A 72089-nucleotide genomic window follows, 5' to 3' on the forward strand; every position below is an offset into this window, starting at 1 on the left:
CCTCATCATCTCTCTGGCTGTGGGGCTCAGTTAGGGAGCCACCGACATCCAGACCTTGGCCTGAGGGTGGGTGCCCCTCTGGGCTTGGAGAGGCCTGGTTAAGGGCCTTGTCACCTCCCTGGAGGATGGCTCCATGTCTTCCACACTCACCTAGCTCTCTGGTGGTCTGGTCTACCTTCACCCACCCTGGTTAAAAGAAGGTGTGTCAAAGACTGAAGAGCTGGAACACATAGTTACTGGGCAGACAGGTTCTGGAACACATAGTTACTGGGCAGACAGGTTCTGGAACACATAGTTACTGGGCAGACAGGTTCTGGAACACATAGTTACTGGGAAGACCGGTTCTGGAACACATAGTTACTGGGCAGACAGGTTCTGGAACACATAGTTACTGGGCAGACAGGTTCTGGAACACATAGTTACTGGGCAGACCGGTTCTGGAACACATAGTTACTGGGCAGACCGGTTCTGGAACACATAGTTACTGGGCAGACAGGTTCTGGAACACATAGTTACTGGGCAGACAGGTTCTGGAACACATAGTTACTGGGCAGACAGGTTCTGGAACACATAGTTACTGGGCAGACTGGTTCTGGAACACATAGTTACTGGGCAGACAGGTTCTGGAACACATAGTTACTGGGCAGACCGGTTCTGGAACACATAGTCACAGGGCAGACAGGTTCTGGAACACATAGTTACTGGGCAGACAGGTTCTGGAACACATAGTTACTGGGCAGACCGGTTCTGGAACACATAGTCACAGGGCAGACAGGTTCTGGAACACATAGTTACTGGGCAGACAGGTTCTGGAACACATAGTTACTGGGCAGACAGGTTCTGGAACACATAGTTACTGGGCAGACCGGTTCTGGAACACATAGTTACAGGGTAGACAGGTTCTGGATCACATAGTCACAGGGCAGACAGGTTCTGCTACTTCATGTTGAGGATATCCACACCCATAGAAATCCCATGAACACTACAGATAGATCTCAATAATTAGTGGTCCTTGGTAGAGCATGGCACTTGCAATGTCAGGATAGTGGGTTTGATTCCTGGGACCACCCGTACGTGAAATGGGCTGTAAGTTGCTTTGTATTAAAGTGTCTGGTAAATGTCCTGTATTATAATTGAATGATCTTTTTACCTGTTTGTGTCTGCAAGTCATCACCCTACATGTGACCCAGTCATGTTGTATGAGTGCTTCTGTGTTGTTGAAGGAGATGTTTTGCATGTTTTATAATCATGTTGATGTACTGTGCAGTGTATGAATCATTATCTATGACCACGATGATATAATCAACTACTGGCTGTACTACGTACTGTGCATGGCTTCTGTTTTCAGAGAAACCCTGTATTTAAACGAATAATAATACAGAATGTGGAAATTGCCCTAACTGACCCGTAGCACTCCAATACTGTCTGTGAGAATAATCTTAAGCGCTGTGTTCTGTTATTAATAACCCGTTGTTTAGGTGTTTATCTTTAACACATTTTTACTCTTCTCTTCACATGCTGCCTGGTATGTTTGTTTCTCTTTTTAAAATGTGCAGAAGAAAATCATGATCATTATTTGCTGTGTGATTCTGGGAATCGTCATTGCTTCTACTATTGGAGGATACCTAGGAATAGCCTGAGACATACACCAAAGGTCATGTCAGGAGCCAGGCACGCACGCATACACGCACGCACGCACGCACACAGGTCCACAAGTGGGGCCATTTTACCTGAATACAACATCATGTGTTCCTCAGCACGAAGCTCATTGTGATCAATTATACACACACCGTGTACAGGACAAGGATTGTAATTTCCGCATGAGTTCCTTTTTTTTTTTTTGTAAATGTGTGTTTCTGTAAAGTGTTTATCTGAGTGTTGAGTATTGTCAAAGATTTTGAAATGTTTCCAAAATGTATTTTTGAATAGGGATGTAAGAAACTAATGCTATACATACTAACACATTCCAAACTTCCAAATGTTGTGTTGAATCAGTTTTGAAACGCTGAATGTATTGTAACAACCCCACCACGTTGCAGTCTTTTCCTGACACGGTTGTTTTGATAACCAATGAACGGTTATAACCCAGGATCTGACGTCTGCTGAAAAGTCAGGAGTGTTTATTTTTTACTGTAATTCCTTAATCAGATATTACCGTAATCTTGTTGTCAGTAGGGTTTCTTTTTTACTATAATTTCTTCATTAGTTATTACTGTAATCGTGTTGTGTGACACAGACATAGACGCAGAAAGAAAAATATCTCAGCGCTGCAGAGACTCATACAGGACTAGTAAAGGCCCAGTGCACTACTTTTGTCCCCAAAATATTTGTTACAAATTGTTGTATTATAATAATTTGTTGTTGTTATTATTGTGATTTTTCAGGGGGTGCTGCAGAACCCTCAGCATCCCTATTTCCCGCGGCTAGTGACTGACAGTATACTATACATATTACACATTTTATATCATATATAATATAATCATATATAATATTAATATAATATTGTCATATATAATATAATACATCATATTATGTCATATGTAATATGTAATATAATCACAATACATTCATATAATAGTATGTCATATGTCATATAATCTTATAATATAATCATATTTAATATTAATGTAATATTATGTAATATGTAACATTATATTATGTGTGATAATGATGAGGCCAGTAAACTTGGACATTCTGCTCCTCTGGCCTCCATAGACCCTAACTCATAACACTGGCCTCCATAGACCCTAACTCATAACACTGGCCTCCATAGACCCTAACTCATAACACTGGCCTCTATAGACCCTTAACTCATAACACTGGCCTCCATAGACCCTAACTCATAACACTGGCCTCTATAGTCCCTAACTCATAACACTGGCCTCCATAGACCCTAACTCATAACACTGGCCTCTATAGACCCTTAACTCATAACACTGGCCTCTATAGACCCTTAACTCATAACACTGGCCTCCATAGACCCTAACTCATAACACTGGCCTCCATAGACCCTAACTCATAACACTGGCCTCTATAGACCCTTAACTCATAACACTGGCCTCTATAGACCCTTAACTCATAACACTGGCCTCTATAGACCCTAACTCATAACACTGGCCTCCATAGACCATAACTCATAACACTGGTCTCTATAGATTCTAACTCATAACACTGGCCTCTATAGACCCTTAACTCATAACACTGGCCTCTATAGACCCTTAACTCATAACACTAGCATGGTTTATTTCAAGATACGGTGACGTTGTGTTCTGTGGAAAACCAATGAAGAAAACTATATGGATGTAGGTTTGGTTGTTGTTCGTGAGATCGCCCCATGCAGAGCCTGGCAATGAGTCAGTATTATTGCATTTGTTATTTTGCTATGTCACATCCTATTCTGGAAGGTCAAGACCCTCATTTTAACTATCAACATCACAGTATCCCATAATGCCTTACCTACTGTACAATACTGCCTGCTGAATTCCAGTGTTGTGTGTGTGTGAGAGAGAGAGAGAGAGAGAGAGAGAGAGAGAGAGAGAGAGAGAGAGAGCATTTGAATGTCTGAAACCAATGTTTTTTGTGATTTGACTGAGGAATAGCATCTACCACTGCCAATGATTGTAAATATGCTGTTGAGATGGAGTCTAGACGGTTGCTCTCTATTTTGTTCTGCTTCTGTGAACCCCTGATATTTTAGGTTCCTGTTGAACTGCATTTTAGCTTTTAACAAACAAGGCTGGGATTCATTCAAACCCACCATAGCAATGTTTTATGCAATGTCTTTATTTACAGTATTCATCTTGTGTACACACACTTCTAATTCTGAAAAGTGAAAGCATACCTGTGAGGGGGGTCGCCCTGGTAGTAGTTGTAGGTTTTTATACAGTACCCAAGACCAGTCTGTGAGTTTATTTGACCATTTGAAAAAAAGGTTACTGTGTAAATACTGCAATGTGGGTTTGATTGAATTGAGTCCCAAGTATTTTCTCCTACCTTGCTACTCAGTTCTGTTCGGTTGGTCTGTGAGGGAGTTGCTAGCTGAATCTGGTGAATCATGCACAAACAAACCACAACCATGATGCCTACTCAACGTGTTGCCTTTGTGTTGTGATGCTATGTTTTGCTTTTGTTATTAAGTAAAGTTTGTCTGTAAGTTTGATGCCTCTCTTTTTCCTTAGTCTTAGGCCCATTGCACATGCCCACTCACCACCTGTCCACCAGACAGATGTCAGATCAGCATTTTATTGATATTTGATACAGTTGTCAGTGGCCGTAACTAGCAAAGGATCATGGACGATGTAGTCTTTTTCATCCTGCCTGAGAGAGTCAACCGGGAGCCTCCTCGTAGCCTGCCGGCCTGTGATTGGTCTGTGTCAGCAGCATGTTGTCCTGTGTGGCGACAAATGTTGTAGTCAGAATGTATCACTATTTAATTAAATATCTCGATTTGTAGCAAACTAAAATAATTCACTGTGGGGATCGAACATGATCATGATAAACTAATTTTAGAGCCCAAAACGGCCGTCTAAAAATTAATTGTTTGGCCGTTAGCTTGCTACGCATTAGCCGATCAGCAGAGCTCTTGACTTCACGCTCCAGACCGGACACTGGGGGCCTGTACCTAACTAGCTAGCTAAGCATGGATGCCAAAAGACGACGCTAGCTAGACTCGGGAGCTCATGGCCACACAGGCTACAGTAGCCAACTGGTCATGACATGATTACACCATGGGCAACAATGACTCACGACTAGTTCGTTTTCAGACAAATATGTTCAACTCATAGTTATTTTATCCACTGACCACTGCATTTAGGAGGAGGATAGATAAATTACTGAATTGTAGCTAGCTAGCTCACTGGCCAGGCAGTAGCCACTACTAACCAACCAATCAGAGGCTAGTAGTGGCTATTCTTTGTTACATTTGGGTTAACTTCAAAATAACAAGTAGTGGACTTTCATTTTACGCCAAAATGTATTTGGTGATCAAGCTAAAGCTAGGCTTTCCAAGTCGTTTGGCGCTCAGTGTTCATGCCGGCGAGCTAGCTAAACAGATGGCTCTGCAGCGCATCAGTGTGACGTCACGCACCCAAGAAGGCTCAACCAATCACCTGACGGGTTCTTTGTCGTAACTCATGAATATTAATGACTTTGCCTCCGGGTAGTAATAATAATAATAATAATATGCCATTTAGCAGACGCTTTTAATCCAAAGCGATTTACAGTCATGTGTGCATACATTTTTACGTAGGGGTATGCTACGAATGGGTATGCTACGAAAGGAAATTTCACCAACAGTAAGGGGGCCCACTAGAGGCCACACTTCTGTCGCTTATTGGTAGGGCCGGCCCTGATTGTGTCATCTGTACAATACAGTACAATGAGCATAAAGATGTGTGATACAATAAATTATGTATTCCTTGCAAACCAAAATGAGTTGTTAGGAGGTCCATGGAACATCATGAAATGGTCGTCAGGACGTTGTGTCATGGTCCTGTGGAGGTTTTGTCTAGTTCCAGGGACGTCCCCAAGGACATTTAGGACGTTCTCAGGACGTTGTGTCATGGTCCCGTGGAGGTTTTTGTCTAATTCCCGGTTTGTTCTGGGGACATCTCCGAGGACATTTATAGGACGTTCTTAGAACGTTCTGTAATGGTCCCGTGGAGGTTTTTGTCTAGTTCCCGGCTTGTTCCTGGACGTCATTGAGGACCAGGTCAGGATGCTTATCGGACGTTCTCAGTACATTCAGTGTATCAGTCATTAGGACCGCATCTGATGGTCCCAGAGAAGCAATAAATGAAAAAAACGTTATACCTACCTACTTGGGTATGCGCATTTCATTACACATCATCACTCCTAGTTACCGTTGCCGAGCCCATCAAGGCCGTGATTGGTGAACCATTGAGCCATTCACAGCTCTTTGTCTGTTAGCAAGGATTGGGACACCCACACACACAAACAGCGCGTTTAACATACAGTACATATGTACTTTAACATACAGTACTTTTCACAAACAGTACAACGTACCTATTTGACACTCTTTGACATACATGATTACATTGTGCATGTTCATTTATACAGTAGTTATTATTCAACATGTCCTCACCTGGGATTTGAACTCACAACCTCTTAGGGCTCATGGTGTAACCGCGGCAGTCAGTTTTACCGTTACATCCTATACATAATATTCTGAGTGTGAGTAGCAAAGCAAAGGGTCTGGTTTCCAAAAACATATCTATTTTTTAATGACGACCTGTTCTAAACCTCTTCTAGACAAAGGTCCCCCAGAGAACGTTCCGTTGGAACTATCACATAATGTCCTGATTACAGAAAAAAAGTATAATAATATAATAATATAATAATATGCCATTTAGCAGACGCTTACTTACTTACAGTCATGTCTTGGGAAGGTTCTAAAAAAGTATTAAAGGACAATTCCGCCAGTTTATAACCTGTTATTATGCTGTTAGTATATATGCACTACTGTAAGATTTGATACAAATTGTATGTTTTATTGTTTTCAATAATCATACTGCACGATGCCTTGTTTAGAACTATAAGCCAGATATTTCAACCGATGTATAAATGTGAAGCATCCGGTTGGCGTTTCCACTCACTACCAAATATGGTGATGAAAGGAAGCCCAGTGTGCCGGCAGTGGGAGAAGATGGAGCGAGATGGACTTTGGCCAACATTCTGCAAATGTTCTAATCGATGAAACATTTGATCTCCATATCTGTTTCTGTTTTAAAAAACTAGAATCTGTAACAAACAGAGTAAGCTGCGTTTTGTAGACTTGACCCTTTCTAAAAGTTTCAAAACAATTGCGTTGTTTAGAAGGAGTGCAAGGGCAAATTTAGTTATTTCACTCATGCCCGCCTCCTTGCTTGTTCTGCCCACTATGATTAATTTGCTCCCATTTGAAACGACAAGCTCTGGTCTATCTTGGTTTAGTTATACAAATCTTTGCTTCTGTATTGCCCTCATCTACAGCATACTACGATTCCCAGGGTGCATTTTGCCTCCCATGCAATGCTCTGCCTAGTTAGCCTGCAGTTAGCTTAGCTGGCTAACAAGCTCAGCGAAGCTTAGTCTAGATATATTGCTTTGGACACACCTACTCATTCAAGTGTTTTTCTTTATTTTTACTATTTTCTACATTGTAGAAGAATAGTGAAGACATCAAAACTATGAAATAACACATATGGAATCATGTAGTAACCAAAAAAAGTGTTAAACAAATCAAAATATATTTTCTATTTTCTATTTTTCAAAGTAGCCACCCTTTGCCTTGATGACAGCTTTGCACACTCTTGGCATTCTCTCAACCAGCTTCACCAGGAATGCTTTTCCAACAGTCTTGAAGGAGTTCCCACATGCTGAGCACTTGTTGGCTGCTTTTCCTTCACTCTGCGGTCCAACTCATCCCAAACCATCTCAATTGGGTTGAGGTCGGGTGATTGTGGAGGCCAGGTCATCTGATGCAGCACTCCATCACTCTCCTACGTGGTCAAATAGCCTTTACACAGCCTGGAGGTGTGTTGGGTCATTGTCCTGTTGAAAAACAAATGATAGTCCCACTAAGCCCAAACCAGATGTGATGGCGTATCGCTGCAGAATGCTGTGGTAGCCATGCTGGTTAAGTGTGCCTTGAATTCTAAATAAATCACTGACAGTGTCACCAGCAAAGCACCCCCACACCACCTCCTCCATGCTTCACGGTGAGAACCACACATGCAGAGATTCATCCGTTCACCTACTCTGTGTCTCACAAAGACATGGTGGTTGGGTAAATCTCAAATTTGGACTCATCGGACCAAAGGACAGTTTTCCACCGGTCTAATGTCCATTGCTCGTGTTTCTTGGCCCAAGCAAGTCTCTTCTTCTTATTGGTGTCCTTTAGTAGTGGTTTCTTTGCAGCAATTCGACCATGAAGGCCTGATTCACACAGTCTCCTCTGAACAGTTGATGTTGAGATGTGTCTGTTACTTGAACTCTGTGAAGCATTTATTTGGGCTGCAATATATGAGGCTGGTAACTCTAATGAACTTATCCTCTGCAGCAGAGGTAACTCTGGGTCTTCCTTTCCTGTGGCGGTCCTCATGAGAGCTAGTTTCATCATAGCACTTGATCGTTTTTGCGACTGCTCTTGAAGAAAGTTCTTGAAATGTTCTGGATTGACTGACCTTCATGTCCTAAAGTAATGATGGACTGTCATTTCTCTTTGTTTATTTGAGCTGTTCTTGCCATAATATGGACTTGGTCTTTTACCAAATGGGGCTATCTTCTGTATACCACCCCTACCTTGTCACAGCACAACTGATTGGCTCAAACGAAGAAGGAAAGAAGGAAATATATTCTAGTTGTATCTAGTTAGCAGGCTAGCCTGACTGCTACATCTGATACAGTTGAAGTCGGAAGTTTACATACACTTAGGTTGGAGTCATTAAAACTCGTTTTTCAACCACTCCACAAATTTCTTGTTTACAAACTATAGTTTTGGCAAGTCGGTTAGGACATTTACTTTGTGCATGACAAAAGTAATCTTTCCAACAATTGTTTACAGACAGATTATTTCACTTATAATTCACTGTATCACAATTCCAGTGGGTCAGAAGCTTACATACACTAAGTTGACTGTGCCTTTAAACAGCTTGGAAAATTCCATAAAATGATGTCATGGCTTTAGAAGCTTCTGATAGGCTAATTGACATCATTTGAGTCAATTGGAGGTGTACCTGTGGATGTATTTCAAGGCCTACCTCAAACTCAGTGCCTCTTTGCTTGACATCATGGGAAAATCAAAAGAAATCAGCCAAGACCTCAGAAAAAAATGTGTAGACCTCCACAAGTCTGGTACATCCTTGGGAGCAAATTCCAAACGCCTGAAGGTTACACGTTCATCTGTACAAACAATAGTAAGCAAGTATAAACACCATGGGACCACACAGCCGTCATACCGCTCAGGAAGGAGACGCATTCCGTCTCCTAGAGATGAACGTACTTTGATGCGAAAAGTGCAAATCAATCCCAGAACAACAGCAAAGGACCTTGTGAAGATGCTGGAGGAAACAGGTACAAAAGTATCTATAGCCACAGTAAAACGAGTCCTATATTGACATAACCTGAAAGACACAAGGACAAAGATCATACTTTTTGGAGAAATGTCCTCTGGTCTGATGAAACAAAAATAGAACTGTTTGGCCATAATTACCATTGTTATGTTTGGAGGAAAAAGGGGGACGCTTGCAAGCCGAAGAATACATTTACATTTTACATTTTAGTCATTTAGCAGACGCTCTTATCCAGAGCGAACTTACAGCTAGTGAGTGCATACATTTTCATACTTTTTCACACCATCCCAACCGTGAAGCACAGGGGTGGCAGCATCATGCTGTGGGGGTGCTTTGCTGCAGGAGGGACTGGTGCACTTCACAAAATAGATGGCATCATGAGGAAGGAAAATTACGTGGATATATTGAAGGAACATCTCAAGACATCAGTCAGGAAGTTAAAGCTTGGTCGCAAATGGGTCTTCCAAATGGACAATGACCCCAAGCATACTTCCAAAGTTGTGGCAAAATGGCTTAAGGACAACAAAGTCAAGGTATTGGAGTGGCCATCACAAATCCCTGACCTCAATCCTGTAGAAAATGTGTGGGCAGAACTGAAAAAGCGTGTGCGAGCAAGGAGGCCTACAAACCTGACTCAGTTATACCAGCTCTATCAGGAGGAATGGACCAAAATTCACCCAACTTATTGTGGGAAGCTTGTGGAAGGCTACCCAAAATGTTTGACCCAAGTTAAACTATTTAAAGGCAATGCTACCAAATACTAATTGAGTGTATGTAAACTTCTGACCCACTGGGAATGTGATGAAAGAAATAAAAGCTGAAAGAAATCATTCTCTCTACTATTATTCTGACATTTCACATTCTTAAAATAAAGTGGTGATCCTAACTGACCTAAGACATTGAATTTTTACTAGGATTAAATGTCAGGAATTGTGAAAAACTGAGTTTAAATGTATTTGGCTAAGGTGTATGTAAACTTCCGACTTCAACTGTACATACATACATATACATATCCTTAAAAAAAAAAAGATTCCCCTTTATTACTTTCCAACCCCACCACCCCTTCCCTAATTGGAGTAAACTAGTGACCAACAACGCTTAGGCCTCTACTTCCAGCTTATACTTACTATATACATTTTATGGACACAGTCAATTTTACAATAATTATATTTTGTTTGTTTTTCTCCTGAACTTCTTCTACTCTCAACCTCTCCGATCATTTTCATGATGTCCATCCGGTTTGCTTCTATTTCGGCGGTCCCATTCTGTGAGCTCGTGTGGCCTACCACTTCGCAGCTGAGCCGTTGTTGCTCCTAGACGTTTCCACTTCACAATAACAGCACTTACAGCTGACCAGGGCAGCTCTAGCAGGGCAGAAATTTGACGAACTGACTTGTTGGAAAGGTGGCATCCTATGAAGGGGCCACGTTGAAAGTCACTGAGCTCTTCAATACGGGCCATTCTACTGCCAATGTTTGTCAATGGAGATTGCATGGCTACGTGCTCAATTTTATACACCTGTCAGCAATGGGTGGGGCTGAAATAGCCGAATCCACTAATTTGAAGGGTGTCCACATTACTTGTTTTTTGTACTATTTTTATTCACTTAATTACTTTTCTATTGCTGTTCCAGTGTCGACGTGAACCTGCAAGTCAGCATTTCATGGCACTGTTCTCCACCTATATCATAATTTATAAACAGACTAGAACTTGAACTTCTGGGCCATTGTGTACTCTCTTATGACCACATTGGGTCATGAGAAAGGCCAACAGGGTATTGTGGGGAGTTGAAATGAGGCCAACAAAGGTGTCATTTACATTCAATACTTACTCCATGAAACATCATATCAGCCCAAGGGAACCTGTATTTTAAAGAGACACTGACAAAAGAAATAGGCCATTGTCTCTGCGTGACACCCTCAACACATTGTAATCATTTGAATACGCAGAGCAACATCGACCTTGTTTCTGTCCAATCCCAAGAAGGAGCCCTGGCTAAAAGAGCACCTGTATCGGAGCGGGACAGTCAAGATATGAACACAGCAAGGAACGCAAAAATGAAACTTCTCTGCTTTTTCCTTTTGGCCATGATGGTCGCAAAGAATAGTCAACTACAATTAAGTGACTGCGGAACAAACTTAAGACGGCCACAATACACTGACATCTCGGTAACTTGTGGAACCAAATCTATTGGCCTTGCTGTCCTCATCTGCCCTGCCATTTACACTGGCTACAACGAGTCCCTGCTTATCCTCAACCACATCATGAATGGCCCAGCCTGCAAGGGAACCCTGGATGAAAGTGTGACTCCACCTGTCTTGAGGTTTGAATTCCCCCTCAACCCAACCAATTCTTGTGGCAGCCACTTTAGGACAACCAGCGCTGCAGGCACAGGAATATTCTCGGACTTCTCCAACCTCCAAACGGTGAACATCAGCGGTGTGGTCCGATCATATGATCCCACCACAGGGACAGTCACATACAACGCTGTGCTGAAGTATTTCTACTCCTGTGCCTATCCCCTAGAGTACCTGATCAATAACACCCAGATTGATACATCTGCATCCTCCATTGCAGTGAAGGACAACAGTGGTAGTTTCATCAGTACTTTGAGCCTTAATCTTTTCAGTGATGACAACTACAGTTCACCTTTAATCATTCCGAAACAGGGTCTTGAGCTGAGGACCAAAATCTGCGCTCGAGTCCAGGCCACCAACCTGACCTCCCATTACCATGTGCTCCTGGACCAATGCTACGCCTCCATTTCTACACAACCCGACAGTGACAACTCCACTATCTTCAACCTATTTGTCCCTTGCAGCACTGACCCACTGACCGTCATCAAAGAGAACGGAGAGAGTCAACGTGCCTGCTTCTCCTTCCCGGCAATCCGCTTCATGGAGCAGCCGAATGAGATGATGTCCACCTACTTCCTCCACTGCATCACCCGTCTCTGTGAGGAGAGCGCCTGCAGTACTCTCAAACAATGTAACAACAGGAGGAGAAGGAGTGCTGTTCCTCAAACTGTAGACGGAGTGACAGGGTACACAACCATTAGCTCCACTCCTATCACCATCAGAGCAGAAAGTGTTGTGGCAATAAAAGAACAGCAGACCGCCAGCAACAACTCAGACGCTTCTACAGGTCTTGGGGTGGTAGTTGGCTTCCTCTGCATCCTTGTCATTATAATGGCAGCCGTCTTCTACAGGAGACTCAACCATTAAAGGGGGTTGACTGCAAATGGCATTGTCCTTTTAAATACAGGTCAGGTTGGTGGCCTTGACTTGAGTATAGATTGGGTCCTCCGCTCAAGGGCGTATGTGTCCACCTGCTGTTCTCACTATTCTGGTGGAGGACTGATCTCAACTTATCATGCCTTTTTCATATTTGTTTACATTTGGGAATAGCGAAATCTTGTTTTTTTCGAGTTATCTGTCAGCTATAGCAATATGAATTGTGCGTATACTAAATAAAAGAACAATTAATCTTTTAGAACGTTTACGTAAAGAGACTATGACAGGCTTAGCAAGTGCTATGGGCGGTTCACATCCTGTCGGAGTGATCGGAAGAACGACTTCTCTACTTCGGAGGAACTACTTGGAGCGTTCACCTGCTCGGAGCTCAGAAGGAACGCAAGATCCATTCTCACCACTGACAGCCGAAAATCACGGCCATGTTTGTGGTGCGTGAAGTCAGAGTTCGGCATGTGGGACAGATCGGGGTCGATCTGGAGGGGCGTTCACATGCATTTATCCCAGTAGGAAGGTCGTATTTACAAGTTCCCTACATAATGTGAACGCGGCATTAACGCAGCTCTGCCCCAAAGGAAGAATTAATGTGGTTGGTTGACTCAATGGCGAGGGCGGAGCTTACATTTAATTTCAAACATGCTGCGTGCTCTAAAAGGATAATTTGACCAGTCTGCTGTTACAGGGAGTGAGCAATTTTTTGTGATTTATTGCATGATTCTGTTTTTGTAGAAAACTAGCTATATTTATCATTGGAAAGTTGTTTTAATCTAAAAAATGAAGTGAACATTTTTTATATCTTGTTCACTAAACAACCTGATAGAAACCAAGCTGGTGCTGATAAGCTGGCTAGATAACTAATTGTAACTTGGCTCATGTAGCGAGGATCGCTACACTGCCCCCTACAAACGGGAAGGCACGTCCCCGTGCTTCGACTAACCTCAGTGCCCTCACACGTTGGGGCCATATGTTCTGATGGCCTCACAGCCGCCATCCCACTTCTAGCTTAGCAATTCTACACATTTTGCCATGACTTATGAAATGTGAATGATATCTGAGTGAGAGTTACTAGCAATATCAAAGGGGGGGGGGGCCCGGAATTTTGCAACCCTTAATGAAAGATCACGGAATTTTGCAATCCTAGACTGAAAAATTGCTGATGCACAACCAAATTTCGAATTTGCACCTTGTGTATTCTACTATTCTAACTCTCAACAGTAAGTTGAGACCCCGACTGAGTTCCCTCCCCCCAAAAAAATCACAACTATTATGCCTTCGGAAAGTATTCAGACCCCTTGACATTTTCCACATTTTGTTAAGTTACAGCCTTATTCTAAAATGGATAAAATATATATAAACCCTCATCAATCGACACACAATACCTCATAATGACAAAGCGAAAAATAGGTTTTTAGACATTTTTACAAATGTATTAAACATAAAAACAGAAATACCTTATTTACATAAGTATTCAGACCATTTACGATGAGACTCGAAATTGAGCTCAGGTGCATCCTGTTTCCATTGGTCATCCTTGAGATGTTTCTACAACTTGATTGGACTCCACCTGTGGTAAATTCAATTGATTGGACATGATTTGGAAAGGAACACACCTGTCTATATAAGGTCCCACAGTTGACAGTGCATGTCAGAGCAAAAACCAAGCCATGAGGTCGAAGGAATTGTCCGTTGAGCTCCGAGACAGGATTGTATCGGGGCACAGATCTGGGGAAGGGTACCAAAACATTTCTGCAGCATTGAAGGTCCACAAGAACACAGTGGCCTCCATCATTCTTAAATGGAAGAAGTTTGGAACCACCGAGACTCTTCCTAGAGCTGGCCGCCAGGCCAAACTGAGCAATCGGGGGAGAAGGGCCTTGGTCAGGGAGGTAACCAAGAACCAGATGGTCACTCTGGCAGAGGTCCAAAGTTCCTCTGTGGAGATGGGAGAACCTTCCAGAAGGACAACTATCTCTGCAGCACTCCACCAATCAGGCCTTTATGGTAGAGTGGCCAGACGGAAGCCACTCCTCAGTAAAAGGCACATGACAGCCCACTTGGAGTTTGCCAAAAGGCACCTTAAGACTCTCAGACCATGAGAAGCAAGATTCTCTGGTCTGATGAAACCAAGATTGAACTCTTTGGCCTCAATGCCAAGCGTCACGTCTGGAGGAATCCTGGCACCAACCCTACGGTGAAGCATGGTGGTGGCAGCATCATGCTGTGGGGATGTTTTTCAGCAGCAGGGACTGGGAGACTAGTCAAGATCGAGGGAAAGATGAACGGAGCAAAGTACAGAGAGATCCTTGATGAAAACCTGCTCCAGAGCGCTCAGTACCTCAGACTGGGGCGAAGGTTCACCTTCTAACAGGACAACAACCCTAAGCACACAGCCAAGACAACGCAGGAGTGGCTTCGGGACAAGTCTCTGAATGTCCTTGAGTGGCCCAGCCAGAGGCCGGACTTCAACCCGATCGAACATCTCTGGAGAGACCTGAAAATAGCTGTGCAGCGACGCTCCCCATCCAACCTGACCGATCTTGAGAGGATCTACAGAGAAGAATGGGAGAAACTCCCCAAATACAGATGTGCCAAGCTTGTAATGTCATACCCAAGAAGTCTCGAAGCTGTAATCGCTGCCAAAGGTACTTCAATAAAGTATTCAGACCCTTTACTCAGTACATAAGTAAATGTGATATTAAAGTTTTTTTATTTGTAATAAATTGGCAAGAAATTCTAAAAACCTGTTTTTGCTTTGTCATTATGGGGTATTGTGTGTAGATTGATGAGAGAAAAAAAGAATTTAATCAATTTTAGAATAAGGCTGTAACGTAACGAAATGTGGAAAAAGTCAAGGGCGTCTGAATACTTTCCGAAGGCGCTGTATAATGACGAGATGCTCATGTCTCCGACTTACCAATGAGAGTCGTTGTCCCAAAGGCAGGAAGGCAGGCGACAAGCTTAGGTTCAAAATAAGCCCATAAAAATGCAGTGGGGTGTATTAATGGATGCCAAAGGAAGCCAGGCTTACCAATTTGTTTTACTAAAACTAAAACTAAAAAAACAAATTAAATAATTTATCTTTCATCTCTCTGTGTTTCATAATTTTCCTTCGAATTGCAAGAGGCTGAATGTATCTCACCGGAGAAAGCATCAGATCGAGCGAAACAGCGTCCCTCTGTCTCTATGTAGCATTAAATGCAAGGGAAGCCAGTGAGCATTTGACCTCCCTTGATAAAAAAGTATAAAATAATAGCCTATCAGCGTTGATCTAAACTGAGTGAGCTCAACTGTGAATGGTCCTCGTGCACCAAAGAAAAGTGTCAAGGGAAGTCAGTTTGGATTTGGCTTCACACCAATCACAACACATCAAAAGCAAAACGTCATTGACAGAAATTACTTGAATTGTTTGATCTCATTGTGTCATTGTCCTCCAGTGGCTAGCTAGCTAGCTAAAACTGGCCCTTCCCTAAATTTGCCATGGATGGAGATAGGGATTTGGACTTGTGGTTTTACTTAATTCTCCGTACTGGCCAATGATTATAAGGCAATTCTGATCCAACCATAAATTCGTTCATTGTGCCCCTGGCCTGAGAGGATGGAAGTTCAATATGTAGCTAGATGTAGTACGCTAATCTTAACTAGCTGGCTCATCGTTGCCCATGAAAGGAAGCTAGGCTAGCGAGAAAGCATTTTAGCCAGGTAGCCTAGGACAACAAAAACTAAAAGCGTGTACTGTATGACAGAGTCATAAACCGTTTCGTCAACATGAAAGAGAGGAGGATGGCATTGGCGTTTCTCTACATGTAGGGTGAGTCCTGTTTTTTCTACTTGCATGAACGCATACACACACACACATAACTACACACACACACACACAGAGAGAGAGAAATCAGAACCATGGACAGCCACATCATATTTAGCTTAGGTTGATTGGACTAACTTGTTTCTGGTATCTTTAGTTGTCACTGTATTAGACTAAGCATAGGTGATTTGATGATGTTGAAATGTTAAAGTTGAAATGCTGCTGGAATAGTGGAGGCAGCTCCTGTTTTCTTTGCGACTTGCGGGTAACTCTCTGTGGTACTATGGAGGACTAAAAGTGCCACAATTAAATAAATAAATACACCATTAAATAATTACTTAAATGTGTCATTAATTAATTAAAATTAGAATTAAATACATAAATGTGTAATTAAATGTATCATTAATTAATTCAAATACCGATTCATTTTATGTAAAATACATATATAATTATTTCACTATTTACATTTACATTTCATGGTCCTGCGTTGGAGTGATTCATGAATTACTTAAAACTGTCAAACTGACCCATCAAAAGTTGGTAGGCGGAACCTAACGCCTGATTGGTTACCCTCTGCATCAAGCCAAGACAAATCAATTCCGGATAATGGATTGATGCAGAGCTACTGAACACATTCCAATACACTGGGTGGCGCTATTCACCTCTACGTTGGTTTAGTTACACGGTTAAACAGTACTTTCATTGCAACGGCTAAAAATCAAGAAGACTCGGTCCTGCTAGCCCCAATGTTGAGACGCTGTGTGAGGTGCAGGACAAAATGTCTAAAAGTTGCCCGGAGCTGCTGAGAGAAGCAGCGAATTTGATTGAGGAAGCTCTGAGCAGAAGTCCAACGGCTCCCGCGGCACCGGTGACTCCGGCAGCTCAGTCACAGCAGATACCGGCCGCTCAATCACGTACACCTGTCCAAGGTAAGCTAAGTAATTTCATGTTAGCCAGGTGTGCTACTATTTAATGATTCGGGACACACGTGTAGGTTAAATTAGATCGACTCGAACATGTATTTGCATGCGGTATTATGATGCTTCGTGCGTGACACGTTTATTGTTAATGGGGGGGAAGCATAAACCTAGCTAGTTCGCTAATCGGCTAAATGGTGTTAGCTGGCTTGAGCATCCCAAGATAGAAGTAGAGGCTGTTTTAGCTGACTGGTGACCATTGAGCTGTTACGTTTTTCTGTGTTGCAGCGGAGGTAGCAAGGCTCTTTGCGCCATATAACATTGGAGCCAGAAGGAATATGACGAGACGACCAGCACAAGTCCAAGTTAGCCGAAGAAGCTACACACACACTGTCTGTTGTTTGGCTGACCACAATGCGGATAAAACTCCAAGCTTACTGTTTAAAGCTGAACTTCTTACTTCAGGCTTGGAGAGCAAAAAGTAACATTTTCAGGTCAGTGCCAAACTAGGCATTTACCAAAAGTAAACAAAAGTTTGTACTGTCTGTGGCTTGTTGAAATTATTTGCATTTCTTTTTATAGTGACTCAAACTTAATTGGTGTTCATAGTGTCAATAATAGTTATCACAGGCTTATTTGCTTAATTTAAGGTGAGGTGAGTTATGATTTTGTTTTGTTTTTTTCTCCAGGGAATGACCACGATCCCATGGTTATAACAAATAAACTGATGGAAGTGTTTCCGAAGCTCCAACAAGGGGGAGGCTTTGAATTTCTAAAACTTGTAGGATCTACTCGCAGTCGAAATCTTGCGTTGCTTCAGTGTCCCAGCACTGGATACACCCTTGCCTATCTGAAAGATCCATCGACGATGATTGGACAGGCTACAATCTACATACGTCCACTTCAACAGGATCTACCCTTAGATTGTGTACATACATTTACAGAGACTTAGTTTAATACATAATCAAAACAAAGATTACTGGTGACTTTTAATCATTAATTAAAAGCCATTTGTTGTTGTTGTTAGGAGAGCTCACGTCCTGCCTCTGGTCCAGTCATCCCCTGCATCACTTGTCAGAAGGAAGTTCCCTTTTCAGAGATGAAGCTGCACAGATTGAGCTGCAATGGGTATGTACTTCTTAAAGCAATGCAAGGGTAGCATAATTTATTTTCTTTGGGAATATGTCTCTCTTATTGTTGTGCACACAAATAAGCGAGTATGACCATCATTTCAATTGTGTTAACTTCAAGGACACCCATGCAGGAATCAGAAAGAGAACAAGAGGGAGGCCAAAGTGAAGAAAATGATAGTGAGACAGCCCTAGTCAGTGACAGTGTTCCAGTGAGGCCTGAAACATCAGCTGAGAGTGCAGTAGTACCGGCAGTGATTGTCAACGAGGAGTTGGATCGCAAAGAAACAGACAGTGGTTTGTGTCATCACAATAGTGTTGCTATAAGATTGTGTGTAACTGAAAAGTTAATAGAAAGATAACACCTGTAGGATATAATTAGATAAGATAATACAGTTACAGACAATTAATAACATGCAACTGGGTTTTTCTATTTTTCTAATATTTAGTTGTAGTTGTTTAGTAGTGCTGTTTTTATGTCAACTCAGCGTTGTGACAGGTTCTGAAGATGTTGGGTCTCACGTTTTGTCAGTGAAATGAACAGAATTTTCCTCCTGTTCTGTAGAGTGAGAGGATATCTGTATATGCAGGTAACATGCCAACTCACAATATGTCTCTCTGTAATAGATAACTTTATTGTTGTTGTTTGTTTAGAATGGAAGCTTATTAAAGAACCCACTCAAGCTGCCAAAGTTTTCAAAGAGAATCTGCTAAGGGAACATGCAACTGGGAAACCACTTAGAATGAAGATGGATGTAAGGGACTCTGAAGAGGACAGGGAACGGGAGCTTCTCTTATTCTATAAACAGCAGCAAGAATGGGCATGTCCACTTCATTGTACTCTGGTTGGTAAGTAATATAACATTTATAATATAAATACATCAGTACAGTTTATACCACTCAAGTAGCTTATATGTAATTGTTAAATGGGAGAATGGAATGCACAAAATTATATAATTGATAAAAATGTTATATGTATGTATGTGAATATTGTGCACAATATACTCTTGTTATCTGGAATAATCAATATTAAGGATGCTATTCTAGAATTACAGCCAATAGAAGTTTTTCTCCCTTTCTTGTTAAATGTTACCAAATCCAGTTACCTGTATTAGGCCGCCACTTTTTTTCCAGTGTTATTATCAGTATTTTATTTCAGGTGATGTTGCTATCGGAGAGGGAGTGATGCGGTACTTTATGACAACAATCATATCCAAACTCCAGTTTGGATTCAGTCTAGATCTTGGTAAGTATCTTACTAATTTTTTGAAGGTTAATCCATCTATAAATTGCAGAAATGTCTGTCTGTAGCGCATGTCTCTCAGTTAGTCCGATGGATTTCAAACTTGACAGGTGTCTTGCTCTGGTCACGAGTAAGTGCAGTGCCAAGTTTGACGACGTTTGGATAAACGCAAAAGATAGCGTTACATATATAGGTAAAAGAAGCACACATTGGCTTTTGCCGCTCTTGCTGCTTGCCATTCTCACACTGCATGCAACGCTGACTGAGCACCTGTTTGTGTCGTGACTCACTCTACACCGCCTCTCTCTATGCGCGCGCACACACACACGCGTACACGTACGTTCTGGTGGTTGATGAACGCGGATATGTGCTGTTTAGCGGAGGGCCGGTGGGCAATGTTTTGTGTCAGGTAAGTCTGTAGTAGGGTATACAGGGGAATTGAATTTGAAGTGGTTTGGGGTCCTTCTGTAAGTCATTTTGGAGTAGGCTACAATTTGGTTTAAGTGAATTCTACAAGCAGCAATACCACAGGCCAAGTAATCGCCACTAGTATGATGTTATCTATCTATCTATCTATCTATCTATCTATCTATCTATCTATCATACATTTTTATTTAATGTATTTAAGAGGTTAATTGTTGTGACTTTATTCCCTGCTCTCTTGGTACTTTACAGGAGGAATGGGCCAAACACTGCTATTTGAGGGTGAACCTGACCATCTTGTTCCAGCAGCATCAGAGGCACTTATTGAAAGCAACCTCTTCCGGGTTGCAGGAAGGATGTTGGGCCACACCTTTCTGCATGATGGTCCCCATGTCACAGGACTAAGTCCTGCTGTAATTCATGTACTGTTCAATGGGGACCCTGAAATGGCTACCGTTGTTACAGAAGACTGCCCTGATCTGCACATCAGGAGCATCATAGAACTGGTATGTAACCTAAAAGAAACTTTGCCATGTAAAAAATATTGCTTGGGCAGATATAATAACTTGTATGGTCTTAATTCTAGCTTGAACATGAAGATCTTACACCGGAACAGAAGGACACAGTTTCAGATCTTTCCATGTCTTGGGATCTTCCGGCAGTCACCAAAACAAATCGGAGATGGCTACATAACAAACTTCTACTCCATGCAGTGAGTTCCTGCTGGTTAAGTGACAGAATTCATCGCTGTACTTGTTGAAATTATAGAATGTGTTGTGAACCCTGGCTTGTTATGTTAACACGAGAGTTTAAGTACTAGAGTTTTAATGGATTTTTATAAAGCACTTTATTGTGTTTATTAACATTTTTCCTACTGTGCCAACTTTTGTCAAATTTGGGTTAAGGATTTGGGCTGTAATATGGGTCGGTCTGTCTCTTAGGTCGTTGGGAGGACCATGCGCCAAATTAAACAGTTGAGAAAGGGACTGAAAGATGTGATGGTATGGCCCCTGCTGACATCTAGGCCGGATGTTGTACCACTTCTTTTCCCCAAAATGGCTGAAATGCAGTTCACACCCCAGGTAAGTCAGTAATTTAGTTATATTTGTGACTTAACTTGATGAATTTACGTGTATTTTCAATGACTGAGATGGATATTTTTCAATTTTCTAAGATTTTGATCTGCATAGTCCTTCACCAAAATAAGTTCTCCCTTTTTTTAAATTACAATTTTTGTTTTCTTTAAGATGCTCCTAGAAAAAATCACATGGCCAGTTGAGGACAGTGATGATGAAGACTTTGACACCACCTGCCGCATCACTGGCTTTCTAAGGATGTTCATTGAAACAGGTATAAACCTTATTTTCTCTCTTTACAAATGCTTCTATGTCTCATGGATAGATATGATCAATTACAGTTGAACTAAATGTCTTTAATCCATTTTATGACTTTTAGCTTCATCAGGTACCCTGGCCCAGCTGCTGACATTCTGGGTTGGCTGGGAGATGCTTCCTCCTGAACTGAGAGTGGAGATTTCTGGGGGAACCCTTCCTACGTCCTCCACATGCTTTGAAACCCTAAAGCTGCCAGCTCATTTCAAACTCTACATGGACTTTGAGAAAGCACTTGTCGCTGCCATAAAAAGTACTGGATTTGGGCTTGTTTAAGTTTTTTCAGACGTCAATTAGGGCTGGGCAATATTTTAATATTATATCTATCGTGATATAAGACTAGATATCGTCTTAAGGTGCTTTTCCATTACCAGTACCTACTTGACTCGCCTCGCCTCGACTCGCTGTGCGTCCGTTTCCCATTGCAGATTTTAGGACGAGGCGAGTAGGTACCATGTAATGGAAAAGCACCATTAGATTTTGAAGAAGTGTAATATCGTTACATGGTAAGTTTAGTCTTTTCCTGGTTTCAAAGGCTGCATTACAGTAAAGTGATGTCATTTTCTGAACTTACCAGACTGTTCTAGCTGTTCTATTATTTGCCTTTTACCACTTAGTCATTATATCCACAATATGATAGTTATTTATCCGAAATCTAAATGTGGAAGATATTTTGTGAATGCACCAATTGTCAACCTTACAATATCGTTGCAATATCGACATCAAGGTGTTAGGTCAAAAATGTGATATTTGATTTTCTCCATATTGCCCAGCCCTAATGTCAATGCATACACAGTTCAGATGAATTGACACAAGTTCAGTGTCTTTGAAAACATTAACACACTGTGCAGTAGTTGACTTTTTTTTCTTCCATTTACTAAAATCAAACTGTTCTGCACCTTCAGTGCTAACAGTACAGCATTCATGTTAGTCATTCTGTGGACCATAATGAGACAGGAAGCTTCAAAGAAACAGCATTTTTTCCTTTCTTTTAAAAGGAAAGTAAACTTTCAGTTTTTCCTTGCTTGTTCTAACACAACAAATAAAAACATGGGTTGGACATCAGTCTAAGATTCTTGATAACACTTCCACAGTCTCTACATATAGTCTAAGTGCATCAGTAACAGAAACTCCTGGAGCTGGCAAAATTGCAACCTCTTCATCTGAGAGCTCACGGGCCAGCTGAACCTCGGGGACTGACACAGTGCCTCGATGAAGGCAGTGAGGTCCGTTCCAATCGATCCCATATTCTTCAGGAACCTGAATGGATGACAAGCATAATCAGTCTTGTACTTAAAACTAGTTTGACATGTCCTTACACAAGATTGTTATTTTTGGTCACCAAGGCAGTGAGAAATGAAATGTTACTTATTCAGTTTTTTTAAATAATACAGCTTTGCATAGTATGCACTGTAGAAACTACAGCTCACAGGTTGATGTCTTTCCATAAGCGGGCTTCCTTCACCTTTCAAAGGGGCAGAGCTCCAAATTAAAAATACATTTAAATAATGCCCATATTATTATCTACTCACTTGGAACATGCACACCTCTTGCATTCAGGTGACCACGCATTAGCTTGTAGCCGGTGTTTGGATGACTTCTGTGAATTTCACTTACAATACGGTCTAACTCCTCATCATTCACAGCTGAATAGAGATCTGTCTTTCTGTACAAACAAGAAAAACACAACATCAAGTAATGTTACCTTAAACGTCATATTCTTTCCGAGTGTATGAGAGCAGCAATTCATAAACAGAAAACTCATGAATTTAGTGTAAATACCTTAAACTGTATTGTTGCATGCGCCTCCTGATGGTCCTCTTTGACACACCGAACATCGCTGCAAATTTGAACTGCGGGAACTCCACAAAGAAGTTAATGCTCCAGAACTGCACTCGGTATGTCAAACGCCAAACGCCCCGGTCCCTGTGTGTGTTGGGCCTGAAGTGCCCTGGTACCAGAGAAGCGGTGGACAACTTCTTCTAGATTTGCAATCACTCTGTGGTCGATATCTTCGTCGGAAAGTGCGGAAATGACTCCAACAACTTCAATAAGTTCCTCTGCTTTACTAGCTACATGCTCTGGGTCAGCAGGTCCTGCTTCTACATCCTCTGCTAAGTTTAAAATGTCTCTAACCAACTCCCTGGAAAGTTCACGGAGATCCTCCATTGTTTCTATCCAGGTTGGCCTACTCTACTTCAGACCAAAGCAATGGATCAGACTAGATTCGCGTTAGCCCCGCCCACTGACTTTGATGGGTCAGTTTGACAGTTTTAAGTAATTCATGAATCACTGCAATGCAGGATCATGAAATGTAAATGTAAATAGTGAAATAATTATATATGTATTTTACATAAAATGAATCGGTATTTGAATTAATTAATGATACATTTAATTACACATTTATGTATTTAATTCTAATTTTAATTAATTAATGACACATTTAAGTAATTATTTAATGGTGTATTTATTTATTTAATTGTGGCACTTTTAGTCCTCCATATGGTACTAAATCAATAGTTGTTTAGTGGTCCGAAAATGTCGGAAACATGAACTTGCCAGACCATGCTGTAGGTCATGTAACTGTTCGTTACATGCAATATGCTTTGTGGACTTCACTGGACAGATGTTGCTCTCCGGTTTTGTGATGAAACAAAGGTGTGGTTGAATGTATTCTTCCACTGTGTCTTATTGTCATGGCCTTAGTCCTATATATCACGGTGGCAAGGCATATGAACTAACAGATTATAGAGGAAACAACACAATTATCACAACACATAGGTTGAATAGCTTCTTTTTTTTCTTGCTTGGCTTTCCCAGTGATTTTACCTACGCAACGCTACTGTGGAAACGTATTGGGTTTATTTTGGACAGATTTTGGCGAGAGTGAAACCTCTCGCTTCGCCTCTTATTCTCTGACTGGGCTTCCTCTCCTCACCATATGTGGGAGTGGAAATTCCAACCGGATGCTAAAGATATATACATCCGGTGAAACATCTGCCTCTTTGTTCTATAATCTGTGGCACCATCAAATAGACGACGCCTATTTACCAACTGGGCAGAGTTAAACGATCTACACTTGTCATTGGACAAACCTTGCATCTTTGAGTTGGATTGTCATATTGTTTAACCAATCGCCATGGTGTTTGCTGTGGTGGCCCTTCCCCCTCTGATGACGTAGTAATACTGTTATAATTGTTTCAGATAACAGGACGAAAGCTACTGTACTGATAGGTGAGCTGCTACAGTGTTGCTCTATTGGGGTCAACTGAAGTGCAACGTTCGTTCAAAAATATACATAATTTCTCTGCTGACTTACAAGGTAATAAACATGATAACCTGGGTTTGCCATTTAGTTGCCTTCGAATGTGAAACGGTTCTGTAATGCAATGTTTTTTGTTGTTGTTAGCTGTTAGCCAGTTAGCTGACGTTGGCTATTAGCTCAGCCCCTTATTTGAATGGCAAAACTCCAGGATTATACAGTCTCGTAATGCTAGTCGTTGTTTTAGAATCAAGTGCCTATTGCATATCCTGGTCAAGATCCCTACCTACCAATAGTGTGTATTACACCTGCATAGACGTATACTATTGCATTCTTGTTGATTCCTTCTATTAGCCTACTGGCTTTATCGAGTACACTTTGACATTCCTATCCTATAGTTATGCATGGGTAGAAATATGACATATAGTCATCCTTATCTCTGTTTTGATAACACACACACACACACACACGCACACGCTGTACCTCGGTACCACACGACATGTAGCTACAAACCCAATAATACATTCCCTTGGTGTCCCTGTCCTACCTCTCCCTGCCCAGTACGGTAGTAGGTAGCAGTATGTCTCGGGAGCAGCTGGTGGTAGAGAGGGCAAGGAGGGCCTTTCAGACCGGTAAGTCGAAACCCCTGAAGTTCAGAGTTCACCAGCTTAAGAGCCTGCACCGATTCATCACAGAGAGACGCAAGGACATTGCAGACGCTGTCAAGAAGGACCTCAACAAGGTGAGCGTTGTTGAGTTTGCGTCCCAAACGACAATCAATACCCTTTATAGTGCACTACTTTTGACCAGAGGCCATAGGTCCCTGTCAAAAGTAGCGCACTATAAAGGGAATAGGGTGCCATTTGGGACATAAGTTTAATTTACAATTTACGTAAAGGTATCCTTTAAGGGGGTTGTAAAGGGTTTATAAGTCGTTTTTAGAATAAATTAATATGTCGTCTGGAAATCTAATTATAACCCACTTATAACTATGTGTTAGCCTACTGTAGAGCACTCTGTGACAATGTTTTTGTAAAAATGGCTATATATATATATCTATATATATATATATATATATAGCTATATATATATATAGATGGATTCCCCAGAGAGTTCTACAAAGCTTTTTGGCCCCAGCTTAGCCCTATTTTCATGCCAATGCTGGAGGATTTTTGCAAAAACGGAGTTCTCCCAGACTCAATGCACACAGCTCGCATTACAGTGTTGCTCAAAAAAGACAAGGATCCCCTATCCTGCTCCTCCTTCCGGCCCATAAGCTTGTTGGATTTCGACTACAAAATAATCACCAAATTGCTCGCCAAAAGACTAAACACTCTTCTTCCCAAAATAATAAAAGCGGACCAGACGGGATTTATTAGAGACAGATACTCTTCTGATAACATTCGCCGTCTTTTTGATATTATTGATCAAGTAAACGCACAGAAGACCCCTGTCCTGCTGGCTTCACTGGATGCTGAGAAGGCGTTCGACAGGATGGAGTGGAGCTTTCTGTTCTCAGTCTTAGAGAAGTTCAACATGGGCCCAAACTTTATTAAATGGATCAAATCACTATACTCTCATCCAAATGCCATGGTGACTACTAACGGACTGAACTCTGACAGATTCCCTTTGGGACGGGGCACAAGACAAGGGTGCTCGCTGTCCCCCCTGCTCTACTTGTTGGGGGCGGAGCCTCTGGCAGAGTTGATAAGGAGCAATCCAAGTATTATGGGTGTTCCTGCAGGCGGCCTGCAGCACAAGATTTCGCTTTACGCGGATGATGTCTTGCTCTACATATCCAACCCTGAGAAATCCCTTCCTCCCATCTTAGATACAATTGCTCAGTATGGCACGTTTTCAGGTTATAAGATTAATTTTAACAAATCCACTGTCTGCCCTCTCAATATTATACTCACCAGTTCTATGAAGACACTATGCCCATTCCAATGGAAGACACAGGGGTTTCAATACCTTGGGATATTCATAACACCAGATCTGAATAGGCTTTTCAAAGAGAATTATCTTCCACTCCTGGATCAAATCAAGAACAACCTCCAAACCTGGATCTCCCTCCCAATTAGCTTAGTAGGAAGAATTAATGTAATCCGTATGAACATCCTCCCTAGACTGAACTATTTATTTCAGATGCTCCCATGCTATCTCCCAGCTTCCTTTTTCAAAACAATTAACCAAAGCATCACCAAATTTATATGGGGCAATAAAAAACCTAGGATCAAGCTTTCCACTCTATCGAAACCTGAATCTAAGGGTGGTCTTGCCCTTCCCTCCCTTCAATTGTACTACTGGTCTGCCCAAATCCGCAACATGCTAACATGGATCACAAACAGACAAGAGTCAACGTGGAGCCAGATAGAAGCCCAATCTTGTGGTTCATTGCCACTAAGCTCAACTATATTCATTGATAACTTTAGTGAAGTGGGCAACATAGCCAAAACATTTGTGATTTACAGTACCCTACGAGCGTGGAGGGACTGTAAGAAATACTTGGGCATCTCCTCCCAAATATGTTCTCACTCGCCTATAGTAGGCAACCCAGACTTGCCAAAAGCCCTGAGAGATGCCAACTTTAATCTTTGGCATACTCTAGGAATCAGGACCTTTTCAGACCTATTTCATCAGAAGACCACTACACTGAAATCCTTTCAAGAGCTCTGCAATGAATTCAATGTGCCAAGATCCCATTTTTTTAAATATCTACAAATTAGACATGTCATCTCCTCATTTACTTCCAAGAGGAGGTTTAGAACTCAGTTGAATGAAGTTGAAACCCTTCTTGTCACAGCACAATCCATTAAAGGCAAAATATCCTATATCTATAGACTCCTTTCTGAGAAAGGAGGATCCTCCTTTACTCCTTTGAAAATAATATGGGAAAAGGACCTCGGTCTGACTATCAGTGATGAGTTATGGGCGGAGGTTTGCGACAGGGTATACTGCTCCTCTACTAATGTAAAAATGAAAGAATCTAATTACAAATTTTTGTACAAATTTTATTACACTCCCCTGAGACTCCATAAAATGAAAACAGACATTTCTCCTAATTGTAATAGATGTACCTCTGAAAGTGGAACCTATATGCATGTATTTTGGAGCTGCAGAGAGATTGCCAGATTTTGGCAATCTATACATACTGCTGCACAGAAAATACTAGATGTACAGTTTGATATGACCCCGTGTCTCTATCTTCTTAATGCCCAGCAGGACTTTGTTCTTGATCCTGACAGAGAAAATTTGCTCATGACCATTACATACTTTGCTAAGAAATGTATTCTTCTATTGTGGGCCTCTAATACTTCTCCTACATTTAAAATGTGGATTGACCAGATTGTTGACTTTCTCCCCCTTGAAAAGCTCACTTATGACCTCCACAAGAGACAGCCCAAGTTTGATAGACTCTGGTCTCCACTACTCAACTATATTTCAAATTGGACAGAGTGAATGGGGGAATCAGGGAGATGGGCAGATGCGTGTTGTGTAAGGTGCTGTAAAACCTAAAAACTAATTATTGGCTCGTCATCTCAGCTAAGGCTGGAAATAGCTAATAAGAACCTTGATAGTGCTGCTGCAAGTTCTATAATTTAAATTTTGTTATAATTATTATTTGTGTGTGTATGTATGTATGTATGTATGTGTATATATGTATGTATGTATATATATATACATATATAAAACAATTTTTTATTATTATTATTATTATTTTTTTTTTTTTAATTCACATCTGTGAATGTGGAATGTGTTTGGTTGGTTGATTGAAAACTTAATAAAACTTTAAATTTAAAAAAAAAAAAATGGCTATATAAATATGACTGCCTGACTGATTGATGCATTGGTGTGTGTCCTGATCCTGCTGCAGTCTGAACACAGCACAGAGCTATTTGAGACACTGGGTCTGGAAGGGGAGATCAACGTGGCTGTGGAGAGGTTAGCAGACTGGGCTGCCCCTCGGCCTGTGGAGAAGAGCCCCCTCACCATCTTAGACGAGGTAAGACAAGATAAACATCTAGGGGTCCCAAACGGCAGCTTATTCCCTACGTTGTGCACTGCTTGTGACCATAGGACCTTATTGTCTGTTTCCACCTAAATGTATTTGCGTCATTAAATCTCACTACAGGACATAAAATACAACACAGAACATATGAAGGACAGGGGATCATAGATTAAAAACATAGTGTACATCTTGTCACAGGTGTACATCCAGCCGGAGCCCCTGGGAGTGGTCCTCATCATCGGGGCCTGGAACTACCCCTGGGCAGTGACCCTCCAGCCCCTGGTCGGGGCCATCGCCGCTGGTACTGTAGTAGAAAACGCAATGGAGGTGGTTCTGTGTGTAAACAATGCTCGCGTGATGAATAACCTTGCCTGAGACTTGGAGACTTGTGTTAGCTCCCCGAGGTAATGCCTAGGCTTTACCTCAGCAGGCTAACATTGAGCTAACACAGTCTTGAAACGTTGTTATGATTACACATTCACTGTCTAATACTATCTCTCTTCTGCCTCCCTCCATCCCTCCATCCCTCTATCCATCCCTCCCATCTCTCCATCCCTCTATCCATCTCTCATCCCTCTATCCATCCCGCCATCCCTCCATCCCTCTATCCATTCCTCCATCCCTCTATCCCTCTCTCCATCCCTCCCATCTCTCCATCCCTCTATCGATCTCTCATCCCTCTATCCATCTCTCATCCCTCTATCCATCCCTCCATCCCACTATCCATCCCTCCCATCTCTCCATCCCTCTATCCATCTCTCATCCCTCTATCCATCCCTCCATCCCTCTATCCATCCCTCCATCCCTCTATCCATCTCTCCATCCCTCCATCTCTCCATCCCTCCATCCATCCCTCCCATCTCTCCATCCCTCCCATCTCTCCATCTCTCCATCCCTCCATCCATCCCTCCCATCTCTCCATCCCTCCATCCATCCCTCCCATCTCTCCATCTCTCCATCCTCCATCCATCCCTCCCATCTCTCATCTCTCCATCCCTCCCATCTTTCCATTCCTCCATCTCTCCAATCTCTCCATCCCTCCATCCATCCCTCCCATCTCTCCATCTCTCCATCCCTCCCATCTTTCCATCCCTCCATCTCTCCATCCCTCCCATCTCTCCATCCCTCCATCCATCCCTCCCATCTCTCCATCTCTCCATCCCTCCCATCTTTCCATCCCTCCATCTCTCCATCCCTCCCATCTCTCCATCCCTCCCATCTCTCCATCCCTCCCATCTCTCCATCTCTCCATCCCTCCCATCTTTCCATCCCTCTATCTCTCCATCTCTCCATCCCTCCCATCTCTCCATCCCTCCCATCTCTCCATCCCTCCATCTCTCCATCCCTCCCATCTCTCCATCCCTCCCATCTCTCCATCCCTCCCATCTCTCCATCTCTCCATCTCTCCATCCCTCCCATCTCTCCATCTCTCCATCCCTCCCATCTCTCCTTCCCTCCATCTCTCCATCCCTCCCATCTCTCCATCCCTCCCATCTCTCCATTCCTCCCATCTCCATCCCTCCCATCTCCCCATCTCTCCATCCCTCCCATCTCTCCATCCCTCCCATCTCTCCATCTCTCCATCTCTCCATCCCTCCCATCTCTCCATCTCTCCATCTCTCCATCCCTCCCATCTCTCCATCCCTCCCATCTCTCCATCCCTCCATCTCTCCATCTCTCCATCCCTCCCATCTCTCCATCCCTCCCATCTCTCCATCTCTCATCTCTCCATCCCTCCCATCTCTCCATCCCTCCCATCTCTCCATCCCTCCCATCTCTCCATCTCTCCATCCCTCCCATCTCTCCATCCTTCCCATTTCTCCATCTCTCCATCCCTCCCATTTCTCCATCTCTCTATCCCTCCCATCTCTCCATCCCTCCCATCTCTCCATCCCTCCCATCTCTCCATCCCTCCCATCTCTCCATCCCTCAGGGAATGCTGCTGTGGTTAAGCCGTCAGAGGTCAGCTCTCATTCAGCCAAGGTCATGGAGGATCTGCTCCCTCTCTACCTGGACAAGGTCACTTCGCTAACGTCAAATCCCTATCAGATGCATGTTTATTCCTTTACAGCGCCTTCGGAAAGTATTCATACCCCTCGACTTATTCCACATTTATGGCAAGCGGTGCATCAAGTCTGACACCAACATGCTCCTGAATAGCTACTATCCCCAAGCCATAAGACTACTAAATAACTAGCTAGATAGGTAACAAAATGGCTACACGGACTATCTGAGTTGACCCTTGTATTTTATTTTGCGCTGTCTCTATGCACACTCACAGGGCCCTACACACTCACACACACTGTCACTCCAACACACACATAAACACTCACTCCATCATTTGCTCACACACACATAATATTTACATACATTTGTACTGACTCTAGACGCACACACACCCACTCACATACAATCATCATATACGCTGCTGCTACTCTGTTTATTATATATCCTGATGCCTAGTCACCTTACCCCTATACATATCTACCTCCATCACTCCAGTATCCCTGTCCCCTTACCCCTATACATATCTACCTCTATCACTCCAGTATCCCTGCACATTGTTAATATGGGACTGGAACTGACTGACCCTGTACATAGTATGCGTACTTACTTTATCGTGTTCTTATATCTTGTTTTAATATCTCTTGTGTTTTTGTTCTACCTTGTTATTTTTAGTATTACATTGATATTGATTACTGCATTGTTGGGTTTGGAGCTTGCAAGAAAGGCAGCACTGTTCTTGTGCACGTGACATTGAAACTTGAAACATTTTGTTGTTACAGCCTGAATTCAAAATGGATTAAATATGATTTTTTTCTCACCTATCTACACACAATACCCCATAATGACAAAGTGAAAACATGTTTTTAGAAAATGTATTGAAAATGAAATACAGAAATATCTCATTTACATAAGTATTCACACCCCTGAGTCAATACTTTGTAGAAGCACCTTTAACAGTGATTACAGTCTTTCTAGGTTAGTCTCTAAGAGCTTTCTACACCTGGATAGTGCAACATTTGCCTATTATTAATTTCAGAATACTTCAAGCTCTGTCAAATTGGTTGTTGATCATTGCTAGACAACCATTTTCAGGTCCTGCCATAGATTTTCAAATAGATTTAAGTCAAAACTGTAACTTGCCCACTCAGGAACATTCACTGTCTTCTTGGTAAGCAACTCCAGTGTATATTTGGCCTTGTGTTTTAGGTTATTGTCCTGCTGAAAGGTGAATTCATCTCCCAGTGTCTGGTGGAAAGCAGACTGAACCAGGTTTTCCTCTAGGATTTTGCCTGTGCTTAGCTCTATTCAGTTTATTTTTTATCCTGAAAAATTCCCCAGTCCTTAACGATTACAAACATACCCACAACATGATGCAGCCACCACTATGCTTGAAAATATGGACAGTGGTACTGAGTAATGTGTTGTATTGGATTTGCCCCAAACATAACACTTTGTATTCAGGACAAAAAGTTAATTGCTTTGCCATATTTTTTGCAGTATTACTTTAGTGCCTTGTAGCAAACAGGATGCATTTTTTGGAACAGTCTTCCTTCTTTTCACTCTGTCAATTAATTTAGTATTGTGGAGTAACTACAATGTTGTTGATCCATCCTCAGTTTTCTCCTATCACAGCCATTCAGCTCTGTAACTGTTTTAAAATCCCCATTGGTCTCATGGTGAAATCCCAGAGCGGTTTCCTTCCTCTCCGGCAACTGAGTTAGGAAGGACGCCTGTATCTTTGTAGTGACTTGGTGTATTGATACACCATCCAAAGTGTAATTAATAACTTCATCATGCCAATAGGTGCCGTTCTTTGCGAGGTATTGGAAAACCTCCCTGGTCTTTGTGGTTTAACCTGTGTTTGAAATTCAGTGCTCGAATGTGGGACTTTACAGATAATTGTATGTGTGGGGTACAGAGATGAGGTAGTCATTCAAAAAACATGTTAAACACTATTGTTGCACACAGAGTGAGTCCATGCAACTTATTATGTGACTTGTTAAGCAAAGTTTTACTCCTGAACCTATTTAAGCTTGCCATAACAAAAGGGGTTGAATACTTATTGACTCAAGACATTTCAGCTTTTCATTTGAATGAATTAGTAGAAATTTAGAAAAACATAATTCCACTTTGACATTATGGGGTATTGTGTGTAGGCCACAAAATCTCAATTTAATCAATTATAAATTCAGGCTGTACCACAACAAAATGAGGAAAGAGTCAAGGGGTGTGAATACTTTCTGAAGGCTTCTCACTTCAATCCCTCTTGTGTCGTAGGCTGCTCTTGATGCTGAGAGGGCACTGAAGTGTTCTTGTTTGTGTGAGTGCGCATGCATATGTGCATGTGTGTTTACATGCCTGTCCCCCTCCTCCCCAGGAGCTGTACCCTGTAGTGTGTGGGGGCGTGTCAGAGACCCAGGAGTTGCTGCGTCAGCGTTTCGACCACGTCTTCTACACAGGGAACAGCACTGTGGGTAAACTGGTGATGGAGGCGGCCGCCCGACACCTCACCCCTGTCACCCTGGAGCTGGGGGGGAAGAGCCCCTGTTACATCGATAAGGACGTCGACCTCACCGTGGCATGCCGGTCAGTGGCAGACTGGCCCCATATTCCTTGAGAGATATTCAATCTGTGTAATTTTGTCCATTCCCTGGTCATCCAAAATCTTGGAAATAGTATTTTGTGGGCAGCATCACTGCAACAGCTCAAGGACTGTTTCATACTTTACTCAGAGGAGAACAGCTCAAGGACTGTTTCATACTTTACTCAGAGGAGAACAGCTCAAGGACTGTTTCATACTTTACTCAGATGAGAACAGCTCAAGGATTGTTTCATACTTTACTCAGATGAGAACAGCTCAAGGACTGTTTCATACTTTACTCAGAGGAGAACAGCTCAAGGACTGTTTCATACTTTACTCAGATGAGAACAGCTCAAGGACTGTTTCATACTTTACTCAGATGAGAACAGCTCAAGGACTGTATCATACTTTACTCAGATGAGAACAGCTCAAGGACTGTTTCATATTTACTCAGAGGAGAACAGCTCAAGGACTGTTTCATACTTTACTCAGATGAGAACAGCTCAAGGACTGTTTCATACTTTACTCAGATGAGAACAGCTCAATGACTGTTTCATACTTTACTCAGAGGAGAACAGCTCAAGGACTGTTTCATACTTTACTCAGAGGAGAACAGCTCAAGGACTGTTTCATACTTTACTCAGATGAGAACAGCTCAAGGACTGTTTCATACTTTACTCAGAGGAGAACAGCTCAAGGACTGTTTCATACTTTACTCAGAGGAGAACAGCTCAAGGACTGTTTCATACTTTACTCAGAGGAGAAGCACATTATGCCTCTGTGTTTCCACAGGCGTATCACATGGGGGAAGTTTGTGAATTGTGGTCAGACGTGCATCGCTCCAGACTACATCCTGTGTGAACCCAGCATCCAGGACAGAGTGGTGGAAGAGATCAGGAAATGCATCACGGTATAGTCTGCATGTACAGTAGAGATTATACGAATTAGTTGAATAAGCATAGAATTACAGAATGGGTCCTGCATATACAGTAGTCTGGAATCCAGACCTGTTTAACATTCCACAACTTGTATTGGCATATGGCCCAGCACACAAGGAGTGGTATGTTAGCACAGAACCACTCATACAGTACCTTTATGAAGCAACGCTACCATCCACTAAGATCTATGTCACGTCTGTTCTTCAAGAAGTCAACAGCAACTGAAATTCACTTAGAAGTACAGTGCCTGTAGAAAGTCTACACCCCCATTTTGTTTCTCCAACACATCTACACAACCTACTCCACATTTTCAAAGTGAAAGAAAGTTCTAGAAGAATTGCCAAATTAAGAAAAAAATAAAAACTGAAATACACTGCTCAAAAAAATAAAGTGAACACTAAAATAACACACCCTAGATCTGAATGAAGGAAATAATCTTATTAAATACTTTTTTCTTTACATAGTTGAATGTGCTGACAACAAAATCACACAAAAATTATCAATGGAAATCAAATTTATCAACCCATGGAGGTCTGGATTTGGAGTCACACTCAAAATTAAAGTGGAAAACCACACTACAGGCTGATCCAACGTTGATGTAATGTCCTTAAAACAAGTCAAAATTAGGCTCAGTAGTGTGTGTGGCCTCCACGTGCCTGTATGACCTCCCTACTACGCCTGGGCATGCTCCTGATGAGGTGGCGGATGGTCTCCTGAGGGATCTCCTCCCAGACCTGGACTAAAGCATCCGCCAACTCCTGGACAGTCTGTGGTGCAACGTGGCGTTGGTGGATGGAGCGAGACATGATGTCCCAGATGTGCTCAATTGGATTCAGGTCTGGGGAACGGGCGGTCCATAGCATCAATGCCTTCCTCTTGCAGGAACTGCTGACACACTCCAGCCACATGAGGTTTAGCATTGTCTTGCATTAGGAGGAACCCAGGGCCAACCGCACCAGCATATGGTCTCACAAGGGGTCTGAGGATCTCATCTCGGTACCTAATGGCAGTCAGGCTACCTCTGACGAGCACATGGAGGGCTGTGCGGCCCCCCCAAAGAAATGCCACCCCACACCATGACTGACCCACCGCCAAACCGGTCATGCTGGAGGATGTTGCAGGCAGCAGAACGTTCTCCACGGCGTCTCCAGACTCTGTCACGTCTGTCACATGTGCTCAGTGTGAACCTGCTTTCATCTGTGAAGAGCACAGGGCGCCAGTGGCGAATTTGCCAATCTTGGTGTTCTCTGGCAAATGCCAAACGTCCTGCACGGTGTTGGGCTGTAAGCACAACCACCACCTGTGGACGTCTGGCCCTCATACCACCCTCATGGAGTCTGTTTCTGACCGTTTGAGCAGACACATGCACATTTGTGGCCTGCTGGAGGTCATTTTGCAGGGCTCTGGCAGTGCTCCTCCTGCTCCTCCTTGCACAAAGGCGGAGGTAGCGGTCCTGCTGCTGGGTTGTTGCCCTCCTACGGCCTCCTCCACGTCTCCTGATGTACTGGCCTGTCTGCTGGTAGCGCCTCCATGCTCTGGACACTACGCTGACAGACACAGCAAACCTTCTTGCCACAGCTCGCATTGATGTGCCATCCTGGATGAGCTGCACTACCTGAGCCACTTGTGTGGGTTGTAGACTCCGTCTCATGCTACCACTAGAGTGAAAGCACTGCCAGCATTCAAAAGTGACCAAAACATCAACCAGGAAGCATAGGAATTGAGAAGTGGTCAGTGGTCACCACCTGCAGAACCAGTCCTTATTGGGGGCCTATAATTTCCACCTGTTGTCTATTCCATTTGCACAACAGCATGTGAAATGTATTGTCAATCAGTGTTGCTTCCTAAGTGGACAGTTAGATTTCACAGAAGTGTGATTGACTTGGAGTTACATTGTGTTGTTTAAGTGTTCCCTTTATTTTTTGAGCAGTGTATAATAATTAGATAAATCCACCCCCATGAGTTAATACTTGGTGGAAGCGCCTTTGGCAGCCATTAAAGCTGTGAATCATTTTGATTAAGATTCTACCAACTTTTCACAACTCTTATGCCTTCGGAAAGTATTCAGACCCCTTGACTTTTTCCACATTTTGTTAGGTTACAGCCTTATTCTAAAATTGATTAAACCGTTTTTTCCCTCATAAATCTACACACAATACCCCATAATGACTAAGCAAAAGCAGGTTTGTATAATTTTTTGCTAATTTATAAAAAATCTAAAACAGAAATATCACAGTATTCAGACCCCTGAAGCACCTTTGGCGGCAATTACAGCCTTGAGTCTTCTTGGGTATGACGCTACAAGCTTGGCACACCTGTATTTGGGGAGTTTCTCCCACTCTACTCTGCAGATCCTCTCAAGCTCTGTCAGGTTGGATGGGGAGCATCGCTGCACAGCTATTTTCAGGTCTCTTCAGAGATGTTCGATCGGGTTCAAGTCCGGGCTCTAGCTGGGCCACTCAAGGACATTCAGAGACTTGTCCCAAAGCCACTCCTGCGTTGTCTTGGCTGTGTGCTTAGGGTTGTTGTCCTGTTAGAAGGTGAACCGTCGCCCCAGTCTGAGTTCCTGACTAGTCTCCCAGTCCCTGCCGCTGAAAAACACCCCCACAGCATGATGCTGCCACAACCATGGTTCACCGTAGGGATGGTGCCAGGATTCCTCCAGACGTGACGCTTGGCATTCAGGCCAAAGAGTTTAATCTTGATTTCATCAGACCAAAGAATCTTGTTTCTCATGGTCAGAGTCCTTTAGGTGCCTTTTGGCAAACTCCAAGCGGGGAGTGGCTTCCGTCTGGACACTCTACCATAAAGGCCTGATTGCTGGAGTGCTGCAGAGATGGTTGTCCTTCTGGAAGGTTCTTCCATCTCCACAGAGAAACTCTACAGCTCTGTCAGAGTGACCATCGGGTTCTTGGTCACCTCCCTGACCAAGGCCCTTCTCCCCCGATTGCTCAGATTCGCTGGGCGGCCAGCTCTAGGAAGAGTCTTGGTGGTTCCAAATTTCTTCCATTTAATAATGATCGAGGCCACTGTGTTCTTGGGGACCTTCAATGCTGCAGAATTATTTTGGTAACCTTCCCCAGATCTGTCAACTGTGGGACCTTATATAGACAGGTGTGTGCCTTTCCAAATCATGTCCAATCAATTGAATTTACCACAGGTGGACTCCAATCAAGTTGTAGAAACATCTCAAGCATGATCAATGGAAACAGGATGCACCTGAGCTAAATTTCGAGTCTCATAGCAAAGGATCTGAATACTTATGTAAATAAGGTATTTCTGTTTTTCATGTTTTATAAGTTTGTATAAATGTCTAAAAACCTGTTTTCGCTTTGTCATTATGGGGTGTTGTGAGTAGATTGCTGAGGATTTTTTTATTTAAAAAAAATCATTTTTATAATAAGGCTGTAACGTAACAAAATGTGAAAAAAGTCAAGGGGTCTGAATTTTTGACAGAAGCTCAGGCTCAGTACATTTGGTTGGGGATCGTTGATTGACAGCAATATTTCAACCTTACCATGTGTCTGATTTTTTAAAGCAGATTTAAGTCAGAACTAAGACTAGACCACTCAGGAACACTCAACACACTTTTGCATAAACATTTGTGTAATTGTCCCGCAGAAAAATACAACTCTATCCCAGGGTTGGGTTTTCAGAAGACTGAGGTGGGTTTTCCTCTACCTTTTTACCTGGGCTTTGCTCCTTTCATATTTATTTTCATCCTGACAAACTCCCCAGTCCCTGCCAATGACAAGCATTTTTTACATTTATTTTTTATTTAACCATTATTTAACTAGGCAAGTCAGTTAAGAACAAATTCTTATTTACAATGACGACCTACACCGGCCAATCCCGGACGACACTGGGCCAATTGTGCCCAGCCAAGCATACCCATAACATGACCTTGTTATGGGTATGAAACCTTGGCTCAAAATCAGAGACAAGGTTTAAATATTGCTTTCTATCAATGATCCCCAACCAAATTTGCTGAGCCTGAGCAATTTTGACAAAAACGATGGAAATGTTGCTCTAAGTGTTGTGCGATGTAGAATCTTAATGAAAATGATTCACAGCTGGAATGGCTGCCAAAGGTGCTTCCACCAAACATTGGAGACTTATCCAATTATGATATTTCAGGGGTGGGGGGGGGGGGGGGGGGGTGTTCTTAATTTGGAAAACTTTCTATGACCTTCTTTCACTTTGAAAATATGGAGTAGGCTGTGTAGATCTGTAGGCAGCAGAATGTGAAAAACAGTTAAAGTGGGTATAGACTTTCAATAGGCACTGTATATGCATTTTAATGGTAATTCACTATTGTATATTTTACCTTCGGGCTGGTGTTAGGAGTTTTATACGGATGACCCAAAGACCTTTGAGGACTACGGACGCATCATTAACCAGCGCCACTTCCTGAGGGTGATGTCACTGTTCGAGGGGAGCACTGTGGCCATCGGAGGAGACAGCGACCAATCACAATGCTATATAGGTACGTTAAAAAAATACATGTATATAAAAATAGGACCAAACACAACAAGAGACACCACAACACTACATAAAGAGAGACACCACAACACTACATAAAGAGAGACACCACAACACTACATAAAGAGAGACACCACAACACTACATAAAGAGAGACACCACAACACTACATAAAGAGAGACACCACAACACTACATAAAGAGAGACCTTAGACAACAACATAGCATGGCAGCAACACATGACAACACAGCATGGTAGCAACCCAACATGAAAACAACATGGTAGCAACACAACATGAAAACAACATGGTAGCAACCCAACATGAAAACAACATGGTAGCAACCCGACATGAAAACAACATGGTAGCAATCCAACATGAAAACAACATGGTAGCAATCCAACATGAAAACAACATGGTAGCAACCCAACATGAAAACAACATGGTAGCAACCCAACATGAAAACAACATGGTAGCAACCCAACATGAAAACAACATGGTAGCAACCCAACATGAAAACAGCATGGTAGCAACACAACATGAAAACAACATGGTAGCAACCCAACATGAAAACAACATGGTAGCAACACAACATGAAAACAACATGGTAGCAACCCAACATGAAAACAACATTACATTTACATTTTAGTCATTTAGCAGACGCTCTTATCCAGAGCGACTTACAGGAGCAATTAGGGTTAAGTGCCTTGCTTAAGGGCACATCGGCAGATTTTTCACCTAGTCAGCTTGGGGATTAGAACCAGCGACCTTTCGGTTACTGGCACAACGCTCTTACCCACTAAGCTACCTGCCGCCCCAGTCCAACATGAAAACAACATGGTAGCAACCCAACATGAAAACAGCATGGTAGCAACACAACATGAAAACAACATGGTAGCAACCCAACATGTAAACAACATGGTAGCAACCCAACATGAAAACAACATGGTAGCAACCCGACATGAAAACAACATGGTAGCAACACAACATGAAAACAGCATGGTAGCAACACAACATGAAAACAACATGGTAGCAACCCGACATGAAAACAACATGGTAGCAACACAAGACATGGTGCAAACATTAGATAACATTAGACAACAGCACAAAGGGCAAGAAGGTAGAAGGTGTGTTATTTCTTATGTTTCTAGTATTCGTGAGCCTTCCCCCCCCCCCCCCCCCCCTGCCCTTTGTGTCTACTCAGTGTGTGTGTTATTGTGTTATTTCTCAATGTGCGTGTGTGTCCAGCCCCCACGGTGCTGAAGGACGTGACAGGGGGCTCCAAGGTGATGCAGGAGGAGATATTTGGTCCCCTGCTCCCCATCGTCACTGTTAGTGGAGTGGACGAGGCGATACAGTTCATCAATGAGAGAGAGAAGCCTCTGGCACTCTACGTGTTCTCACCTGACAACAAGGTAAAGACCGTAGAAGTGCTATTAAAGCTAAAGTCTGTAAGATTTACAGTGTTTTTAACTAATGAAAGATATCCATATTGATGAATATGTCTTATGACCTACACAACCAGTCAAAAAGTTTGGACACACCTGCTCATTCAAGGGTTTTTCTTTATTTTTAATATTTTTTACATTGTGGAATAATAGTGAAGACATCAAAACTATGAAATAACACATATGGAATCATGTAGTAACCAAAAAAAAGTGTTAAGCAAATCAAAATATATTTTATATTTCATTCTTCAAATAACCACCCTTTGCCTTGATGACAGCTTTGCACGCTCTTGGCATTCTCTCAACCAGCTTCATGAGGTAGTCACCTGGAATGCATTTCAATTAACAGGTGTGCCTTCTTAAAAGTTAATTTGTGGAATTTCTTTCCTTCTTAATGCGTTTGAGCCAATCAGTTGTGTTGTGACAAGGTAGGTGGGGTATACAGAAGATAGCCCTATTTGGTAAAATACCAAGTCTATATTATGGCAAGAACAGCTCAAATAAGCAAAGAGAAACGACAGTAAGTAAGACAGTCAATACGGAACATTTCAAGAATTTTGAACGTTTCTTCAAGTGCCGTCGCAAAAACAATCAAGCGCTATGATGAAACTGGCTCTCATGAGGACCTCCACAGGAAAGGAAGACCCAGAGTTACCTCTGCTGCAGAGGATATGTTCATTAGCGTTACCAGCCTCAGAAATTTCAGCCCAAATAAATTATTCACAGTTCAAATAACAGACACATCTCAACATCAACTATTCAGAGGGGACTGTGTGAATCAGGCCTTCATGGTCGAATTGTTGCAAAGGACACCAATATTAAGAAGAGACCTGCTTGGACCAAGAAACACGAGCAATGGACATTAGACCGGTGGAGTCTTTGGTCTGGAGTCCAAATTGGAGATTTTTGGTTCAAACCGCTGTGTCTTTGTGAGACACGGTGTGGGTGAACGGATGATGTCCGCACGTGTAGTTCCCACCGTGAAGCATGGAGGAGGAGTTGTTATGGTGTGGGGGTGCTTTGCTGGTGACACTGTCTGTGATCTATTTAGAATTCAAGGCACACTTAACCAGCATGGCTACCAAAGCATTCTGCAGTGATACGCCATCCCATCTGGTTTGGGCTTAGTGGGACTGTCATTTGTTTTTCAACAGGACAATGACCCAACACACCTCCAGGCTGTGTAAGGGCTATTTTACCAAGAATGAGAGTGATGGAGTGCTGCATCAGATGACCTGGCCTCCACAATCCCCTGACCTCAACCCAATTGAGATGGTGTGAAGGAAAAGCAGCCAACAAGTGCTCAGCATATGTGGGAACTCCTTCAAGACTGTTGGAAAAGCATTCCAGGTGAAGCTGGTTGAGAGAATGCCAAGAGTGTGCAAAGCTGTCATCAAGGCAAAGGGTGGCTATTTGAAGAATCTCAAATATATAATATATTTTGATTTGTTTAACACTTTTTTGGTTACTACATGATTCCATATGTGTTATTTCATGGTTTTGATGTCTTCACTATTATTCTAAAATAGTGTCCAAACTTTTGACTGGTACTGTACGTCAAATACTAAGTTAGTGTTTTTCCATCTCTCTCTCTCTCTCTCTCTCTCTCTCTCTCTCTCTCTCTCTCTCTCTCTCTCTCTCTCGCTCTCTCTCTCTCTCTCTGTCTCTCTCTCTCACTCTCTCTCTCTCTCCCTCTCTCCCCCTCCCTCCCTCCCTCCCTCCTTCCACCTCTAGTTGATCAGGAGGGTGATAGCAGAGACCTCTAGTGGGGCCCTGGTGGCCAATGACTGTCTGGTCCACTTCACTGTCAACGCTCTCCCCTTCGGAGGGGTGGGTAAGTTAAGACTAATACAGACACACACACGCGCACACACACACACACACACACACACACACAATACTGATATGATGTGTGTTCTGTGTGTGTCTTAATAACACCCTTGTTAGTTCCTGACCTGACATGATTACTCACAATAAAAAATATATTGAATTTTCCGCCCACTGTCCCTCCTCTCCCTTCCCCAAGGTAACAGTGGCATGGGGCGCTACCACGGCCAGCACGGCTTTGACCAGCTCAGCCACCTGCGTGCCTGCCTCATTAAGAAGCTCAACATGGAGGGTGCGAACGCCATGCGTTACCCGCCCCACACGGCTAAGAAGCTGGGCTGGGCACGCTTCTTCCTCCTGAAGCGGGTTAACCTGGGCAGGCTCAGACCCATGGTACTACTGGCCCTGTTCTCTGCCCTGGCTGCCTTCATAGTACAGGTAAGATAGATAGATCATAGTACAGGTCAGATAGATAGATCATAGTACAGGTCAGATAGATAGATCATAGTACAGGTCAGATAGATAGACCATAGTACAGGTCAGATAGATAGATCATAGTACAGGTCAGATAGATAGATCATAGTACAGGTCAGATAGATAGATCATAGTACAGGTCAGATAGATAGATCATAGTACAGGTCAGATAGATAGACCATAGTACAGGTCAGATAGATAGACCATAGTACAGGTCAGATAGATAGATCATAGTACAGGTCAGATAGATAGATCATAGTACAGGTCAGATAGATAGATCATAGTACAGGTCAGATAGATAGATCATAGTACAGGTCAGATAGATAGATCATAGTACAGGTCAGATAGATAGATCATAGTACAGGTCAGATAGATAGATCATAGTACAGGTCAGATAGATAGATCATAGTACAGGTCAGATAGATAGATCATAGTACAGGTCAGATAGATAGATCATAGTACAGGTCAGATAGATAGACCAGACTGAGTTAGCTAACAGGCCTTCCTGCTATAGCTTTTAATCAATTGTTTAGAGCGCCAATGGCATCCTATTCCCTATATAGTGTGCTACGTTTGACCAGGCCCTAGTCTAAAGTAGTGCACTATATAGGGAATAGGGTGCCATTTGGGACACATCCCATAAGTAGTTACTACGAAACAGTTGAGATCACCACAATAGATCCCTGTCTACAGTTGAGATCACCACAATAGATCCCTGTCTTAGCTCTGCTGGTCACTTCAACCCCTCCTACTGAAATACCATAGTGGCCTGTGCCTGGGCAGGGAGGGACTGGAGTGTCTCGAGCCATGACTGGTTTAATAACTAGAAGGAAGAGAGGGAGATATATACTGCATCCCAAATGGCACACTGTTCCCTATTTAGTGCACTACTTGTATGCACTATATAGCTAATAGGGTGCATTCAGGATGAAGCCATAGCAGTTTATTGTGTGTCACTCTAACAGACTCCTACTGTAGCTTGTTGGCTGAATAGAGTGTTTTTCTAGCATACGTAGTTTATGTTGTCAACGGTTCTGTTTTCAAATGAAAACAGTTGAGTTTATTAATACGATTAAATTATTATCTCGAAAGAAACCCAGCTGTTGTTATTCAATTAGCTATTTGTGTGTCTAAATTGCTAACTAAGTGCTTCTATTTTGTCTCGTGAATCCATCCTGAAAAGTATATTTTCACAGAGATGGCAAGATGCATTATGTGAACGTTCCCTCTCTTAATTCCCACAGCTCCAAAGACTGGTGTCCGTCCCCAATGTCACCCTATTCCCTACACAGTGCACTTTTTTTGGCCAGGGCCCATAGAGCTCTGCTCAAAAGTAGTGCATTATATAGGGAATAGGGTGACATTGTGGACATAACCCTTGTGCTCTTAACACAATAATGGCTTTGTCTCTGTTGAGGAAATCTAACCACACAACACTAGCTACAGGATCTACAGCCCCCTTTAATTACCCAGCATGCATCATTCTCCTTCACTAAATAAGGCCTTTTGTTTTGGGTCCTCCTGTACCTCTGTTTGTTGACGTCTATACTTATCTCTCTTTTTAATTTGCTGTGTCACTGTTGATTGTCATATTCTTTGTTGTTCTGTTTGTGAATAGTGATGATGGGAGCCATTTTGTGCCTTGTGTTTCTTGCAGAGGTTCCTGCGGTGAGGCTGATGTGGGGAAACTGTACGTGTGGCTCCACCGTCTTGGACCCTGATTTAGACTTGTAGTGCTGGAGCAACAGTTATGGCTCAGTGTCAGTCATAAACATAGCAAAATTGCAATAGTTAATTTTTAAATCACAAGTATTTAACTGTTATTCAAACAATGGTTATGAACCATTAATCAATTTAGAGATGTTTATGATGCCAGTAAACCTGTATGTATATTGCAGGTTGTTTTTATTTCATGTTGTGTCCTATGCATTTCATCTCTGTTCCACTGTTGCAAATGGATCCTAACCTCAATGAAAGACTGAGTACCATGCATTTGTATTATTCCTAGGCATTTCCTAAAGGAGTACAACTGTTTTGTAATGTAACAAATGTGCCTTTTGTTGTTGACCTACAGGAAACGTATGATCTCTGTAATTGCAAACAAAGGTTTCTGTACCAAATATTAAGTTCTGCTTTTCTGATGTATCAAATACTTATGTCATGCAATAAAATGCAAATTAATTACTCATACAATGTGATTTTCTGGATTTTTGTTTTAGATTCTGTCTCTCACAGTTGAAGTGTACCTATGATACAAATTACAGACCTCTACATGCTTTGTAAGTAGGAAAACCTGCAAAATCGGCAGTGTATCAAATACTTGTTCTCCCCACTGTATACAATGAGATGAAAACAGACTGTTACTGTTTTCATATTTTATCTTTTATTTAAGATATTAAAATGACATTAAGGCTTAGCTGTGAACAATTCTATAATAAGACTGAGAAGAGTTTTCATTTCAAATAAAATGTGAAGTTATCTTCTTTAACAAAAACATTTCATAAGCCATTCTGGTATTTTGCTGCTTTAACTTAATGAAGATATTGCAGGCCAAACCATAGCCATTTTGTAGCTCAATTTTCCATTAAGGCAAATAATTCCATTCATTTGTAAAAATGCAGAAACGTCTCATTTAAGTAGGCTACCTAGTTATTAGTGAAGTCACTGCGGGTAAACCGATACAACCCGTAGCCTCAAGCGATAAACAAACGTCAATTGTCCAGCCGTGTCACGTCAGTGAAGCAGAAACAGGACAGACGGTACTGTGGTATAATGCTGTTCACCTCGTTGGTTATGCGACAATATACTTTTGCACAGGATAGGAACGTTTCTGATAGCTGTTTTTCAAAACTGCCAGCCATGATTTCACTAATTGGATAAATCGGGATAATTGATTTAGTCTATTGCTGCTCCAGATTGATGGATATAGGCCTACTTATTGCTGCTTTCATACATGTGTGAGTATGGAACATTATTGTTTAAATTTATCCAACAGACAAAGTACTGTATGTAGTCTATTACAAATATTACAACTTTTATTAGACTGTTATTTCAGTTTTATATAGTTTTATAATTGACAACCCACCAATTAATAATTCTAAAGTCATATTTTATATGACTTTCAGATTGAGGCTATACAGGACTAAATAATGATTACAGTCCTGTTGACTGATATTGACTACAGTCCTGTTGACTGAATAATGATTACAGTCCTGTTGACTGAATAATGACTACAGTCCTGTTGACCGATTATGATTACAGCCCTGTTGACCGATAACGATTACAGTCCTGTTGATTAATAATGATTACAGTCCGGTTGACTAATAATGATTACAGTCCTGTATGCATATCATACATCTTTATATTATTTAGTGTTGTGCTCAACCTCTGTTGAAGCAAGTCAAAAGTAGAGTGGGTAGAAAAATATATAATATTGTCAAGTTTAGCCACAAAAACATGTATTTAAAACATGAAAAAAACGTATTTCATAAGCAAGGTTTCCATCCAATTGGCGACAGTTTGGCATGTAAATATGTGAATTTGTTGCGGATTTAAACAATCAGTACGTGGTGACATAGCGCACACAAAATGTACTTTTTCGCTTACGTTTTCATGTACCGAATAAAAATCTAAAATTCTATGTGTTTCCATCGCATTTTCAACTCTACGGATAGTTTTGTCACAAAAACAGTTGCGTTAAATAGCAACGTGCCTACTCTGGTCTTGGCACCTGCGCTCTAGCCAACAGCTTTCATATACAGTGCGGGTAGGCTAGTCTACATGATGAGATTATTATGGATAAGAGTGTAGTATCTAAACAGTTTATGACTTTGCTGACGTTTGCAAATGGTGTGTTAGAGGAAGTTGACTCAGCTTGCGGAAGCATCTGGAAAGCATTACTATAGGGGCCCCCTAAAACAGAGGAAGTCTGTTATGTGAAGGCCAGGGATTGGTCTGTAGGAGAACCACCCATATTATGTTACATATTATAAATACCATGGTTGGAACAAAGGACAGGGAGAATATAACATATTAGAGATTGGGTCAGTTGTTCTCCAGATGTCTGCAGGAGTCTGTAAATTGACGCTGAAATCTTTGATGTAATAAACCATTATAATCGAGGACAGTTTCAGCGGATTTCTTGTCATCACAGCATAATTAGCATCGTTATCTTGACACTACTTTAATGGCGACGAGGTATTTTGGACGTGTTGCGTCTGTTTCAACGTTGCATCATGGGCGCCGGGCTGACTCTCGCTCCAGAGTCCGGCAGATAAGGGTGAGTTTTCTCACCACTTTGGGCACTGGTCAGTTCGTGTGTCCGTGTGTGTGCGTTGAATGACTGCACCGTTAAGAACTTGCGTGTGCGATTTGCTGTTATTTGCTGTGTGATGAGAATCCGTTCTAAATTTCAAAATTTGTTTGCGTTGAAAACAACGCAAACGGGGGAGTGTCTATAGGAATTAATAACACTGGGCACAGGGATATTTGGCTTGAATAAAATTGAAAAAGAATAGAATGAAGGAATAAGGCCAGGAACTAAGGAAAAATGTATACTAATTAGGACGTCGTTGATCTACGGAAGCCCTCAAACGAGGCGATCATTAGGATGGGCCGAAAATCCTGAAAACTCACTAGGTTGATTTTTAAGGTCAGTTCTGGGAACTGGAGTTTGTGGTAGATACATTCATTTGTAAGTTACCCCTCGACATATAGTTGACGAGGTATATGTTCGATGTAACCTCTCATTGAATATCTGCAAACTCGAGGTAGCAGAAATGTAGGAAGGAACTATGAAAAATAAAGGAACGACGGTAGCATGCTTTAGAGGACCGTAGGAACGGATGCATTCCTCTTGAATTGTGTGTGTGTGGGGGAAGAAAATAATAAAATAAAGATGTCTCTGTTGTGCTTCAGCTGTGTGTCGACTCATGGTATGATAAGATTTATGTTAGAGATATATACGTATATATGTTTTGGTTGAGAACAGGGGTTTTAGTTTTTTTGTAAGGAAATATGCTAGTTAAGGTTAAAATGTTATGAGTCTCCATTAGCGAGAACGTTAATAATTGTTTAAAAAAAACTATGAGCCCCCTGGGAGGAAGTTAAGGTTAAAATCTTATGAGTCTCTATAAAAAGAGAACGTTTAATAACTGTTAAAAGACTAGGAGCCTACAGGGAGGATTTTAAGAGTGTATAGAGATGTTTTGTAATGGATAAGAAAATAACTATAAATCTGCAGATTAGGATAAGTATAGATAAGAAACTTTGAAGTAGGATTTGTGTTCTATGTTCTGTGTTGGTTTGGGAGTTTTGTTAAGTGTTACTGTTTGTCTGTGTTGGAAATAATGGAGGGACAGCTGGTCTGTCTAGTTTCTGTTGTTTAGCTTGGAGAGAGCTGCTTGGGAGCTCTTCTCACTCTGAAATCGCATTGGTGAATGAACTACGCACGCGTGGGATTTTATGAGTTTAGAGTTACGTAGAGCAAATATGCCACTCCCCTGCCTGCACTGAGCTGCTGTGACATGCAGACAGAGGAGGGGGAGACTTACACACAAATAAAGTATTCTGTTTGTTAAATCGGCTGTTGCTTAACGATGAAACTATTTGATTGAGATCTATTGAATTTATAAATGAGAGATATGTTGACGGATTAAAAATAAAAATAATAAAATAAATAAATAAAATAAAATGTTATTGAGCTATTTATAATATTCCTGAGTTAAGCTGTTTGCTTATTTCTTAGCGCGAGTGTAAACATAGGTTTGTCTAAAAGGGTATTGTATGGTTGAAATAACCCAGTGAGTGCATAAAATACTAAATTCTTGTCTGTTCCTTTGTTCTTCAGTCATGTGAGAGACGAGAAGGAGGAGACAGAGAGAGAGAGGAGGTGCTGACCAGTGAGTCATGCGACAGTGTGTGCTGCCACGGATCCAGTCCAATCAAGGCCAGTACTGTTCTGTTCACAAAACTTACCTTCCCATACAGGATATTGTGTGTGCCTAGCATATTTCATGTTGTGACAATTTGACAGGGACTTGGCAACAGACTGATCAATTGATGTAATTAAGAATTGCACATTGGAGTTTTTTGTGCATGAGTTGGTTTGATTAGAGTTGTGTTGGAAATCCAGCACTGACATTATTCTGTAAAATTAAGGTAATTGGGTGATTATTAAGCAATTGTTTTGTGAGTGCTGTAGTGTTGCTGGATTACAGGTCTTTCTTTTTTGGATTGCTCTGAAGTTGACTACTTTCATTTACTTTTCCTGATCGGATGTGGTAAGATTGCCACTAATCAATAATTTGGTAACATAAATAAATAAAAATTAATTAATTAATTAATTAATTAATAAAAATAAATAGATATATTGATTAATTAATTAATTGATTAAATAATTGATTAATTGATTAATTAATTCATTAATATGGGGAAGAAAAAAAGGGAGGGAAACATAAGCTACATAGTCTAAAATAATTTTTTGGTTTACAAATTAATTGGTTTAAAATAATAATAATAATAAAATAATTCACAATAAAGGAATATAAAAGAGTTGTTACAATGGGGGAAAAGGACATCAAAACTATGAAAGTAATTACTCCTGTTGATGTAGTAGAAAATAGTAATCCTCTAGTTAATGGTATTGCAAGGTTATCTGGAAAATTGAATAAACGTTGGCCTGACATTGAACAACCATGGCCAGTGGAAGGGACTCTTAACCCTGACGTCATCAACATAATGAAAGTGCTTGTGTCGATTTATAAGGCAGATCAAAAGAAAGGAAAAAAAAGGGAACAGTGTAAAGAAAAGAGACAAAGAGAGCTGGGTGTTCTTAAGCTGTTTGAAAATGAAGGACAAAAACTGATAAAAGATACCAAAGATAAAAGAAACAGAGGTATAGAGAAAATAGCAAAAGAGGTGAAGGTGACAGAAAAACTAATGGCTGGAGGCAATACACCTTTCTCACATACGGATTCAGCAAAAAGACCCCCACCTTACGAGGAAGAAGTAGAGTTTAAGGACGTCTATCCTCAGCTTCCAATGATCATTCAGGAGGGTGATTATTGCATCAGAGATGAAGATGAACGAATAATAGAGAGAGGACAAGCAGAAACGACCATAAAGATGAATCCAAACTCCAAAAGTAAGAAGAAAACGAGATGTCTGGAAACTAAGGGTGGAGTGAGGTTCAGGAGGATGGAACTTGAAGATGATGATGATGATGATCAGAGTGATTCCGAAGAGATCATGGGTGGATATGACCCTGTGATCAGATGGAGGTTGGCCAGAGAGGAAACAAGGGGTGATGGAAGTTGGAAGAAGGATACAAGAGATTTGATCTCTGATGAAAGTGAAGATGGAGAAAGCGATGAAGATTTGAAGATTAAAGGTGCTTCATGTTCAAGAGGATTTTATCCTACAAGAAAAGAGAGCACAAGTAAGAAGATGATGCCATGATAATTCGAGGACAGAACCTGGAGTATAAGCCTTTGCAGAATACCGATATGTCAGATATACTTGAGAAGCTGCCTACTCTTCAAGATGGAGCATATCCTTGGATTTCAAAATTGGAAGAAATTACGGTGGGAACACAGTCTGCCATAGGAGACATTAAGAGACTTTTGGCTAATCTCCTTGGGATTCCAGATATGGAAGACATTTTTCAGAGAGCTGGACTTAATAGATATGTGGGGACTGCGGTGAATGATCCTGAATTGTTGGCTGCAAGTAGAAATCGGCTGTGGAGAGCACTGAAAGATACGTTTCCAACAAATGTGCATCCTGACAACATTCTGATTGACCCACTAGGACAACAAGAAAATCAGAGAGCCTATGTGTCAAGAGTTCATCAAGTGTGGAGAAATATTACCGGAAATGATCCAGATGTGAGTCAGATTGCAGATGGGACTGCCCTCACCAGTAAGGAGCAAACTGGCAGAGGTGGTTGGACTTGGAAGCATGACAAAAGGTGTCTATACAGATCATATAGCCCATCAAGTGGATCTGTACAGGAAAAAGGAACACAACCAGAAAGAACAGGACCAAGAAACTCTCAGAAAACTCAATCAAATACAACTGGTGGAGAATAAGAAGGAGAAGAAACAAGCTTTGGTTATGCAGAATCAGTGTGCACCAAATCAACAATCACTGCCACAGCTTCAACCGGACCAGTTCCAACCGCAATTGTACCAGCCACCAATAGCGGTACCAGTTGTTTCATATCCACAGCCAGTTTCTGGACAGACACAGAATTGGAGAGGAAGAGGACGAGAAGGCTTAGGAAGAGGAAGAGGAGGAAGATTTAAGCCATACTTCCAGCAATCTTCAGAAGTGTGTTATAATTGTGGACAAGGTTGGTCACTTTGCCGTGAGTGTAATGGGCCAGGAGGAAACATCAGAGGGAATTTCAGAGGAAGATACAGGGGCCAGTCAAGATCATCTGGAGGACAGGTGAACCCTTATAGGGGCCCGGAGCAAGGATTCTAGGGTTGCCCAGAAGATCCGAAAGGGGGATGTCAGCTGGTATCATCAGGACCGGAAAAAGATCCAACAATTGAGGTGAAAATAAACAACCGACCATTGGAAGTGATGGCGGATAACGGAGCTGCTTTTACCTGTGTTCGGCCTGGAGATGCTACACATCTCCCTATGTCCAATCAACTAATTAGGACAATTGGATTTGAGGGAGTGAAACAGCTGATTCCTCTTACGGAACCAATTGAGCTCTGCTATGAAAATCAGAAAATTACAATACCCATACTGGTATCAGAACATACACCTATTGCATTGTTGGGAAGAGATGCATTGTGTAAGTTGAACTGTACAATAAAATGTACACCAGACGGCTGTCTGGTAGAAGTGCCAAAGGAAAAGGTTTACCAATTGTTGATGACAGAGATGGATTCTTCTACATTATTCTGGATTGGAAATCTCAGTGAAGATTTTTTGAAGCAGGCTAAGATATGGGAGAAATTCATTGTGGCAAATATGCCAGATGCGAGGCTTCCGGAATATCCATTTCATTGTACGCTCAAGTATTTCAAGAATGCTGCCCAATCGAACTCAGAGGAATGGTTGAGTAATCAACCAAAGAAAGTTCAACTCAGCTCATGTTGCATAATTTTAGGACCTCAAGGAGCAGCTATGACGATTATCTGGATAAAGAATTTGAGATTGAGAAGAGTGTGCCACATGTGACCTTGTTGGTTTCTGAAGGCTATGAGCAGAAGCAAATAGGAGAAATGATGACAGAAGCAGAGAAAGCTGTTTTCGTACCGATGAAAGAGAATTTGGCGATTTGGAGGAATGAAGATCAGGCGATTTCTCAAAATATTGATTTTGGCTCAAGGACAAGGAGAGCCACAAGCTGTACGGATGACACATGAATCTATTTGCAGTGTGAAGATGGATTCAGACCCTATGAAAGAGGAGATGTTGCAACAAGTTCAAGAATGTTTGTGGTCTCAACACAGTACCGATATTGGACTTGTGAAATCAGCCCAATTGAGGTGAAAGTTGAACTTCGACCAGGAGCCAGACCACCTTAGAAGAATCAGTATCCATTGGACAAACTAAATAAAAAAATAAAAATCCATTGAAAGATGAAGCAATCCAAGGGATTGAACCACAAATTGAAGGACTTTCGAAAGCAGGTGTTTTGAAGACAATAAAAAAAATCCTCAGAGTAACAATCCTTTGTTGTCTTTGGAGAAACCATGAGGGGTTGATAGTAGCGCCTCTAGACCTATTAGGTCTGATGATTCAGGAAGCACATGGGTTAGCTAATGTTGCAAGGGGGGAGGTTAGGAGAAAGATCACAAAGGAGTATGGTTTTTGGGCACCATATTTGCTTGAACAGGTTGACTATGTCATAGGCAGGTGCACAATCTGTCTGAAAAATAATGTTCGCAGAGGTGTGACTGTTATTATTGGTTACATTCCTACACCAAGAGGTGCATAGGATGTCCAACTAAGCTAAAATATGCTCAATCGGTTGCCAAGTTCTTGTGTTAAGAAGTCATAAGGAGGTGGGGACTACCCGATCGAATATCCTCAGATAATGGGAAGGAAATTTGTGGATAAATCAGTTAAATTGATGTTGCAAAAATTGGGAATTAAGCAACGTCTTGGAGCAGTTTATCACCCACAAAGTCAAGGGATTTGTGAAAAAATGAACGGTGTCTTGAAAAATCGCATTGTCAAAATTTGTCAGCATACGGGTCTAAACTGGATAGCGGCGCTTCCTTTAGCAATAATGGTGTGTCGCTCAAGTGAGTTGCGTGATCTATCCCATGAACTGGTAACAGGAAGAAGGATGCCTACGCCTTGTTTGCGAACAAGCGGAAAGGGTCCAAGCTTGGCTCTTTTGGAAGATGAAATGAGAGCGTACGTTACATATATGGCCAATTTTCATAAAAAGTTGTCCACATATGTTTCTGACAGGCAAAGAAAAGAAGAGGTGCAGGAGAAGCTTGGTGAGCAAAAAATGAGTACAGTGCAACCTGGGGACAAGGTGTTCGAGAAGGTATTTAGAAGGAAGTGGTATAACGAACATCGTGAAGGACCATTTGAAGTTGTTCGTAGTACTGGAACAGCTGTCCAGGTTAAAGGGTCTCCAACGTGGAATCATTTGTCACATTGTGTTAATGCGCCTGGAGAAGAGGTGCCACGCGCAGAGAGACAGGATGTTGAAGGCTCAAGAGAGCAGGATGAAGATAGGGAGGAACAGGCAGAAGGAGAGATGCATGACAATATCCAGAGTGAAAACCCAGAAGGAGAGTTTGTCCATGTTGTGGACAACGTTGATGATAATGTTTACACTTCTGATGATGCCAGAGATGACTCTGCAATGGATGAAAAGGAAAGGAGATTTGGGGACATTGATTTTCAATACGTCCCAGAAGCAACAGGGAATATTTCAGTGGAATGTGAAGCAGCGGAGATCACCAAGGGCAACTCTGTTACAGGAGAAGCTGGTGATTCGGTTAGACAAAGTTAGGAGAAAAGTCAGACCAAAACATTACGAAAACTAGAGTTGAAGTAACTCTAGGAAAGTCAGCTCAGCTTCCATGTCAGTGCACGAGAGAGAACAGTGGTGAAGGGAAATTTAGAGTTCAGTGGGAAGATGGCTATGGCAGGAGTTTAGATCTGTTAGGAGCAGTTGCATTGAGAAAGCATGCGTTGCTGAATGATAAGAGAAGACTGAAGATTGAGGGTGATTGCAGTCTCTATGTGTACAATTCCCAGCCTGAGTGTAATTTGCTCTTAATGAGGAGTTGAGTTGAAAGAAGATATTCTCATTAGAAAGAAGACATTCTCCGCTTTTCTACTGTAGGTATGTAATTCAAAATGTGTTAAATCTTTTGTTTTCATACAAAAATTTAAGCCAAACCAAATCCACGTAAAAGTATAAAAAATGTGCGGACCCCAGGTTGAATACCCCTGAAATAGTCCAAAGATTGTTTTCCTTAATCCAAGGAGTTCTATGGGCCCGACCCCAAATCCTCCCCTGACGACGGCCGCATCATCAACCAGCGCCACTTCAACCGCGTGATGGCTCTACTGGATGGCTACACAGCAGCTCTAGTGGAGCAGAGTGACGCGTCGCAGCGCTACATTGGTACGCAGACTGATAGGGCTCACAGATATTTGGTGATATATTTGTAGTTGGCAGACTTGGGTTTTAATAGTACTGTATTTGACCTAGGGTTGCAACATGACCAGGACATTTCCCAAAGTTCCAAGGTTTTCCAGATATCCCAGTTGGAGAATTCCAAGTTGGAGGATTCCTTACATGCTTATTCCCTCTTGATTCCAGGAATCTCCCAACTGGGCTTGCTCCAACTGGCAATCCTCCAACTAAGAATTTACCAATTGGGAATTATCCAACTGGTATTTCTCCAAGTGACATTTCTGGAATACCTAGGACTTTGGGAAAGTTCCAGAAATGTTGCAGTTGGGAATCCTCCAACTGGGATTTCTGAAACACTTGGGGAACTATGCTTGGTCTGTCAACAACCCTGACCTCTGACCCCTCAGCCCCCACGGTGGTGAAGGACGTGCCCCCCCCCCCATGCTAGGCTGATGCAGGAGGAGATCTTCGGCCCCCTGTTGCCCATAGTGACAGTCAGCGACATAGACGACGCCAATCCACTTCATCAACGAGAGAGAGAAGCCCCTGGTGCTCTACGTCTTCTCCTCCAACAAGAAGGTAAGGTCTGGAGGGAGCTAGTGAGCCAGCTATGGACTAGGGCTGTCCCAAATCAACCCCTATTCCCTATGCCCTTGTGGAGATCTTAGAGAATTTAATTAGTATAAGCGACATGGTGAAACTTCAGTGGACCAGGTGGAGCTATTAAGATATTGCTTACATCTGTCAAATCTACTCAGATCTACACAAGTGGGCTTAGGGGCTGATTTGGGATTGGGCATGGGTCACTTTTAGGTGATCCCTTGGTGAAATGTGATTATACTGTAAGAAGGTAAGCTGTTACTGTGGCAACAACATTTGTACTTATTTTGGTATGTACAGTATGTATTTACATATTTCTGTCTATGTCAATAAAGGTGATAAAGCGAATGCTGGCTGAGACCACCAGTGGCGGGGTGACGGTCAACGACGTTATGATGCACTACACCATCAACTCTCTGCCTTTCGGGGGTGTAGGTAAGAACTGTTTTATGATACTTTACGCATACGCCAATTCTTTGGGATACTGGCTAGCCAGACCTCTGGTGCATATAGGTAGGCATGCTAGCCGGTATTGGGTCGATGCTGGTCAACTGACGGCAGCTGCTATGATGGCATGCCACTGCCGGCCCGAGCTTCGGACTGAGTTGGAGGGTAGTTGGAGGGTAGCACGTCCTTGGGACTGAGCTGGAGGGTAGCGTGTCCTTGGGACTGAGTTGGAGGGTAGCGCGTCCTTGGGACTGAGTTAGAGGGTAGCATGTCCTTGGGACTGAGTTGGAGGCCACCGCATTCTTCGGACTGAGTTGGAGGGTAGCGGGTCCTTGAGACTGAGTTGGTGGGTAGCGCGTCCTTGGGACTGAGCTGGAGGGCACCGCGTTCTTCGGACTGAGTTGGAGGGTAGCGGGTCCTTGGGACTGAGTTGGTGGGTAGCATGTCCTTGGGACTGAGTTGGAGGGTAGCGGGTCCTTGGGACTGAGTTGGTGGGTAGCGCGTCCTTGGGACTGAGTTGGAGGGTTGCACGTCCTTGGACTGAGTTGGAGGGTAGCGGGTCCTTGGGACTGAGTTGGTGGGTAGCGCGTCCTTGGGACTGAGTTGGAGGGTAGCGGGTCCTTGGGACTGAGTTGGAGGGTAGCGTGTCCTTGGGACTGAGTTGGAGCGAACTGACCCCCCGCTCCCACTCTGACCCTAGCCCTGTGACCTCGGAACCCCACAGGTCAGAGCGGAACAGGCAGGTATCATGGGAAACACACCTTTAACCAGTTCAGCCACCATCGGGCGTGTCTGGTCAAGTCCCTGGGCATGGAGGAGGTCAACATGGCGCGGTACCCACCCCAGAACCGCCAGAAGGCTCACAGGGTCAGGCTGGCCATGAGGACCCCACTGGTCGACTTCTCTAGGAAAACCTACGTGTGGGCCGTGACAGCCACCGTCTTTGCTTTCGGTCTCTTGGTCACCTTGACTGCCATCCTGCTAATCGCTGGTGGCCTGAACTGCACCTGTTGGAGGGTCTGGCAAATCTGGCGCTAGCCAGTCTGTACTTGTATTGGCCAACGTACATTCAACAAAAGACATGTCCCTGTGCCTGTGTCTGGTTCCCCTGGCTTTAGAATAATATATAATGTATTTGTGTGTCTGTCACTGTGACTAAACACACAACCCTGGTAGTGCAAACCTCTGGCTGCTGTTAGTGGTTTCGGCTTGCCACCACCGATCCTCTGTAATGACGATGAGCCACTGACTTTGCTGATGGCGAGCTGTCGTATGCTTACTAGATGTATGGTTGTCTAATCTTCCATTCTAATCTATAGTTTCATTCTAATCTAACAGCCAATCTGTATTTCAGCTTTGTTCGTTTACATCTTGTTAAAGCACTGAACAAGATATAGAACCATCAGACTGCTTTCACATATAATATCACATATAAGAGGTTTGCTGGAATGGAAAGCAACATACAGTAGCTAACAGAGCATCCTTGATTTTGGACTAGGGATACAAAATTCCAATAACTTTCCCAAATGTACCAGGTTCTTTCCTGCTGCTTCCCTCCTTATTCTGGGGAATCTTCTAACTGGGATTTCTGGAAAGCCTGGGAAACACTGCATGAACGTCATAACGTCTAATGTCTCTAACCCTTACTGACCGTCCCCTCCCCCATGCAGGTCAGAGTGGAACAGGCAGGTATCATGGGAAGCACACCTTTGACCAGTTCAGCCACCATCGGGCGTGTCTGGTCAAGTCCCCGGGAATGGAGGAGGTCAACATGGCGCGGTACCCACCCCAGAACCGCCAGAAGGCTCGCAGGGTCAGGCTGGCCATGAGGACCCCACTGGTCGACTTCTCCAAGGGCACCTACATCTGGGCCGTGACGGCGTCCATTGTGGCTCTGGGACTCCTGGTCGCCCTGACTGTGATTGTCACGATCGTCTAAGGAGGGAGAGGACCAAGGCGCAGCGTTGAAAGCAAACATATTTATTTTATCAAGATCACACGATCAAAACAACGAAACGTGACGTCCTTGGTTACAAAAACAAACCAACACGGAACAAGAAACCACAACACAAAGTGAAAAGACCGATAGTTAAATATGGCTCCCAATCAGAGACAACCAGCTGTCACTCGTTGCCTCTGATTGGGAGTCACTCAGCCCAACATAGAAAATCAAACATAGAATACACACCCTGGCTCAACATAACATTGTCCCCAGAGCCAGGGCGTGACAGTGATTCTAATACTAGTGGCTGCACCTGTTGGTGATTGATGGATAGATACAGTGGAGTTAGGGTTGCATTTTGGTAACGTTCACAAAAATCCCTGGTTTTCCAGAAATCCTGGTTAGAAGATTTCGGATTTCCTGCTTCCCCTCTTATGATTAGGGGAATCTTCCTACCGGGTTTTCTCAGTAAAAACTGGGAATCTTGGGAAAGAGTCGAGACTCCGTGGACTGTGGTATTAATACATGAATGTCAAGTCATTATGTGGGTATTATTGGTCTACCTTCCATGTCTTCATTTTCTATTATTTCTGTTATATGAATTTGTATCTAATTAATGTTTTTCCGTTGTTAATGACATTATATAATGCTATTCATGAAGTTCTCTCACTTAACTACAGTTCAAAAGATGAGGTAGACTACTGTTGACAACCATGTTTTTAGTGCAGTAGGCCTGGTGTTCTGCTCACGTAAACCTTTGACAAATATGCCCCAGTGTTACAGAAATGTTGTTGCCTCTTTCCTTTAAAGTGGATGGTGGTATACTAGAGGGTAAAATGTCTGTGCGTAAAATGCAGCTGTCAGCGTTGTTTTTTATTCTCCTGCTACACCTGGTAGCCCTGCCCTGGTCTGAACAATAATGTCAATTCAATCTTTATTGTCCCATTCTGGACGTGCCTTTGGGACAACTCCTGCTACAGTCGCACACATCCAGGTTGCTTCCCAAATGACATACTATTCCCGATATTGTGCACTACTTTTGAACAGGGCCCATAGGGCTCTAGTCAAAAGTAGTGCACTATATAGGGAATAGGATGCCATTTGGGATACACACCCAGACACATACAGTACACTTCTCCCCAGGAGAGTTCAGGAAGCGTTAAGTAAATGTATGGATATATATAATACTCAATATAACAGAAGACTTGCTTCACCTGCTGGGGTGAAATGTATGCCAACTATCTTTTATTTACATCACAAAATAGTATAATTAAGCAATAATGCCCGAGGGGGTGTGGTATATGTCCAATATACCACGGCTAAAGGCTGTTCTTAAGCACGACGCAACGCGGAGTACCTGGATACAGCCCTTAGCTGTGGTATATTGGCCATACAGTGGGGAAAAATAGTATTTAGTCAGCCACCAATTGTGCAAGTTCTCCCACTTAAAAAGATGAGAGGCCTGTAATTTTCATCATAGGTACACGTCAACTATGACAGACAAAATGAGAAGAAAGAAAATCCAGAAAATCACATTGTAGGATTTTTAATGAATTTATTTGCAAATTATGGTGGAAAATAAGTATTTGGTCAATAAGAAAAGTTTCTCAATACTTTCTTATATACCCTTTGTTGGCAATGACACAGGTCAAACGTTTTCTGTAAGTCTTCACAAGGTTTTCACACACTGTTGCTGGTATTTTGGCCCATTCCTCCATGCAGATCTCCTCTAGAGCAGTGATGTTTTGGGGCTGTCGCTGGGCAACACGGACTTTCAACTCCCTCCAAAGATTTTCTATTGGGTTGAGATCTTCGTTGCCCGGGTGGTGTGTTTGGGATCATTGTCATGCTGAAAGACCCAGCCACGTTTCATCTTCAATGCTCTTGCTGATGGAAGGAGGTTTTCACTCAAAATCTCACGATACATGGCCCCATTCATTCTTTCCTTTACACGGATCAGTCGTCCTGGTCCCTTTGCAGAAAAACAGCCCCAAAGCATGATGTTTCCACCCCCATGCTTCACATTAGGTATGGTGTTCTTTGGATGCAACTCAGCATTCTTTGTCCTCCAAACACGACGAGTTGAGTTTTTACCAAAAAGTTCTATTTTGGTTTTATCTGACCATATGACATTCTCCCAATCCTCTTCTGGATCATCCAAATGCACTCTAGCAAACTTCAGACAGGCCTGGACATGTACTGGCTTAAGCAGGGGGACACGTCTGGCACTGCAGGATTTGAGTCCCTGGCGGCGTAGTGTGTTACTGATGGTAGGCTTTGTTACTTTGGTCCCAGCTCTCTGCAGGTCATTCAGTAGGTCCCCCCGTGTGGTTCTGGGATTTTTGCTCACCGTTCTTGTGATCATTTTGACCCCACGGGGTGAGATCTTGCGTGGAGCCCCAGATCGAGGGAGATTATCAGTGGTCTTGTATGTCTTCCATTTCCTAATAATTGATCCTACAGTTGATTTCTTCAAACCAAGCTGCTTACCTATTGCAGATTCAGTCTTCCCAGCCTGGTGCAGGTCTACAATTTTGTTTCTGGTGTCCTTTGACAGCTCTTTGGTCTTGGCCATAGTGGAGTTTGGAGTGTGACTGTTTGAGGTTGTGGACAGGTGTCTTTTATACTGATAACAAGTTCAAACAGGTGCCATTAATACAGGTAACGAGTGGAGGACAGAGGAGCCTCTTAAAGAAGAAGTTACAGGTCTGTGAGGTCCAGAAATCTTGCTTGTTTGTAGGTGACCAAATACTTATTTTCCACCATAATTTGCAAATAAATTCATAAAAAATCCTACAATGTGATTTTCTGGATTTTATTTTCTCAATTTGTCTGTCATAGTTGACGTGTACCTATGATGAAAATTACAGGCCTCTCTCATTTTTTTAAGTGGGAGAACTTGCACAATTGGTGGCTGACTAAATACTTTTTTTCCCCACTGTATATCACAAACCCCCGAGGAGCCTTATTGCTATTAGAAACTTGTTACCAACGTAATTAGAGTAGTAAAAATACATGTTTTGTCACACCTGTGGTATATGATATACCACGGCTGTCAGCCAATCAGTATTCAGGGCTCGAACCATCCAGTTTATAATGTCTGATATACCACAGCTTTTTTTTTTTTTTTTTTTTCTGGGGGTAGATCAGCTTAATATTGCAGATAGATTGTATCTTCTATCAATGTAATTGTCTGCATCACTTCCAATCCCCCATGTTTTTTATATACTCCCCTTTATTACTTTTCAACCCCGCCATCCTTTCCCTACTTGGGGTAAATTAGTGAACAACAATGCCCAGGCCTCTACTTCCAGCCTATACTTACTATCTACACCTTATGGACACAGTCAATTTTACAATAATTCTATTTTATTTGTTTTTGCTCCTGAACTTCTTCTACTCTCAACCTCTCCGATCATTTTCATGATGTCCATCCGGTTTGCTTCTATATGCCATATCTTTCTAACTGTGCTCTTTCCCAAAAGCTCCCAACATACAACCTATATACTTATTATGGACACAGTATGCTTACATTATTAGTTATCTTGTTATTATTTGTTGTTATTTGTTATTAGTCCCATCCTTCAACTCCATTCAATACCTCCCATCTATCTCTTAACACCATCCATATAGGATTTCTATTTGCCATATATATTTCAACCGTACTGTGATGTTTTACAAAAGTTCTGAACCTTTCTATTCTCATTGCTTCTACAGATTGTGAATTAAAAATAAACATTTTTGCTAAAAGTATTATTATATTATTGATCGATTGACTATGACTTTTCAGATCACCCAGTAATGCTATCTGCAAGGTTAGCTCCAGGTAAATATTACAATCCTTCAGCCATTCCTGGACCTGTGTCCAAAAACAAGCTACAAATGGACAGAACCAAAACAAATGATCTAATGATTCTGTCTCTTCGCAGCAAAATCTGCAGGGCTGGGAAGATTGTATCCCCCATATAAATAACATTCTATTGGTAGCAAGAATTTTATATAATAATTTATATAAAAAATAGTGATATTTGGGAGATGATTTCCTTTTCAAATAACTGAAAATGAGTGGTTGTAATCTGAATAAAGGGAAAAAGGCCATTCTTGAACATTGGGTGAGACAATTTTACTAATTTGCTTGAGAACCAGTTCGGATTTAAGTATAACTTTTGTATGACTGAAGCTTTTAGTGATAGGTCTAATGCTTTAATATTTAATCATTTCTGTCCTCCGAATTCATATTCATTATATAAATAGGCCCTTTTAATTTTGTCTGGCTTGCCGTTCCAAATAAAATTGAGTTTTTTTTTCACATATAATTTAAAAAACTGTTCGCTAGGCAAATAGGTAACCTGGGATAATACTAAAGATTTAATCAGGGTGATTTTTCCACAAATTGACAGGTATTTACCTTTCCATGGTAGTAAGATCGTATCTATTTTTGCTAACTTTCTATTAAAATGTATTGAAGTGAGATCATTTATTTCCTTTGGGATATGTATTCCCGAGTATATCCACATCACCATCAGACCATTTTATTGGTAAACTACATGGTAATGTAAATTTTTAATTTTTTAGTGATCCAATACGTAATATAGTACATTTGTCATAATTTGGTTGTAATCCAGAGAGGTTAGAAAATGTATCTATATCCTCTATGAGGCTGTGGAGGGATTCTAGTTGTGGATTTAAAAGAAAACATGAATCATCAGCGTACAATGACACCTTTGTTTTTAAGCCCTGGATTTCTAATCCTCTGATATTATTGTTGGATCTGATTTTAATAGCTAACATCTCGATGGCCACAATAAATAGATATGCCGATAGTGGACAACCTTGTTTCACTCCTCTTGACAGTTTAAAACTTTCTGCAAAATAGCCATTATATACTATTTTACACCTAGGGTTACTATACATGATTTTGACCCATTTTTTTTATAAGAGATTCTCCAAAATTGAAATGCTCCAGGCATTTATATATAAACCCCCAGTCGTACTTTATCAAATGCCTTTATACCACGGCTTTAATATACCACGGCTTTAATATACCACGGCTTTAATATACCACGGTTTCAGACAATCAGCATCCAGGACTCAAACTACCCCGGTTTATTTTACCAACTTAGGTCATTACCAAAGGCTCATACTGTAGAACCTTTGGATTGTGTTCGTTTTCTACCCAGAGTTTATATACAGTACTGTGTTACGTTAACTGTTACAAACTGTTATTATACATTCATTATACATACAGGTGGCAGCAGAGAGCTGCTCTGATTTGACCAACGTTATCATAAATAACCACCCTGTTAGATGCTCTTGGATGACTTTCTCTCCTCACCATCTAATAGCCTGGTGGTCACTGCTGTTGAATACAGCTAGGCATTATGGAGGAAGTGTTCACTCACTGTTGTCAATAAAAAAAAACTAATTGTGTTGTCAATAAAAAAAATAAAAAAAATAGTGTTGTCAATAAGAAACTATGGTGTAATGTCTCTATTAGTCTAGTCTGGGTCTGGTCTGGTTTTGTCTAGTCTGGTTTAGTCTGGGTCTAGTTTGGTCTGTTCTAGTGTGGTCTAGTCTAGTCTGGTCCGGTTTAGTCTGGGTCTAGTCTGGTCTGGTCTAGTCTGGTCCGGTCTAGTGTGGTCTGGTCTGGTCTAGTGTGGTCTGGTCTAGTGTGGTCTGGTCTGGTCTGGTCTAGTGTGGTCTGGTCTAGTGTGGTCTGGTTTTGTCTGGGTCTAGTCTGGTCTGGTCTAGTGTGGTCTGGTCTGGTCTAGTCTGGTCTGGTCTAGTGTGGTCTGGTCTAGTGTGGTCTGGTCTAGTGTGGTCTGGTCTAGTCTGGTCTGGTCTAGTCTGGTCTGTTCTAGTGTGGTCTGGTCTGGTCTGGTCTAGTCTGGTCTGTTCTAGTGTGGTCTGGTCTGGTCTAGTCTGGTCTGGTCTAGTCTGGTCTGTTCTAGTGTGGTCTGGTCTGGTCTAGTCTGGTCTGGTCTAGTGTGGTCTGGTCTAGTGTGGTCTGGTCTGGTCTGGTCTAGTCTGGTCTGTTCTAGTGTGGTCTGGTCTGGTCTAGTGTGGTCTGGTCTAGTGTGGTCTGGTCTAGTGTGGTCTGGTCTAGTGTGGTCTGGTCTGGTCTAGTGTGGTCTAGTCTAGTCTGGTCCGGTTTAGTCTGGGTCTAGTCTGGTCTGTTCTAGTGTGGTCTGGGCTAGTGTGGTCTGGTCTAGTCTGGTCTGGTCTAGTGTGGTCTGGTCTGGTCTAGTGTGGTCTGGTCTGGTCTAGTCTGGTCTGGTCTAGTGTGGTCTAGTCTAGTCTGGTCCGGTTTAGTCTGGGTCTAGTCTGGTCTGTTCTAGTGTGGTCTGGGCTAGTGTGGTCTGGTCTAGTCTGGTCTGGTCTAGTGTGGTCTGGTCTAGTGTGGTCTGGTCTAGTGTGGTCTGTTCTAGTGTGGTCTGGTCTGGTCTAGTGTGGTCTGGTCTAGTGTGGTCTGGTCTAGTGTGGTCTGGTCTAGTGTGGTCTGGTCTGGTCTAGTGTGGTCTAGTCTAGTCTGGTCCGGTTTAGTCTGGGTCTAGTCTGGTCTGTTCTAGTGTGGTCTGGTCTAGTCTGGTCTGGTTTAGTCTGGGTCTAGTCTGGTCTGGTCTAGTCTGGTCCGGTCTAGTGTGGTCTGGTCTGGTCTAGTGTGGTCTGGTCTAGTGTGGTCTGGTCTAGTGTGGTCTGGTCTAGTCTGGTCTGTTCTAGTCTGGTCTGGTTTAGTCTGGGTCTAGTCTGGTCTGGTCTAGTCTGGTCCGGTCTAGTGTGGTCTGGTCTAGTCTGGTCTGGTTTAGTCTGGGTCTAGTCTGGTCTGGTCTAGTCTGGTCCGGTCTAGTGTGGTCTGGTCTAGTGTGGTCTGGTCTAGTGTGGTCTGGTCTAGTGTGGTCTGGTCTAGTGTGGTCTGGTCTAGTGTGGTCTGGTCTAGTGTGGTCTGGTCTAGTGTGGTCTGGTCTGGTCTAGTCTGGTCTGGTCTAGTGTGGTCTGGTCTAGTGTGATCTGGTCTAGTCTGGTCTGGTCTAGTCTGGTCTGGTCTAGTGTGGTCTGGTCTGGTCTAGTGTGGTCTGGTCTAGTGTGGTCTGGTCTGGTCTAGTCTGGTCTGGTCTAGTGTGGTCTGGTCTAGTGTGATCTGGTCTAGTCTGGTCTGGTCTAGTCTGGTCTGGTCTAGTGTGGTCTGGTCTAGTGTGATCTGGTCTAGTCTGGTCTGGTCTAGTGTGGTCTGGTCTGGTCTAGTCCGGTCTAGTCTGGTCTGGTCTGGTCTAGTCTGGTCTGGTCTGGTCTAGTCTGGTCTGGTCTGGTCTAGTGTGGTCTGGTCTGGTCATACCCATTACTGTGGAACAGAGGGAGTAGAGGTTGGGAGGTCTAGGCCTCTGAGATTCTAGGGGGATAAACAGTGGGCAATATCTGTCATTTTTTGGTTGAGAAGACGTCTTCATATAACCAGATTACAACCAAATGGTCTCTGTTTCAACCAAATGGTCTCTGTTTCAACCAGGTAAAGACATCATTTTTGAAGTCAGATTGATCGTTGCAGATGTAAATGTGTTGTGTAGAGGGGGTTTGTGAATGTGTTGTGTAGAGGGGGTTTGTAAATGTGTTGTGTAGAGGGGGTTTGTGAATGTGTTGTGTAGAGGGGGTTTGTAAATGTGTTGTGTAGAGGGGGTTTGTGAATGTGTTGTGTAGAGGGGGTTTGTGTCAGCTATATTTAGTATATTTCTATCTGCGACATTTTGAACGTTTCAATACGTTTCATTTTTATATGCTTAGGATGGGGGGAATCTTTGCTATAGTCCTTAAACGTATCCAGTAATTTCAGATCTACAGGAGTGTCTAGGGGGTAGTGTCTAGGGGGTAGTGTCTAGGGGGTATTGTCTAGGGGGTAGTGTCTAGGGTAGTGTCTAGGGGTTGATTTGGAACATGGCCTAGCAGAGTGTGGTTCAGAGCGAGGGCACCTTGGTACCTAGCTCTCTCTCTCTCTCAAGTCAATACCTGCCTTTATGATCTTATCATATAACACATGCTGCTATATCCTCCTGAGAACCTGCTGTTGAAGTTTCACCTCTCTACAAGGACATTTGTTTTTTGGTCCGTGTCTCTAAGGCCGTACATTCCACTGTGTTAGCTCCTGTTGTACCTTTGAGACGACATTCTGGGCTTTTCAATGATTTTTGGTTCTTCAAATGGCCACCACCACAAATACCATCACAATTAGCACATTTTATGGTAAGTGTGTGTAATTGTGTAATTATACATTTAGTGAGTTTGATATTCAAATAGTTTTTAATAGGTAATTTCTCAGGAACAGTTTGGGGAGTTTTCAGAGAAGTGTAATAATTTTTTCAGATTAAATGAGAGCTAAATAAGAGCTTGTTAATAAATGTCCTCTTTAGTGGACATCAGGATGTTAAATGTCCTCTTTAGTGGACATCAGGATGTTAAATGTCCTCTTTAGTGGACATCAGGATGTTAAATGTCCTCTTTAGTGGACATCAGGATGTTAAATGTCCTCTTTATTGGACATCAGGATGTTAATACATGTACTCTGTAGTGGACATCAGGATGTTAATAAATGTCCTCGGTAGTGGACATTGGGATGTTAATAAATGTCCTCTGTAGTGGACATCAGTGTGTTAATAAATGCACTCTGTAGTGGACATCAGGATGGTAATAAATGTACTCTGTAGTGGACATCAGGATGTTAATAAATGTCCTCTGTAGTGGACATCAGGATGTTAATAAATGTCCTTGGTAGTGGACATCAGGATGTTAATAAATGTCCCCTGTAGTGAACATCAGGATGTTAATAAATGTACTCTGCAGTGGACATCAGGATGTTAAATGTTCTCTGTAGTGGACAGCAGGATGTTAATAAATGTACTCTGTAGTGGACATCAGGATGTTAATAAATGTACTCTGTAGTGGACATCCGGATGTTAATACATGTCCTTGGTAGTGGACATCAGAATGTTAAATGTCCTTGGTAGTGAACATCAGGATGTTAATACATGTCCTCTCTAGTGGACATCAGGATGTTAATACATTTCCTTGGTAGTGGACATCATGATGTTAATAAATGTACTCTGTAGTGGACATCAGGATGTTAAATGTTCTCTGTAGTGGACATCAGGATGTTAATAAATGTCCTCTGTAGTGGACATCAGGATGTTAATACATGTACTCTGTAGTGGACATCAGGATGTTAATAAATGTACTCTGTAGTGGACATCAGGATGTTAATATATGTTCTCTGTAGTGGACATCAGGATGTTAATAAATGTCCTCGGTATATAACTATAATATGATCTATAACTATAACATGATCTATAACTATAATATGATCTATAACTATAATATGATTTCGACATGCAGCTGGAAAACCAATAGTTTAAAAGTAAATGAGTGTAGGGAAAATACAATATTGCAAAACAATAAGAATGTCATTATGTTTTGGTTAGAATAAACCCTCAGACTCTCCTACTGTGTGTTGCTCCCTGTGAAGGGAGGGCTCGTTCTCAGTGGCTTTGTCCCAAATGGCACCCTATACTTTTGACCAGGGACCATAGGGTATAAGCCGGTATTAGTAGTGCACTATATAGGGAATAGGGGACCATGTGGAACGCAGCCTCTCCTACTGTGGCTGCATTCCATTTCAAAGACTTGCACCCTGTGAAGGGGTGCATCAAGGACTAATTTTAATTTGGCACGTAGACGGTGGCTGTGTCCATCTAGGCCACATGCTGATTCTAAGGACCTTTCCTAAGTGGACTTTATTTAGTGAGTGTTTGATGCTGTTTGTCCTCCCAAGCTAAGTCCATCCCCTGCTAAGGAGCTGTTCTGTTCTGCCTCCAGCTGATTTATAGCACAGTGCTGGCAGTCACCCTCACACACACACACACACACACACACAGACACACACACACACACACACACACACACACACACACACACACACACACACACACACACACACACACACACACACCACAGGAGGTTGGTGGCACCTTAATTGGGAGGATGGGCTCGTGGTAATGGCTGGAGCGGAATATGGGGAACGGTATCAAATACATCAAACACATGGTTTCCATGGTTTCCATGTGTTTGATGCCATTCCATTCGCTCTGTTCCAGACATTATTATGAGCCGTCCTCCCCTCAGCAGCCTCCACTGACACACACACACACTGTAGATACCACTATGGAGAGTGGGAAAATAGCTCAATGTTATATACAGAGTTAGCTGGAGGGCAAGACGTGTGCAGTAACAATGTTTCTCCTGTTGCCGTTTCATTTTAGTCTAGTCTCTTTATGGACTGCTTGTGAATAATGCTCTTCTTTTCATTTAATGTTTTTAAAATGTATGTTCTATACATTCAATACATTCAATACTAATGGATAAAGCAGCCACTGAGCTCTATTGAAGATGCATGAGGTTGAATGGAGCCAGTGGAGTGTGTGTGTGTGTGTGTGTGTGTGTGTGTGTGTGTGTGTGTGTGTGTGTGTGTGTGTGTGTGTGTTTGTGTCTGTGTGTGTGTGTGTGTGTGTGTGTGTTTGTGTGTGTGTGTGTGTGTGTGTGTGTGTGTGTGTGTGTGTCTGTGTGTGTGTGTGTGTGTGTGTGTGTGTGTGTGTCTGTCTGTGTGTGTGTGTGTGTGTGTGTGTGTGTGTGTGTGTGTGTGTGTGTGTGTGTGTACGAGCACGGGGGTGGGTCTCTGCATTCCAGCCAGCTCGCACGGCAGCCTTGAGGTCTTTGGACGTTAGCCAAACATACTGTATGTATGTGTCAGGGACACAGAAACCCAGAAACCTGCACCGGGACAACCTGCACCGGGACAACCTGCACCGGGACAACCTGCACCGGGACAACCTGCACCGGCACAACCTGCACCGGGACAACCTGCACCGGGACAACCTGCACCGGGACAACCTGCACCGGGACAACCTGCACCGGGTCAACCTGCACCGGGACAACCTGCACCGGGACAACCTGCACCGGCACAACCTGCACCGGGACAACCTGCACTGGCACAACCTGCACCGGGACAACCTGCACCGGGACAACCTGCACCGGGACAACCTGCACCGGGACAACCTGCACCGGGTCAACCTGCACCGGGACAACCTGCACCGGGTCAACCTGCACCGGGTCAACCTGCACCGGGACAACCTGCACCGGGACAACCTGCACCGGGACCCTCTGGAGATGAAAAAAGGTAGTGTGTGTGGTTATAGGGAAAAAGGTGCCATTTGGGACGCATGCTAAGTAAACGTACTTGAATCAGCTAGCAGCAAACAACTTCACAACGATCCACAATGTTGCTGAATTGTACGTAGATTGTGGTGTGGTGAATTCAAATATCAGACCAGCACAGTTACTTCATGCTGTATTGAACCAATCTGATGAAAACCTTGTAATTGAATTTTTCTTTACACGTATTGAAAGCAGTAACTCCTCTCAATGTACCTTGGACTTTGCATGACAGTAGGACCAAGAAAATGTATTTAAAATAGCTTCTGAAGTTTTGTAAGATTGTTAATGGTAAAATGTGGCCATTTTGGAGATAAGATTTCATCCAACAGCCACACTATGTTGAATATTTCAATACATTGGCTTTTGATCAAAACCCAATCCTCCTATCAACCAGTCCTTTGACTTTCTGATAGTGGATATAACGTTGAAGATCTGATGTTTTTTCAAAGGTACAGATTCTACATATTTTATACAAGGTTTGTTTATGTTGAAAATTGGTTACTATGATGACATAATACTGTGGTTGAAATTTCACCCTCAAAACAACAGTTTACGTTGATGTCTTTCTGCAGATTCAGATAGGTTGACAAATTACGTTGAAACAAAACAATTACGTTGATTCAACCAGCTTGTGCCCAGTGGGTTTTTTCTGTTGCTATGGAAACTCATTACCCCTACTGGCCTTGGCATGTACACACACACACACACACACACACACTCTACACAGTGCCAGAATGCATAGCTAAAGATGGTCCTGCATCACAACACAATAGACATCACATAATCCCTGCAGTCAACAGTCAACACTTTGGCAATGGTGGCTCTCTCCTCCTTTTCTCATCCCACTTTCTGTCTCTCTCTCTCTCTCTCTCTCTCTCTCTCTCTCTCTCTCTCTCTCTCTCTCTCTCTCTCTCTCTCTCTCTCTCTCTCTCTCTCTCTCTCTCTCTCTCTCTCTCTCTGTCTCTCTGTCTCTCTCTCTCTCTCTCCCGTCTCTCTCTCCCCTCTCTCTCTGTCTCTCTCTCTCTCTCTCTCTCTCTCTCTCTCTCTCTCTCTCTCTCTGTCTCTCTCTCCCTCTCTCTGTCTCTGTCTCTGTCTCTCCCTCTCTCTCCCCTCTCTCTCTGTCTCTCTGTCTCTCCCTCTCTCTCTCTCTCTCTCTCTCTCTCTCTCTCTCTCTCTCTCTCTCTCTCTCTCTCTCTCTCTCTCTCTCTCTCTCTCTCTCTCTCTCTCTCTCTCTCTCTCCTCTGTCTTTCTTTCCTGACGTGAGTCATTAATGATTGATGCTGATTAAGCATGGGGAATGTATTATTTATTTTTAATCTTCGATGTTCTCTGAATTTGTTTGACATTTGCATTACTGAAACACACCAGACATTTAGCCGTGAGGGTGATGTCGTTTTTACCCCTGCTGGTTTCACAATGTTGCATAAGATAACGGCTCTATTTCTTTTAGAGGATTGCATAGGGGCATAATCTCTCCTGTTGTTTGATCTAAGATATACTGTCAGTACAATATGAAATAATAATCCAGGGAGACCTGGAACAATGGAACAAGATCTTCTGCCAAAAGTATGCTTACACAAAAGCACATCCCTAGTCTATAGAAGCTTCCTCCCCTCACACAGTCTCCTATATCTTCATCCCTAGTCTATAGAAGCTTCCTCCCCTCACACAGTCTCCTATATCTTCATCCCTAGTCTATAGAAGCTTCCTCCCTTCACACAGTCTCCTATATCTTCATCCCTAGTCTATAGAAGCTTCCTCCCCTCACACTGTCTCCTATATCTTCATCCCTAGTCTATAGAAGCTTCCTCCCCTCACACAGTCTCCTATATCTTCATCCCTAGTCTATAGAAGCTTCCTCCCCTCACACAGTCTCCTATATCTTCATCCCTAGTCTATAGAAGCTTCCTCCCCTCACACAGTCTCCTATATCTTCATCCCTAGTCTATAGAAGCTTCCTCCCTTCACACAGTCTCCTATATCTTCATCCCTAGTCTATAGAAGCTTCCTCCCTTCACACAGTCTCCTATATCTTCATCCCTAGTCTATAGAAGCTTCCTCCCTTCACACAGTCTCCTATATCTTCATCCCTAGTCTATAGAAGCTTCCTCCCCTCACACAGTCTCCTATATCTTCATCCCTAGTCTATAGAAGCTTCCTCCCCTCACACAGTCTCCTATATCTTCATCCCTAGTCTATAGAAGCTTCCTCCCTTCACACAGTCTCCTATATCTTCATCCCTAGTCTATAGAAGCTTCCTCCCTTCACACAGTCTCCTATATCTTAATCCCTAGTCTATAGAAGCTTCCTCCCTTCACACAGTCTCCTATATCTTAATCCCTAGTCTATAGAAGCTTCCTCCCTTCACACAGTCTCCTATATCTTCATCCCTAGTCTATAGAAGCTTCCTCCCTTCACACAGTCTCCTATATCTTCATCCCTAGTCTATAGAAGCTTCCTCCCTTCACACAGTCTCCTATATCTTCATCCCTAGTCTATAGAAGCTTCCTCCCTTCACACAGTCTCCTATATCTTCATCCCTAGTCTATAGAAGCTTCCTCCCTTCACACAGTCTCCTATATCTTCATCCCTAGTCTATAGAAGCTTCCTCCCCTCACACAGTCTCCTATATCTTCATCCCTAGTCTATAGAAGCTTCCTCCCGTCACACAGTCTCCTATATCTTCATCCCTAGTCTATAGAAGCTTCCTCCCCTCACACAGTCTCCTATATCTTCATCCCTAGTCTATAGAAGCTTCCTCCCTTCACACAGTCTCCTATATCTTCATCCCTAGTCTATAGAAGCTTCCTCCCTTCACACAGTCTCCTATATCTTCATCCCTAGTCTATAGAAGCTTCCTCCCCTCACACAGTCTCCTATATCTGGTTTGATCTGAAAACTCTGGGTAGGTGACAGCAATGTAGCCTGAGTGCCAATCTGTTTGTGCTATCATGCCACCTTCTTGTCACTCCTTTCATGCCATGCTCTTATCCAGAGCGACTTACAGTTAGTGAGTGCATACATTAATTTTTTTATTTTTCATACTAGCCCCCCGTGGGAATCGAACCCACAACCCTGGCGTTGCAAACGCCATGCTCTACCAACTGAGCTACATCCCTGCCGGCCAATTGTGCGCCGCCCCATGGGTCTCCCGGTCACGGACAGCTACGACAGAGCCTGGATATGAACCAGGATCTCTAGTGGCACAGCTAGCACTGCGATGCAGTGCCTTAGACCACTGCGCCACTCGGGAGAATGCAGTGGAGGGCCAGGTCTTCTGCAGGGCCAGGTCCAGCAGAGACAGGCAGTGCAGCACTGCAGACTCCAACTGCTTCTTACCAGGGAAGGGGGCGTTGGTGAGAACACAAACAGGACCTGGGACCAGGCTAAATGCAAACAGGACCTGGGACCAGGCTAAATGCAAACAGGACCTGGGACCAGGCTAAATGCAAACAGGACCTGGGACCAGGTTAAAAGCAAACAGGACCTGGGACCAGGTTAAAAGCAAACAGGACCTGGGACCAGGTTAAAAGCAAACAGGACCTGGGACCAGGCTAAAAGCAAACAGGACATGGGACCAGGCTAAAAGCAATATGGTAGATGGCTAGATGATGCCCACTGGGTATCACATCTAATTTCCCCTTTCCTGTGGCCTGCACTCAACAAGCCCTCACGGCTGACCCTAGCCTAGAAGCCCTCACGGCTGACCCTAGCCTGGAAGCCCTCACGGCTGACCCTAGCCTAGAAGCCCTCACGGCTGACCCTAGCCTAGAAGCCCTCACGGCTGACCCTAGCCTAGAAGCCCTCACGGCTGACCCTAGCCTAGAAGCCCTCACGGCTGACCCTAGCCTAGAAGCCCTCACGGCTGACCCTAGCCTAGAAGCCCTCACGGCTGACCCTAGCCTAGAAGCCCTCACTGCTGACCCTAGCCTAGAAGCTTTTCAGGCTAGGGTGGTGTAGT

General features: G+C 42.7%; 4 protein-coding genes across 5 annotated transcripts in view; all 4 read left to right on the plus strand.

The window, feature by feature from the left end:
• Nucleotides 1-4157, plus strand: part of LOC311101423 (syntaxin-1B-like) — a 91770-nt gene extending 87613 nt beyond the window's left edge. The window contains exon 8 of the mRNA XM_084142568.1: nt 1-4157. This exon is cut by the window's left edge and continues 44 nt beyond it. Coding sequence (XP_083998694.1) covers nt 1-34 — 34 coding nt within the window. The 3' untranslated portion in view covers nt 35-4157.
• Nucleotides 4158-10673: 6516 nt separating this feature from the next.
• LOC311102041 (zona pellucida-like domain-containing protein 1) lies at nt 10674-12295 on the plus strand (the record flags this gene model as incomplete). The annotated part of the gene is made up of 1 exon (XM_084143256.1): nt 10674-12295. The coding sequence occupies exon 1, from the start codon at nt 11105-11107 to the stop codon at nt 12293-12295; it is 1191 nt and encodes a 396-aa protein (XP_083999382.1). The 5' UTR covers nt 10674-11104.
• Nucleotides 12296-17974: 5679 nt separating this feature from the next.
• Nucleotides 17975-21757, plus strand: LOC311101325 (G2/M phase-specific E3 ubiquitin-protein ligase-like). Of its 2 annotated transcripts, XM_084142453.1 has the most exons (8): nt 17975-18169; nt 18826-19020; nt 19331-19417; nt 20090-20343; nt 20424-20549; nt 20779-20919; nt 21085-21187; nt 21293-21757. In XM_084142453.1, exons 1-8 carry the CDS (start codon nt 18166-18168, stop codon nt 21502-21504), a joined length of 1122 nt encoding a protein of 373 aa, XP_083998579.1. In that variant the 5' UTR covers nt 17975-18165; the 3' UTR covers nt 21505-21757. The 2 variants fall into 2 exon arrangements, with proteins under 2 accessions (XP_083998579.1, XP_083998578.1); XM_084142452.1 differs by lacking the exon at nt 17975-18169 and having other exon boundaries at nt 18602-19020.
• Nucleotides 21758-23771: 2014 nt separating this feature from the next.
• Nucleotides 23772-44683, plus strand: LOC311102123 (aldehyde dehydrogenase family 3 member A2-like). Its single transcript, XM_084143357.1, has 12 exons — nt 23772-24550; nt 25052-25232; nt 28365-28493; nt 28698-28800; nt 30433-30518; nt 32884-33092; nt 33880-33997; nt 38370-38511; nt 39754-39920; nt 41688-41787; nt 41980-42218; nt 43912-44683. Exons 2-12 carry the CDS (start codon nt 25071-25073, stop codon nt 43924-43926), a joined length of 1470 nt encoding a protein of 489 aa, XP_083999483.1. The 5' UTR covers nt 23772-24550; nt 25052-25070; the 3' UTR covers nt 43927-44683.
• The last annotated feature ends 27406 nt before the right edge of the window (nt 44684-72089 follow it).

This window comes from Coregonus lavaretus, assembly GCF_964263955.1.
Source record: "Coregonus lavaretus genome assembly, chromosome: 26".
Lineage (NCBI taxonomy): Eukaryota > Metazoa > Chordata > Actinopteri > Salmoniformes > Salmonidae > Coregonus > Coregonus lavaretus.

What these genes read in the sequence shown, in the direction of transcription:
- LOC311101325 (XM_084142452.1), top strand. Translation starts at nt 18,708, where the DNA reads ATGAACAGAATTTTCCTCCTGTTCTGTAGAGTGAGAGGATATCTGTAT. An exon ending in ACTTCATTGTACTCTGGTTG is followed by an intron (nt 19,021 to 19,330) that starts GTAAGTAATATA and finishes ATTTTATTTCAG; the next exon opens with GTGATGTTGCTATCGGAGAG. An exon ending in TGGATTCAGTCTAGATCTTG is followed by an intron (nt 19,418 to 20,089) that starts GTAAGTATCTTA and finishes GGTACTTTACAG; the next exon opens with GAGGAATGGGCCAAACACTG.
- LOC311102123 (XM_084143357.1), top strand. Translation starts at nt 25,071, where the DNA reads ATGTCTCGGGAGCAGCTGGTGGTAGAGAGGGCAAGGAGGGCCTTTCAG. An exon ending in CCAATCACAATGCTATATAG is followed by an intron (nt 38,512 to 39,753) that starts GTACGTTAAAAA and finishes GTGTGTGTCCAG; the next exon opens with CCCCCACGGTGCTGAAGGAC. An exon ending in TGTTCTCACCTGACAACAAG is followed by an intron (nt 39,921 to 41,687) that starts GTAAAGACCGTA and finishes TTCCACCTCTAG; the next exon opens with TTGATCAGGAGGGTGATAGC.